The sequence below is a fragment of the Pelophylax lessonae genome (genome assembly GCF_965119305.1).
Source record: "Pelophylax lessonae genome assembly, chromosome: 6".
Lineage (NCBI taxonomy): Eukaryota > Metazoa > Chordata > Amphibia > Anura > Ranidae > Pelophylax > Pelophylax lessonae.
The window spans coordinates 74,744,888-74,816,976 of NC_138773.1; the positions used below are offsets into that span (position 1 = coordinate 74,744,888).

At 43.5% G+C, this 72,089-nt stretch overlaps 1 protein-coding gene across 1 annotated transcript; it reads left to right on the forward strand.

The window, feature by feature from the left end:
* Window positions 1-32,297: 32,297 nt before the first annotated feature.
* On the forward strand, window positions 32,298-34,987 carry LOC309558320 (noggin-2-like). Its single transcript, XM_082261376.1, has one exon. It carries the CDS (start codon window positions 33,823-33,825, stop codon window positions 34,477-34,479), a length of 657 nt encoding a protein of 218 aa, XP_082117502.1. The 5' UTR covers window positions 32,298-33,822; the 3' UTR covers window positions 34,480-34,987.
* The last annotated feature ends 37,102 nt before the right edge of the window (window positions 34,988-72,089 follow it).

Sequence of the window (72,089 nt, forward strand, 5' to 3'; positions counted from 1 at the left end):
CTCCTGTATTAGAGCCGCAGTCTCTGGTTATCTCCTGTATTAGATCTGCAGTCTCTGGTTATCTCCTGTACTAGATCTGCAGTCTCTGGTTATCTCCTGTAATAGATCCGCAGTCTCTTGTTATCTCCTGTACTAGATCCGCAGTCTCTGGATATCTTCTGTATTAGATATGCAGTCTCTGGATATCTTCTGTATTAGATATGCAGTCTCTGGTTATCTCCTGTACTAGATCCACAGCCTTTGGTTATCTCCTGTACTAGATCTACTACATTCTCAACATCTCATTGAGCCCTCAGTCCCCACAGTGTCTGTCAAGCTCCTGTAAGGGATGTCAGGTACCCCATAATAAAAAAACACATTTCCGTTTTATGGCATTTCTATTAATTTACCAGTAGATGGCAGCACAAAGCACAAAGTTCAACTGCAAGCAAGGCATGGGAGGAACTAAAAAGTTAGACCTTTTGTTCCTGGGGAACAGAATAGCTGTGCTGTGTCCCTCAGAATAAAAAGGTCATCATACCTCACTCATGTCCTTGTAATTGCAGGTAAGAAGGAGTATATTTAAGACTATAAACAGGGCAAAATTGATTTAATTTACATCCCTGTGATCAGTAAAGGCTCCTGTCACCACTGTGTGATAGAATAACATACTGCACAAATGTTAGTGGGTCACACTGTCGCCTCACATGACTACAGTGTACCAGGAATGTCGTTATTATAGTGTTATGTTTTTATATCTTATATTAGATTGTATTATGAGACCACTGTGATGCAGAAGTAGTAACAACATTTCAGCACATGTTTAATTGGTTATTATTTTCTATGAGGATGTTATTCCTGTATATCAGAATGTTGATATTAATATATATATATAGTTATGTGATAGTATGTATGGACAGAATAGCAGTTGCTGTCCACCATATTAAAAGGTCATCAGACCTCACTCATGTCCTTGTAATTGCAGAAACGTTTTCAATAAAAATAATTCTGGTTTCACCCGGTCTGATCCCTTCGCACATTGGAATTATTGACCATAGTTTCAGCATATGTGCAACACTCCCACAGTGGCCCCAGACCTTTGCAGTGCTCCTAGCTTGCTGAAGAGCCTCCAGGCCCCCACTGTGTCTCTACAAGTGTCCCACAATTTCCCTCAGTCCCGAAGTGCCCTACAGTCTCCCACATTGCTCCTGCAAAACTTCCAGGCTCCTGGAGAGATCCCCAGCCACCTCCAGAAAGCCCTTTCTCCACAGTTGACCTCAGCTCCTTCCAGAAACCTCATCCCTACAGGCTCCTCAAGTCTGCTGCAGAGCCATCTAACTGCCTCTAGACCCACCCCCAGTGACACCCAGCCCCATTCAGAGCCTTCCAGTGTTTCAATACTTTTATAGTATAAACTATTTTTTTATTTTATTTTAGGGTACAGAGGATTTTGTAAGAATTTACTGGGCCCTGGTCTCAATAAGATTGAGAGCCATTGTCTCAGTGCTCTCTTTGCAATGACTCACATACTATGATGGACCTTACAGTTAGACATAAGGTCAAACCTGCTTGTTTCCTCAAATGAGAATCAACACAGACATCACAACTAGCTTGTACACATCCGCGTAATCCCAGGCAGAAACTCAAAAGAGGGTTTTAAAAAACGAAAGTCACCACTGTGTAGGTTTGTTGGCAAAAGTCATCTGAATTTGGGTGACAAAACTATTGTAGAACCTGGCATCTGTCCAACCTCTGCCAAAGCAATGACGCCATTCCGTCATTCTGACTCTGCTCTACATGTTGCATTTATTTACTTCTTTAGCAGCTAGCCTGGATCCCTCTAGGCTTGTACATGCACAGTGCACTTCTCCTACCCTGTTGTACCAGCTCTGAGCTCAGCCATAGCAGAAATGGGGGGGGGGGGGTGCAGGTTCACAATACTCATCCTCGTAATGCTGGGAACACATCCAACATATGATGTGTGCCATATCACAGGCAGCACAGTGCGGATATCTCCTATTAGTTAGTGATTAAGCTGTGAGGGACTTACGGTTATGGCACCTCAATTAAACTCCACATTTTTAAGCTACCCAATGATTTTAAGGGTTGGGGCACCTTGACTACATTACGAAGGTGAACTTTAATGCTTATAAAGAAGGGTTTGCATTAAACAAGCCATAGAGAGAAATGCAACAGCTTACCTGCTTTATCATGGTGGCAAGTCTGAGATAAGTGTTAGAATATGACTTCAACGATAAGACAACAGGGCTGGTTGTTTTGCTCATACTTCCTCTCCGTACCCACAACCTGGAGGCAAGAGCGTTCACTGTTGTCATGTACTGGATAGGACTGTGTAGTTCGTCAAGTTGAACAACCAACAGCCAATAAAAAGCTGCTCGTAGCCCGGCCTGTTCTCGGGGGGGCATTTAAAAAGCTCAGTGAATCACTCACAGCATCATAAACTTACAAATGCTTCTATATATATTTTGAGTTTTACACGCTCCACAAACTGTAACTTGCTGTGTCAAGTCAGTCCATAGATGTGAAGTGGCCCATTAAGCTGTAAGTCTGGGTGTTCCACAATGACCTGAATCGAGCCTTGTAACAGGCCCTTTTCTCCAAGCTGAAAACAGCCTCTGTCCTGCCATTCATTCACTCTACAAGATCTTTCTGCTCCTCCAAAGCAGCGGTTGCATTTAACTCCCCCCCCCTGAACCAACACCGAAATTAGCTGGTATACTAATGACTCACTTACAGTTGCCAAATGCCAGTAAATTTAACCACAGTCCGTAAAAAGAGTGACAACAAAAATTTTCTTGTGTGTTTTCGTTTGCCTCACCATGAAAGTCACGGCAGGTTATTAAAAAGTACGGTGGCTAAAAGAGATTATGAGTTACTTAAAATAAGGCTGCTATATTATGTAATGCACTGACCTGCGAGCGCTGACCCAGAGTTAGGAAAGTCTCAGCTCTTATCATAAGGGAAAAACTGGAAAAAACATGCTTTAACCACTTAAGCCCCGGAAGATTTTACCCCCTTCCTGACCGGGGCCTATTTTGCGATTCGGCACTGCGTGACTTTAACGGACAATTGCGCGGTCGTGCGGCGCTGTACCTAAACAAATTTGACGTCCTTTTTTCCCACAAACAGAGCTTTCTTTTGGTGGTATTTGATCACCTGGGCGATTTTTTGATCATGCGCTATAAACAAAAAAAGAGCGACAATTTTGCAAAAATAACAATATTTTTCACATTTTTCTATATGAAATTCCCCAAAAAAAAATGTAAAACTCAAAATGTTTTAACATTTTTGGCCAATTTGTTTTCTGCTACATATGTTTGGTAAAAAAATCACAATAAGCGTATTTTGATTGGTTTGCGCAAAAGTTATTGCGTTTACTAACTAAGGGAAAGATTTTTGTCATTTTTGTTGTGTTTTTTTTTAACGCGTAATGGCAGCAATCTGCGATTTTTTTTGCGGTACTGCGACATTGCGGCGGACAGATCGGACCCTTGACTGACATTTTTGACACTTTTGGGGTTACCAGTGACATTACTGCAGTAACCAGTGCTATACATATGCATTGTTACTGTAAAATGACACTGGCAGTGAAGGGGTTAACTTTTTTTGAGAGGGAGGGGTTATGTGTGTCCCTAGGGGCGTGATTCTAACTGTGATTGGCTGTGGCTTGAGGTGTATGAACAGTGATCAACGGTCCTACATAGTAGAACCGTATGATCACCATTCACACACAGGGGAGAATGACAGGCGGCTTGTTTACATTAGCTGCCTGCCTTTCTCCCGCTCTAACGGACGATCGCGAGTGACTGGCGGACATCGGGTGGGCCGGTCACACGCACAGGGGGGTCCGTGACCGTGCTAGAGCGTGCCACGGGCAGCGCGCGCTCGCTCCCTAGACCCTCACAGGCTAGCGACGTAGCCCTACGTCGCTCTGCCTGTGAGGGGCTGACTGCCGACGTAAATCGTCGTGCGGCGGTCGCCAAGCGGTTAAAGACTATTCCGTTTCTAAAAAAAATGCCACCTTCTATAAGGAATTAAATTGCTTTGCCAAAACAGGCTTCAAAATCAGCTTCCATTCTTAAAATGCTATCACTATCATCAATCTTTTGGCATGGTTTTGTTGGAAAATTATGTGTTGATATCTTTTTTCGAGGCAGAACTTCAGGCAAACAGATAAATATACAGTATAATATGAGAACTGTTTTACCTGGTGTAGCACTCATCCCTGAAAGGGCCTGCTGATTTGTCCCAGGTTTCTTTCCGAAACTAGTACAATTGCAGTTAGGCACACAGCAACAGTCACTCTTCTAGCTCAATAAACAGTCTGGGGGGTTCCCTTTTAAAAATGTATTGCTTGGATAGGGCAGAGGGGGCTGTGGGATACACCATAAACGCTGAACTCTTCACTATGTTACTACTTTTCAGGACAGAAAAGAAATGTTGGCTAAAGCCACATCTGCAAAGTAAATTACCAAAAAGATGCGGGACCAGATAGGCCAAAACCCGCTTAACTAACCGGACTTTAAAGGCTCAGCACAAGAGACAGCAATATAATAAAATATGAATTTTATAGTACAAAGTTTATAAAAATAGAGGCATATAAGCCTAAAATAGATCCACCAAAAATACTGTATTTTCATCATCTCTACTTAGGTACCTGTATCTGTCACGTACCTGGTAGGTTAGAGCCTGAATGTGCGGAGGAAGGCCTCTCTTACACCTCTGACTCTGAGCCCCTGATAGGGTAAACAGGAGGTCCAAGAGTGCAGAGTCGCAAGAGTGCCGGTGGACGTGCAGGCTGCAGGACTGCTGGTAGAGTAGAGTTCCAGAAGGAGGCAGGTGTCCTGGGAGTAGGTGGACCAATGCAGCAACTTGGAAGCTTTGGGGAAGCCGGGGTCATATACAGAGAGGTCAGATCAGGTACAAGTGGAGAGACTGGAGAATGGTCAAGGAACAGGCTCGGGTCGGTGCAGGCAGAGAGCAGGAGTAGTCAGAGGCAAGCCGGGTCAATATTTCAGGAACAAATGCAGGTAACAGGAAGCAGGACTGGCACGGAACGCTGTAGACAAGACAGCACTGATCCTGGGAGCAGACACAGCTTAAATAGCCCATTTGGCACCTAAACTGTCATGAGATCCGCTGCGCACAGTAGCGTGCACATGCGCACTCACATTCGCTTCTGCGTTCGCCAATGCGCCAATTAGCGCACGCTAACGCGTTGGCGCTTGCTAAGTGCACCTCTTCTTTGGGAGATTCGAGAGGCAGGATCTTGCCTGCGGTTGCCAACTTGTCCTCTGGCAGAACCTTCCTGACAGTATCAAAACGCATAGCATTGGCTTCTTCAGGACCCAGTATGGGATACTTGCCACATCAGGTCCTGAAAAAGCTGCGTTACTGGCGAAACGTTGACCTGGCAGATTGGGCTACCGGAAGCATACAGTCTTACAAGTGATGCTATTTGTTTTGATACTTATTCATGGTCTTCCGGCACCTAAGTAGTGATTTTTAAAATATTTTTGGTGGATCTTTTTTAGGCTAGGTTTTTAATAAACTTTGTACAATAAAATTCATATTTTATTACATTGTTGTCTCCTGTGCCAAGCCTTTAAATCCCGGTTAGTTAGGGGGATTCTGGTCTATCTGGTCCCGCATCTTTTTGGTAATTTACTTTTCAGGACAGTTCGTCTAGCAAAGGCCCAAAATAAGAAGTGGACAGCATCGGGACAGCTTCAGCAATGCCACAGGCCAGGCAAGAACTAGTACTGACATGCCAGAGATAGCAGCAGCAACAGTTACTAGGATCCTTCGCTCAGGTCTGTACTCACAATGTCCCTGGATACTTGGATGCTTCCTTCCGCTATCAGTCAGACAATTCCTCAACGAATGTTCCAGAATGGATCTTCTGCGAAATCCCTAGCTGAGCTTTAAATATTTTAGGAGAACAGGCCCCCCAGCTCTGCCACACCTGAGACCTCCATGAGCATAGATAGAATTTTCAGCTTGGCTGCCCAGTGTAACGCTCCTGCGTTTTTCGTATGATGTGGATTTTCAGCTGCAGAAATATTCCACTTCAGTAGTCATGTAGAGAAACGCTGAGACACCAATCCCAACTCTCAATGACTCATCATGTGTGGATGATCTCAATTCAGCAAGTAAATACACACACTCAATAAGATGTTTCCTAGAGTGACTTATGTATATAGTAACACAGTGATGATAGGCTGAAGAGACAGGTTGGGTAGAGATGGTAGATGACAGACACTTGAAAGGAAATGTTCTTGAAAGTAAGATAGTAGCAGATGGGATGCAGATAGGTTTAGCAATCATGTATGGTAGTAGATGACAGAGTAGCAGGTGGACATACAAGAGAGATCAACCCAGTGCAAGAACAGGTGGTAGTAGGCTCAAGAGCTAGCAATCTTAGATAATGCAGATGTAGTAATAGTCCTTAGTATGCAGAGCTAGATAGTGTAAGCTTTAGTATGAAGGTTATAGAGGTTTCCCCTGTGGGGTACTTATCACTAATAGCAATGTAGCAGAGGAGAGGTTCGGCAAGAGCGGATGATCCAGTAGCGGGATACAGGGATCAGCGCAGCGTGGTTCCGACAGCGAGGTATGCTTGCAAGCATGAGAGCTTCAAGACAGGTTAGCATCAAGGCACAAAGCAGTTTGAACGAACACATGTGAGTGAGAGCCGGCGATCCAAACAGCCATCCAGTCCGGCGCTCAGCGATGACAGCATCAGTCTCAAAGGTGTATGCGCACCTTACCAAAAGAGAATGGTGGGGCGCATACACTTATGAAAGAGTAATTTAGGGTACCCAAAGGTACCAGAACATTACACCCAGAAGGGCAGCAGTGCTTCAGGCTGGGAACCTCTCTCTGCTGATTTGCCTCCTTCCAACCCACTATATTCTGGAATCCTCCAGAAGACAGGGGAAAGCAATCAAACCTGCAACCTGCAGAGCCCAGAACGGCCCAAAGAAATCACAAACTGTCCTACTGATTATAGTGTAGCTAAAAAGAACTAAATTACCTAGCTCATCTAGCAACCTATTCCGGAGGGTGCTACATCGGTAAAGGGTTTGTAATTGTCCATTGATTGCTGAGTTACACTGCTCTTCCAAACATTCCTGTTGTGTTTGGCAGCAGAGGGGACCTGATCTTTCTCTGCTGTAGTGTCACTTAACTTAGATGTCTCCTCCCCACCCTTACTCTGTGACTGGACAGTGAAAAGAGAAGTGGCACACTGATAATCCTATTTCTCTGTCACTGTGCTGTCCCCTCATATTAGCATGATCCTTACACTGCAACACACTTGTTTTACTCCGTGTGGTGCTTTGCCCTCACCTTGTCTGTGATATCAGGTCAGATTCAGGTACCCAATGACATGATATGTAATTACACATTATTGCTTACAGAGCTGCATTAAAGCAGAGTTCCACCCAAAAGTGGAACTTCAGCTTTAAGCACTCCTCACCCCCTTACATGCCACATTTAGCATGTAATTTTTTTTGGGGGGGAGTGGGTACAAGTTTTGACAGGTACCCACTCCCACTTCCGCTCGGGCAGCCTAGGTGGCTTGAGCAGAAGTTCCCCCTCCCTCCCTGCAATCTTCTGGGACACACACAGATCCCAGAAGATTGCCCGGCCACTGAGGATGTGCAGCGCAACTCGCGCATGCACAGTGCGCACCCGGCTGTGAAGCTGCAAGCTGTCACAGCCAGGTGCCCCCACCTGTGATGCCGGCACCAGGGAGAGGCGAGAGAGAGAAGCGAGGCTTTAGGCAGCCACATCGCTGGATCGTGGGAAGGGTGAGTGTGTGTTTATTAAAAGTCAGCAGATACACTTTTTGCCGCTGCTGACTTTTAATAAACCTAAAAACGTCTGCAACGCCGCTCTAACTTGTGGTTTTTATATCTTCTTAGAGTTCAGCTTCAAACTAAAATACATTTCTGGAGATGGTGGGTATTTACTTCCAGCTGCCCCACCATAAAGAGAAAGCACTGCGTTTGGGGGTTTTCAAACCTTCTACATACAGGAGTAACAGAAAGACTTGGGAAAACAAAAAGAAGGTGGAGTATGAATGAAACACACAACACTGAACACCTAACCCCTGGGCCTTATTCACTATGCTTTCCTTTACTTTAGCCCAACAGAAAGGTCTAGAGGGGTGCGGGTCATGGCAAACACAATTTACATATACTTTTCTAACACAGTAACAAGAGGGGTAAGTCAACAGTGTCTACTGCCCTTATGGGTTAAATCCTGAAGTGTATGTAACAGCAAAACTTTTTTTTTTTAGTTTTTATAGGGTAGGAAAGGGTTAAACCCTCTGTATGTTTTTTATTTTTTTGCAGCAGCAGACGTTCCCTCTGGGGAGATTTCACACTCTTTGTTCTGGTAATCATTGTCACTGAGACAAAAAGTGAAGGGAAATCCAAACATTTTCATTTGTTCCTGTAGGTACTAATTAGTCCTATCTTTACTTGTGCAGTAGCAATTACCTCTGGTAATACAGGCAGTCCGCAAGTTACAAACCTCCGACATACATACGAGTCCTATTTAAGAACGAAGGCATCATGACTCACGCTGGTCCTGGAAACCACTGGGTGGCCATCTTACTGCTTATCACATGATGCCGCCTACTGTCCGGCAGACCTGTCAGCATTAGCACATCACTGCATGGTCAGTTAACCCTTCCCTTTGCTCGGGGCTGGTGCAAGGATTTTTGACACCCTAGGCAAAACCTAATTTTGCGCCCCCCCCGGCTCCACCCCTAAGTCCGCCCCCTATGCCCAGCCCATGCTTACAGTGGAGGCGGCGGGGATGGAGATTTTTGTGGCACCTCTCCACCTATTTCTTCAACCTTGGTCCACAGGCACGCACCTACGCCTCTGGACCCGGTCTGAAGACAAATAGTGGTAGCACCGGCTCACTTGCTCATGCCAGCCCTAGTCCAGAGGAATATGGACAGGCTAGGGCAGTATATGGACAGGCTAGGGTAGTATATTGACAGGTTAGGGTAGTATATGGACAGGCTAGGGTAGTATATGGACAGGCTAGGGTAGTATATAGACAGGCTAGGGTAATATATTAACAGGCTAGGGTAGTATATTAACAGGCTAGGGTAGTATACAGACAGGCTAGGGATGATCTGAGGACAGATCAGTCTATACACTTTACAGTTATACAATGTCAGTGTTCTTCACTCACCAGAACTCTTCTCTGCACCCGACGACTCTGCCAGGCACAAACCCTGCCTCGGTGCCTCCAGGCTCCAGCTGTCATCAGGCACCAAACCCGGAGCGCCCACTACTCCGGCTGTCACCATGCACTGAACCCGTAGCGCCTACTACTCCGATACTATAGGCTATAGCACATGACGCTGCCACTGTGCAGGCCAGGCCGGGGGGAGAGCGGCGCCTAAGAATGGCGGTGACACAGGGGTGGGGTCAGGGGTCACATGACTCGGTAAAAGAATCACTGAATCATGTATGGGCAGAGGCAGAGCTGGCTGTACTGGGATGATCACCAGAGACTCAGAGAGAGATAGACAGGTCACTGATCATAGAGGCACACAGTGGCAGGGGATGTTTACTTCCGTTCCATCGGGACATGTCCTCCAGTGCTGTGCTGCGCCTCTAATGACACTACGTATGGACGGAGTGGCTGCCTGAGTTACTTACATGCTGCAGAGGCATTCCCTGCATACAGCGAAAACTCACATAGTGCGGAGACCGGTGGGACACAGCAAGTAGGCAGCTGCCTACTTTGCCTAGTGGTAGCACCGGCCCATCCTAAGCTATCCAAAACTCAAAAATTATTTTTTTGGGATGAGTTACACTTTAACAAAAATGGACCTGTTGCAACTTACATACAAATTCGGCATAAGAACAAACCTACAGAACCTTTCTTGTTCGTAACCCAGGGACTGCCTGAACCCTAGCTTATGAAAAGTGGACCACATCAATCGCTGGAATGTTGGGTGTAGGTGGAGTGCTGTTAGGTAGATATTGGATACATAGGGTTTAAAAGTGATCACAATCTTCTACCCACCTAGTATTCCTTCCAAAAAATCAGAAACCTGGACAAGCAAAAAAGGACCATGTCATTCTTTATTCCATAGCTACACAGTTAGCCAGGTTGAAAAAAACTGTTGGTCAACTTCAGCCTCTCATAATCTCCAGTAGTTTTGGTCCAGAGGAAGGCAAATCAAAACTCCCTGGGTCACTATAGTTTTTTTTTTTGGAAGCTAGAGGGAAACACAATTCTTAATGAACTACCAATTCAACCAGATCTATTATTCTCTATTTCTGTAATGGTCAACTTCTATAATGGTCATTGTATTCTAAAATCATATTTCTTCTACATGATGTTCCCTTTGTAGAGAAATAAACATACAATTGGCCAAAGATTCATAATGACCTTGGAAGATGTCTTTTGTACAAACTAGATCAAGCCCAGTATTTAAACCCATGTACTATGGGACCTCCTGTTTTTTTTTTTTTTTTTTTTATTTGAGTTGTATCTACGTGCCTTTGAATCTTCTCCAAATCTCCTATCACCTTTCCAGGGTCACATCACAGTTATAGGGCCCACGTCACAGTTATAGATGGCTTTAAAGTGTAACTCCACTTTTATTGAGAAAAAAACATTCTCCTCTGGGTGATCTGTGTGCATTACAAGGATTGTAACAAACTTTGTTGCAGATTCCTGCCTTTTGTTATTCTGAAGAAATCCCTGTTTGTTTCTCTGTGCCGAGTGAGTCTAATGGGAGTGGTTTCATAATGATCAGTCAGCTGTGCAGCTGCAGAGCACTAATGAGGAAATCTGCTGGGCCTGCATCCTTTTAGACGTGTTCCTTTTGGGAGTATCTCACCAAAAATTACATTTTTGTTGCAGGGAATGCCAGAAATCTGACTTGTATCTTAGTCAGACTTCTGGGAGATTGGTGAGCCAATTGAACAAGCAGTAAATTATGTTTCTGGGGGGTGGTCAGCAGAGGTGGGGGACTTGAGTCACATGACTTGACTTAAGTCAGACTTAAGTCACCAGTTTGAGGACTTGAGATTTGCTTGACTAAAATTAATAAAAGACTCGACTTGACTTTGACTTGGTATTTGTGACTTGAGACTTGACTTTGACTTGAGACATATGACTCGAAATGACTTTACTTTTTGAAGTTATTAAATATTTGCATTTTCTCAAGATGTGTTAAAGCAGTATTTTGACTTGATTTGTGACTTGACCAAATAAATGACTTGACTTGATTTGCTTGACTTCTAGCAGGGACTCGACTTGACTTGCTTGCTTTTCGCCACAGTAACTTGGGACTTGCTTGAGACTTGTAGGTTAAGACTTGAGACTTGCTTGTGACTTGCACATGTGTGACTTACTCCCATGTCTGGTGGTCAGTATACATTCTGAGTACAGAACAAATCCAGGTAGCCATATTGCATTGCATTTTCAGAAAATTACAGTGGCTGCAAATTGAAAGGGAAGGGTAATTTTTAATAACATTCAATTACAATATGACTTGTTGTGTCGCAATTGTATACGCTATATTATTTTTTCTTTATTTGCTATTTTTTTCCCCCGTGTAAGTGGAGTTACTGTTTAAGAGCCAATAGGCAAGTGCAGGATTGGGAGGGCGCTAGTTCTCAACACTGCTACTAGCAGTCCAATGTTTTGTCATATTAGAACACCTTTAGATTCAGGGGCACTGAAGAAGACTTTCAAGAATATGCACTGACACTGCTAGATGCCTTCATTTTAGTCCTTTTATGTTGACTGAAGCTTACGAGTAAAGCTGAACTCTGGTCAAACAGCTACACACATAGTTAAACAAACAGATACACTATATCTCCAAAAGTATTGGTACGCCTGCCTTTACACGTACCTGAACTTTAATGGCATCTCAGTCTTAGTCCGTAGGGTTCAATACTGAACTGGCCCACTCTTTGCAGCTATAAAAAGTTCAACTCTTCTGGGAAAAATGTCCATGAGGTTTAGGAGTGTGCCTATGGGAAAGTATGACCATTCTTCCAGAAGCACATTTGTGAGGTCAGGCACTGATGTGGACAAGAAGGCCCGGCTCGCAGTCTGTGCGCTAATTCATCCCAAAGGTGGTCTATAGGGTTGAGGTCAGGACTCTATGCAGGCCAGTCAAGTTTCTCCACCCCAAACTCGCTCATCAATGTCTTAATGGACCTTGCTTTGTGCATTGGTACAAATCATTTGGTTGAGGGGGGATTATAATGTGGGGTTGTTTTTCAGGTGTTGGGCCTGGCCCTTTAGTTCCAGTGAAGAGACACACTTCTAAATCTTGTGAACAGCTACCCAGAAGAGTGGAAGTTGTTATAGCTGCAAAGGGTGGGCCAACTCAATACTGAACCCTATAGACTAAGAATGGGATACCATTAAAGTTCATGTGCCTGTAAAGGCAGGCGTCCCAATACTTTTAGTAATCCCGTGTCTATCGGGTGAACAGGAACAGATAATCAGAAGAGGTCACATAGGCACCGCATCCCATTGAAATAGGACAAGATACCAGACAAATGCTCCCAGCGGGGCAGGGATTTTTAAGGTACCAATACTTTCAAAATTCAATAAATGATAACATTTAAATATTTTATTACATCAATTAAAAATATGTCACAAAAAAAAAAAAAACAAATAAATGGAAAAACCATCTAATTCATTTTAGATGGTTTTTCAATGAATTTGCTATTTTTTGTGACATATTTTTAATTGATATAATAAAATATTTAAATTTTATCTTGCATTAAATTTTTCAATTTTTCGGCACCAATCCCTGCCCTGCAAACAGATATATCTGATTTGTGTACATTTAAAAAATATTTGTGATTCTGTATAGCTACGTTTGTTATTCATTCAACCCTGCCAGACTATATAGCCTGGAAATTGCTACTGCTGTTTTTTTGGGGTTTTTTTTACAGTTAACACCCCCTTCTCCAGCATGGACAACAAAGGAGCGTATACCAATTTGATAAAAAAAAAATATATATAAGCATTTAATTTATGTTATAAAAAACGGTTCTTCACATACTTCATATCAGGCGGGGCTTGAGGGTTTGGCTTCTCCCGACATCTCAATGCTTGCGTCCCTCTTTTTTTTTTTTCTTTCCTTCCTCTTTTTTATTTTTCTTCCCCTGCCCCTTACCCTTCATGTTTATCCATTCTTCTTCTCCCACATCATTAAACATGACTGCTGCCCTATTATGCACACACTACTACTATAGGCCTACTGAATATTAAAACTCTGTGGTTTCCTACATGTATGACCTTGAATATCCTTCTTCTCATAATCCTAATGGAATATTTGGAAAGTTTTGATATGTGCTATACTATTGTGCTTCTACATGTTATTGTCTGTTCTGTTGCATCGTATACTTGATCATATTATATACATTGTATACGAATACTGTTTTCGAAACCTCTCTCAATAAACAGTTTAAACATAAAGACAGTTCTACCCAAGAGAACCAAAGAACAAAAAGTCTACATGGCACCTGCTATGGTAGAACTACCACTTGTCCCCATGGGTTTGTATAACTAATAGGGTGATGAATCGTAATGTTAGGGTGTATGTGTATTTGTAGACTCCAGACCAGGTGTACACCTAGAGCCAATATCAGGAGGTTTTTCAATACAAGTGAAAGTAAAAGAAAATCCCAAAATTTGGGTTGTCCCTAGAAAAGTAACAGATAGGAAATCTTCCACTGGGGACACTAGTTCTGGTGACCTGGGGGTCCCCAAGGAATTCCTTAATTTGCAGGGATGTCCTCCCGCTTCCCATTTGGATATGAGACCGGAAGTAAAGGAAAATCTCCCCAATGGGACACAGATGAAGAACATTTTTTTACAGGGGTTATAACCCTCCTTTACTGTATCCAAAATGAAAAAAAAAAAAGTTTTGCCTATAGTTTAACTTCAAGGATGCACAAACCTTGTTTTGACAACAGAATTATTACAAGCCAACTGTGGGGCTGATATATCTTCCTTGAGTATAGACCTCAGAAAGAACGATATTTGGTGATTCTGAAGGCTGAGTAGGACCAAGAATCCTTTTGATAAGTCGCGTGATGAATCACAAAGCCTCCAGTGGTGTGTTTGTCTACTTAGGGATGCACAAACCTTGTTCTGCCAAAAGTAATATCACAAGCAACAGTGAGGCTAATATATTGACTTTGGGTATGGACCTCAGAAAGATCAATAATGTACAGCACAGACGAAAACAAGATTCATAGGTAAATAACTTCTCATCCACTAGAAATGAGTATGTAACTGTGAACAAGACTTGCGTGGAACAGCTTGCCCTACAAATGAGTAGTTCTAATAGTTCATTTTAGCACCCTCTAGTGTGCTAGGTGTAAAAAGGTTGAGCTGTTAGAGTAGGTATATTGGCTTGGCTAGGAGCAAGACCTGGGTTGTGAATCTGGGTAAGGGTTTAGTGACTCGGGGGCTAGATGACTCATCTGTCAGCTCTCTCTGAGACTTCCACCTGGTTTGGAAGTTGCTAGAAACTTCCAGAGCTGGAGGGTGGGAGTGGGGAAGGGCTGCAATGCATATTTATGAGGTCCTCAATCAATCCCCAGCAAAAAGGGGCTGGAAGGGGGCAGGCCACCTCATAAATAGACATGGGCCATGCCAGTCGGGTGGAAGATGGAGATGGAGTGCTGAAGAGGCTGTTGGTGAACCTTGAGGGCACCCCCAAGTCTGGGAAGAGGGGGTGACTTCGGCCGGGCCTGGGGCTCAGGTGCTGGAAGATTCCCCCTAAAACACACAGTGAAAACCCTTCCTGGAGGCACAGGAGCAAGGAGAGGACAGCAGGAGCAGGTCAGCACGTTCTCTGGAGAGTCAGCTAGGTGGGCTAGTGGTGGTCTGGAGGACTGTGGGGAGAAGTTAGCCTGGAGGGCTAGTGAAAGGGGCAGCTGCAGCCAGATGGGTTGACACTTGACAGTGCCTAAAGAGGTGGTGCTGGGAGCAGTGACCACAGGGAGAAAGTACTGGGAAAGTGTGAGCTGTGTCACCCCATCTGTTCTTCAAGTATAGGGGCTGTGAGTCCCTGCCTGTAATGGGCCATTGCTACAAAAATTCTAAAGGGTGACATAGCTGGGTTCTGCAAGCAAGTGTGTGCTGGAGGAAGAAGAGGAGCTGTATATAGAATGTATATAGGAAGAGTTGTCAGTGAAGTTTTGTTCTGCAGTTGAATGGGCATCCCATAATCTTGCACCCCTATCTAAGTTTATTACCCTCAATAAAACAAAACAAAAACAACATAGTCATGGACTGTTCTCTGCGCAGGGTGGAGGATCCCATTCTACTTGCGGCTCCTTAGGGGATGCGCTACACCATGTTCTGCAGGTTTATACTCAAAAGCCCAGTATCATCTCTCTGAGACATCAACAGGTATCCTGATTTAGGCTAGAAGAAAAATCTCATTAAATTATTCCCCCCCAGACAAAAAAAAAAAAAAACAAGTGTGCGCATTCACCAAAACACATTTAAGAAAGCAGAGCTAAGTCATTAAATGTATGAAAATACTTCTACATGCTGCAGCAGCCGTGCAGTACAGGTGTTCAGCCGCACAAGGTGTACACAGTAAAAAGTAATTGCCACAATTTTTACACTGGAACCCTGTTATTCCTGCCAATTTTCTGAAACTGTGTAACTGATATAAATGCAGTAAAAATGTGCCTGCTAGAACAATAAATACATTTCTTTGTGCTGTCGTGCAGATGAAAAATAAAAAAAGAGCTTTTTTTAAAACAAAATTATTTATAGATGCTGAAATTAGCCAACAAATAAGAAATATTTGGGCCACCAACGCTGACTATTTTTATTAGTCTCTATGAGAAGAGAGGTCTTATTTGATCTGCATCTTTCTTTTTTTTTTTTTTTTAACATTTAATGGTCCCTAGTGTCTGTACCAAGAATATTTTAATGATTTTAGTAGATTTTCCTGTAGTATCTCAGTGTGTTAGAACTAACTTTCAGTTGGACAACTGTGAGTAAATGTTTTTTCTTTTTTTTGGGTGGATAGTTCACTATAGGAAATCCAGCCTAAATATAATGCATCAATTGCTTCAAGAGTGCTACAATTATGTTTTAAAAAATTAAGAGTTAAGAGTTCACATTAGCACAACAGCCTGACAAGTCGCGCTTCCTCGCGGTCCATTGACCGCTACAGGACCCGTTCTAATAGGAGCGACACAAGTCGCTCCGACTTAGAAAAAGGGTCGTGTACTATTTCGGGGCGACCTCGGAGCGACTTGCATAGACTTCCATTATGTGAAGTCCCTGCAAGTCGCTCCGAAGTCGTGGTGCAATGTAATGCGCAAGTCGCCCCTGAAGTAGTAAGGAGTCGTGTCGCGCTAATGTGAACCGGCTCTTACAGCTGGGCCCATTCATTGAAGGGGATGAATGCTAAATTCTCCAAAACATTGCCCACTAGTATGAACGTATACTGTAGTATAGTGTCTAGAGTTCAGCAGTCTGCAGGATGTAAAGATAGGTTCGGACCAGGAAAATATGGTTGCAGGGCCTGCATGACTGGGTTGAAAGGGGACTAGGTAGTTAAACAGGTAAGGCATTGGTAAGGTCAGGCAGAGTGCACTTACCAGTGTAGTTGGTGATAGATCCCTCGAGAGGAGCTTGAAGGGTGATCTAGTAGAATAAGTGTAACAACCTCAGTTGCAGCTTTTAGGGTGTGAACTTCTCCCCAAAAATATTTTAAATGGCCATGCAGCAAGTACCACCGATTTCATCTGAATTTCCTAGTCATGTATATCACATGCAAAGATTGTGCAGCAGTTTTTGGTGCGTGGTGTGCCATGATATTGACAATGGTTAATGCAAAAATGGCATGCCAATGTAGTGGTGGTCAGTGGAGATGCACACAATGCAATGGTGGCCAGTGCAGCAAGTGCAAGTTGGTACAATGTTAGCATCCCGGGCTCCAGAAGATGAAATAAAGTAAAGATATAAATTAGAGGTCATCAAAATGCAATCCGCAGGCCAGATGTGGCCCATTGCTTACCTTTAATTTGCCCTTGGAGCACAATTCCATCCATTGACACCAGTGATGGGATACGATTTCTACCACAGACACTAATGATGGGGCACCATTGCGAACACAGATACCAATGATGGGGCAGCATTCCTCCTGCAGACACCAATTATGAGGCACTATGGCTCCCACAGACACCAATGATGGCACACCATACCTCCCACAGACACCAATGATGGGGAGCCATTTCTCCCACTGACACCAATGATGGGGCACCTATGCTCCCGCAGATACAAATGATGGGGCACCCTTTCTCCCACAGACACCAATTATGGGGCACCATTGCTCCCACAGACACCAATGATGGGGCATAATTCCTCCCACAATTCAAACGCACAATTCCCAATGCACACATTCCTGTAGAAATGGCTGTGTATGTAAGCAACCACCGGCTGGAACCGTGATTAGTCAGAGGGATTTGTCACCAGCACACCAAGATCTCCAAAATGGGTCCAAACCTTTATTCAGCAATCATATCATTACAGCAAATCACAATGTTTAGGAGCCATGCAGGATCCCTGCATCAGGCATGTGACCTCACCCAGGACCCCTTCATCAGGCATGTGATATGCCTGATGAAGGGGTCCTGCATTACTCTGAAACATTGAGATTTGCTGTAATAATGTGATCTCTGAATTAAGCTTTAGACCAATTTTGGAGACCTCGGTGTGCTGGCGACATCTCCCACAGACACCAGTGATGGGGAGCCATTCCTCCCACAGTCACCAATGATGGGACGCCATTCCTATTACAGGCACCAACAATGGACTACCATTTCTCCCACAGACATCAATAATCACGTACTATTCCTCTCAGAGACACCAATGCTGGGCCACCATTCTTCCCACAGACACCAATTATGAGGCACCATAGCTCCCACGGACACAAATGATGATGGGGCACCATTCCTCTCATTGACACCAATGATGGGGCATCATGGCTCTCATAGACACCAATGATGGGGCACCATGGCTCCCACAGTCACCAATGATGGAGCACCATTCCTCTCACACACACCAATAAAGGGGTACTATCCCTTTCACAGACACCAATGATGGGGCACCATTCCTCCCACTGACACCAATGATGGGGCACCATGGCTCTCATAGACACCAATGATGGGGCTCCATTCCTCCCACTGACACCAATGATGGGGCACCATTCCTCTCCCAATAATGAGGTAATATTCCTCCAAAAGACAACAATAATGGTGTACTATTCCTCCCTTGAATAACAACAAAGGGACATTATTCCTTTCACTAGAACCAAGTATGGCATTCTTTATTCCCACTAACACCGGGGCATTTTCTATGCCCACTGACCACATTCTGGCCCCCCTAAAGCCTGAAGGACAGAAGGAGCTGGTCCTTTGTTTAAAAAGTTTGTAGACCCCTGTTGTAAATCATGATAGACTTTTTGTTCTTGAATATGAGTACACATGTTGTTTTACACAGATCAGCCACCCTGCTGTTACCTCTCATCAGCTGCCAAAAACTTACATTGGTAGCTGATCTTGGGAGATGGGCGAATGAAGAGATGCTTTCCTCTTGCCTGCAGCAGAATGATGACTTCATTCATCCAGAGTACTTCTCTCAGGCCCTGACACAATCACTTGATTGTAGCTCAAGAACTCCTTTTTATTAATAAGAGATACAGTTTTAAAAAATGTGTTATGAGCGTGGGACGAGGAGGCGGCAGAGCAGAGAGTCAGTGACTGAAATCCACCTGACCAATGCTGCATTCACATAGGTAAGTATTATTTCTAAAAAAAAAAAAAATAATTCACAAACTTCTCTTTTAACAGTAAAAGCAATACTAAGAGATCCCGGACACACCAAAACTGAAGGGAGGGAAATATTTTTTATAAGTAACTGCTTATTTCTCCCATTTATTATAGCCACCAGCACAAGGAACACTTCTCATGCAATGTAAGTACTGTCCCTTATGCTGATTTTCTCTTATTTATATTAAACTGAGGCTTTAAAGCTGTAGTGAACCTGTCAATTCAATTTAGTCCCGGTTCACACTATAGTGATGACAGACATTGCATGTGTTTCGCAGCACACTGCACTGAAAATCACATGTGATGCGAATTCAGCCATACAGATTGTATAGCTGAATTTGCATCGGATTCGGACACAACACGCACAGGACGCTTTTTTGGGTCCGCAGCAGAATCGGATCGCATGGTGATTCACACCAATGTGATCTGATTCATGTCCAAACTGACAGTTTGCACTGCGATATGCGAACTGATCTGGGGGTGTCATTAACTTTGTATTGACACCCCCAGCAATTCGCATATGGCAGTGTGAACTACCTGTGATTTGAATGCGATGTGGGAGCCTTCCTGAATCGCATATATGTGAAACGGCACCTACTGGTGAGCTGACAATCTGCATTCAAAGCCAAGTTTGACTCTTTATCAGCTTTCCCTTTAGGGGCCGGTTCACACTAGACGCGGTGGGTGCAAAGTCACGGTGAATTCGCTGCAAATTTGCACCGCATCAAAATCGCAATCTGTTCATGCAAACTGATTGCGGAGTCTATGTTAAGTTAACAGCCGTAGGCGGGGGGTGTGACAATTTGCCATTGTGTTGATTGGTGGTATTTTCACATATATTCTCTGCTCACTGTTAACACTTTATCACATGCCTGACGAACGGGTCAGAAAACTTTTCACTTATCCTGATGTGATGTGATCCCTTTGCAATAAAAAGTTACTTCGGACTGCTATGCAAGTGTAGCCCCCTCCTAGATATGTGCTAGGTAGGCAGAGTAGTTTTGGCTCTGTCTGCTTAACAGCAGAGCATCAGGCTAAATGTATATGCTCCCTGCTTCTCAGGGAGCAGGATTTATTAGTTAGGCCTGTTCCATGTGTCCTGTGTGTGATTTATCTGGGCTGAGGGAGTGTCCCCACTGTGTCCAATGGGGAGGCATATTGGACAGTGGAGGAAACCCAGCCAATGACACACAGGCTTTGTTACTGCCCCAGGGATTGGCACAGACTGGCTGTCTCAGTGCATTATGGGGCAGGGTATATAAAGCCAAGGACACGTGAGACAAGGGTCCTTGGGCGGGAAGCCAGGTCCCAGAAGGAGGGTGACGGCTGTCTCCTCTTCTGCAGCAGTGGATGGTGGTCACAGGAGGTTGGCCTGGTGAACCAGAGTGTGTGGCTGAATCCGGAGGTCCAAGAGAAGCTCACTGGTGGAGTTGGGGGCATCGGTGACTCTGGAAAAACAGTGTCCGTGAGTACAGAGGAACTTGCCCAGCGGACCACCCTAGAGCAGGGCTTCCCAAACTTTTTTGGGCCGAGACCCACTTATGAATACAGATGTTTTTCGGGACCCACTTGCAATTGAATATTGTAAAGCGCTACAGAATTTATTGGCGCTATATAAATGCAAATAATAATAATAATTTTGCATATTTTAAAGGGAGGGGGATTGAGATTTTAAAAATATCAATTTACTACTTTTCAATTTATTATTGAATACACTTAATTAATGGCACAGGTCATGGTAAGGGCATGGCACAGGCCATGGCACAGGTGATGGTACAGGCATGGCACAGATGATGGTATAGCATTGGCACAGGTCATGGTACAGGCATGGCACGGGTCATGGTACAGGCATGTCACAGGTCATGGTACAGGAGATGGTATAAGCATGGCACAGGTCATGGTAAGGGCATGGCACAGGTCATGGCACAGGTGATGGTACAGGCATGGCACAGGTCATGGTACAGGCATGTCACATGCATGTCAAGGTACAGGAGATGGTATAGGCATAGCACAGGTCATGGTAAGGGCATGGTACAGGCCATGGCACAGATAATGGTATAGGCATGGCACGGGTGATGGTATAGGCATGGCACAGGTCATGGTACAGGCATGTCACAGGTCATGGTACAGGAGATGGTATAAGCATGGCACAGGTCATGGTAAGGGCATGGCACAGGTCATGGCACAGATGATGGTACAGGCCATGACACAGATAATGGTACAGCCATGGCACAGATAATGGTACAGGCATGGCACTGGTGATTGTACAGGCATGGCACAGGTGATGTTACAGGCATGGCACAGGTGATGGTACAGGCATGGCACAGATGATGGTATAGGCATGGCACAGGTCATGGTACAGGCATGTCACAGGTCATGGTACAGGAGATGGTAAAGGCATGGCACAGGTCATGGTAAGGGCATGGTACAGGCATGGCACAGGTCATGGTACAGGAGATGGTATAGGCATGGCACAGGTCATGGTAAGGGCATGGCACAGATGATGGTATAGGCATGGCACAGGTCAGGGTAAAGGCATGTCACAGGTCATGGTACAGGCATGTCACAGGTCATGGTACAGGAGATGGTATAGGCATGGTAAGGGCATGGCACAGGCATGGCACAGATGATGGTATAGGCATGGCACAGGTCATGATAAGGTCATGGCACAGGTCATGGCACAGGTGATGGTACAGGCATGTCACAGGTCATGGTACAGGAGATGGTACAGGCATGGCACAGATGATGGTATAGGCATGGCACAGGTCATGATACAGGCATGTCACAGGTCATGGTACAGGAGATGGTATAGGCATGGCACAGGTCATGGTAAGGGCATGGCACAGGCATGGCACAGATGATGGTATAGGCATGGCACAGGTCATGGTAAGGGCATGGCACAGGTGATGGTACAGGCATGTCACACGTCATGGTACAGGAGATGGTATAGGCATGGCACAGTAGGTACAGGCATGGCACAGTAGGTACAGGCATTGCACAGTATGTGCAGGCATGGCATAGTAGGTACAGGCATGGCACAGTATGTACAGGCATGGCACAGTAGGTATAGGCATGGCACAGTATGTACAGGCATGGCACAGTAGGTATAGGCATGGCACAGTATGTACAGGCATGGCACAGTAGATATAGGCATGGCACAGTATGTACAGGCATGGCATAGTAGGTACAGGAATGGCACAGTAGGTATATGCATGGCACAGTATGTACAGGCATGGCACAGTAGGTACAGGCATGTCACAGTATGTACAGTCATGGCACAGCACTGCTACTTACTGTGCCCGGATTGTTACCTACTGCAGCGGCTTCGACTCGCTGGCTCGACTCCTGTGGCTCGCTGGCTCGACTCCTGTCACTCCACGCTCTGACAGACGTTCACGGCGGCTGTTCCTCTCTTCGCTGACGGAGGCAGTAACGGGCGGGAAGGTGACTGAGTCGGACGGTGCGTGCATCAGTCACCGCCCCCAATGATGTCAGCCGGGAACCCCACCCCCGAAACGACGTCAGCCGGGAACCCCCCCCATAGCCAGCAATACGTCCGGCGCCCCTAGTGGGCTTTTAAATGGTAATTTTTTTTTCTCACTGCTGATCTGACTGCTCTAGCGTTGTCGGCGACCCACTCAGATGCGACTCAGAGAGAGAAAGGGAGTGCCAAGTTAGAACCCTGAAGATATATACATGCTTCAATGCTCACGTCAAATGAAAGAGCAAAACAAACACCTCATTTGGTGTAAACCCCGCATGGTCCCTGGTGGCCCGACTTGCAGTGGAAACACTCACCTGAATAGACCGGACCATTCTAACCCTTCCAAACTGTACCGACCCGAACCGTTCCGCTCAGTGGAAACTAGGCATTATATTACCTTCATTCCATTGGCAGAGTGGAGCAGTGGCCTTGCCGCATCCCCAAGTCAGATGTCCTCAATACCGTGAATAGTTCATAGTTGGAGTATCCCACTCATCCCTTCTCCTATTCCAGTTGTAAATAAAACTACAAAACAACATCCCCTGGACTGATCATTGACTGAGCCAAAACCTTAAAGTACTACTTTTCTGCAACCAGTTGCTATGGGTAACCCAGGGGAGTCCTTAAGGTGTACTACTCAGCAGTCCTCTAGGGGGCAGTGCTACACAAGATCCATGATGTGCTGGCGAATATGTATGTTCATCTGTGATAGATCCAGTGTCCAGCTGGTGATCACTGCAGCACTCACAACAGATATGCCTATATCCAGGAAGGTGTGCAATGGGAATATGAACTATTATGTTAAGTTAACGACACCCCGCAATCAGTTTGCAAAACGCAGCACGATTTGCAGAATCAAATCGCATGAGAAAGACCCATGCAAACCGATTCCGGTGCGGTCAAAAAAAGGGTCCTGCACTAGTTTTGTCCAAATGCGATGAGAATTTAGCCATACAGCAATGCAGCGCGAATCACATGTGATATCTGGCATCACACTAGTGCGAACCAGCCCTAATAGTGCAGATCTAACTCTGCACATACTTTTAATTCAAACAGAGTGCACTAGACCACGGAGCTAAGAAGAATGCTGCTTGCACATTCTTATGCACAGTGGCTGTGTTGGTGCAAGGTACGGAAATGACAATCACTATTAACTAATGACAGGTTTACCACCTATTGGTCCAAGAACAACTATAGGGGTGCACAAGCTGGTGGATAATCTGACACACAGCAGGAGCTGATCAGCAGGTACCGTGCACTCGATGTTGACCGGCAACTGCAGATTATCAGGCAGAGAGGCAGAATGGCGACCTGCCTGTGTAAACAAGGAAGATTGCTGGTCTGACAGGAGGGAAGGGATGAAATTTGTGTGCCTGCAAAGCAGAAAACACATTCCATCTCTTCCCCTAGTAAAAGCACCTAACACAGTACACATAAACACCAGCTAGGCGCACATTTAACCCTTTGATCACCCCAGATGTTAACCCCTTCCCAGACAGGTTCATTAGTACAGTGACAGTCTATATTTTTAGCACTGATCACTGTATTAGTGTCACTGGTTTCCCAAAAAGTGTCAAAATTGTCAGTTAGTGTCACAATATCCGCCGCAATATCGCAGTCCTGCTATAAATTGCTGATTGCCGCCATTATTAGCAAAAAAAGGTACAAATAAATAAAAATATTCCATAGTTTGCGCAAACCAGTCAATATTTGCTCATTCTGATTTTTTTTCCCAAAAAATATGTAGCAGAATACATATTGGCCTAAATTTATAAAGAAATTAGATTTTTTCAATTTTTTTATTACATTTTTTTTATAGCAGAAAGTAAAAATTATTATTATTTTTTTTTTTAAATTGTCTTTTTTTTGTTTATAGCGCAAAAAAATAAAAACTGCAGAGGTGATCAAATACCACCAAAAGAAAGCTCTATTTATGGGGAAAAAAGGACATCAATTTTATTTGGGTACAGCGTTGAACGACAATTGTCAGTCGAAATACCGTATTGTAAACAGTGGCGGCTGGTGCTTGGTAATTCGGGGGGGAGGCAAACCAATTCGGGGTAATTTGGTAATTTGGGGGGGGTAATTCGGGGGGGGGCAAAACAATTCGGGGTAATTTGGTAGTTTGGGGGGGTAATTCGGGGGGCCCCTCGTACGGCCAGCTGGCCGGCCTGTCTCCTTACATCCTCATGTCTGAGCCGGGGAGTGCTGAATGGCTGAGGGCTGAGCCGCCTGTCATGTGTCTCCTCCCTCTTCCTGGCCAGTAAGATCGCTTCTCCTTTTGGCCAATTGGGAAAGGGGTCTTACAACCCTCTTCCTGATTAGCTGTGAGGGAAATCAGTGTGACAATAATGAATATTTATTTGCTATTGCCATACAACTGGGTGGGCTCGGGGAGCAGTGCTCTGCGCCCCGAGCCCACCCTTTTCTGAAGTCTATTAGAGCCTCTGGCTCAAATCACATGCTTGAGATGCTTGAGATAATGTTATCTCAAACACCTAAGGCATAGTTGCCAACATTAAAAAAAAATCTCCAGGGACACTTTGCAGCGCAGCTATCAATTACTTACCACACCCACTTCCCTGAAGCTCCGCCCACTCCACATAATTAATCCCGCCTACTTATCAGATTATAGAGTCTACTCAATATAGAGAATTACAGGAACTTAAAAAGGGAATTTCAAACTTAAAGCAAAGTTCCAGCCATTTACTCACCTGTCCAACGGTCCAGCGATGCGGCCGCCGGAAGCCTCGATCCTCTCCCTCGGCGCCGGCATCACTACTGTGGGCACCCGGCTGTTACAGTTTGCGGCTTCACAGCCGGGTACCCACTGCGCATGCGCGAGTCGCGCTGCGCGCCGTGATTGGCCGGCAATCTTCTGGGACCTCTGAGGTGTCCCAGAAGATTGCAGGGAGGGAGGGGGAGAGGAGAACTTCCACTCAGGGCGCCGCGGCGCTCCGAGCGGAAGTGGGAGCGGGTACCTGTCAAAACTAGGTACCCGCTCCCCCCCCCCAAAAAATGACATGCCAAATGTGGCATGTCGGGGGGTCAGGACTCCCTAAAGCGGAAGTTCCACTTTTGGGTGGAACTCCGCTTTAAGGCCACCGTAGCAGAGTTGAAATAAGTCTCCCATTCAGCTGAACTACTTCTGCGTAACATTTACGGGCAGCCCAATTAACAGGCGCTTCCAGGGACAATATAAATTACCTGGGACAGGCTCCTATTTGCAGGGACTGTCCCTGGAGAAAAGGGACAGTTGACAAGTATGCTAAGGTCCCAGCCATCACTTTTAATTTTAGTGGTGGCTTTATATGTGAGTTCTTTTTTTACCGCTGTTTGATTTTATATTCTATATACACTGTTTATGCATCAGTGATACCGAATATCTTGTTGTGTATTTTTATTAAATTGATTTTTACTTCATACTACACCATGAGCCTCTCCCATTTTTTTGCAATTTAACCTTTTCATGACGTGCTGAGTCAATCAACGCATTGGAGGTTATCCACAAGGCTGGAGGTTGCTGACTACATTGATGTCCCAAAGATCTTGGTTGCACAATACTCGATTGATGTCCTATAATCTAGACAGCATTTGGCTCTGGTGAGTTTGCATTTCATTAATCTTTGGTGGTGGAAAAATCATTTTCCTTTTCATCGTGTTATCCACATGTTCACTGGATTACACCCATGGAATATCGTCACAATATTTTATGAACGTTATCACAAGAGACATTTCTTCAATTTGTTCATTTTAGTCTATTTGAGATCATTTTTTATTGTTTATCATTGTCAGCGCTGCAATATTCTTTTTATTTTTGCTACAATTGTATATCAACATTGATGTTTTGTCATATTTATCCATTTTTGTAAATAAAAGATATATATATATTTTGAGATCTATCTTCCACTATCTCTTTACTCTTTAGCAACCTTATGCCCTTCAAAATCCCAATAAGAAGGAACTTCTTTTGTACTGCAGCCAAAAACAGACATCGATTTGACCCCACTAACAATTAGAAAATCAAACAAATATTCATAAAACGAAAATTTCCAAACAAAAATCTATACGTGTATGGCCAGCATAGGGGTGGGCATTCCTAGGCAGGTTGTATTAGGTAACATCGGCATGTGATAATGAGCCTCTATGAGTGAAAAAACTGAAATCCAATGAATGAAAGAGGGTGGGTAAAGAGAGAGCTAGATGATGATGATGGATGTTCTCCTGCCAGGAAATGAAGCAGGCTCTATATGATTTGCTGCAGCTTTTAATGCACATTGTAAGAAGCTCACAGTGTGCAGTGAAACCAGCCTAAGTGTACAAGCGTACAAGACTGAACTTCCATACATTTGCCTACAGCAAGCCAGTTACTGTGGTTTGCGGAGATTTTCATACATTTTTTCAGCCTCATTGCAAGACAACTGGAAGAAAATATGGAGGCTGCCATTGCAGAGCTCTCCTTTTGAAAATGCATATTTTCTGGCTGGTATTCTTATCCAAAGAGTCACTAACCCAGATACACAGCGATCAAGGGTTCCACCTTCCCCCTGACTTCACTTGCTGCATGCTTGTGAAGATATTAAAGGCAGAGACAGCCAAGCAGCTAGCTTATTCAGCTCTGACAGCCTCGCGTTTCATTTGCACTTAGGTTTTCCTGCACTGTGCGGGGCCACATCAGCATTTAATGACCACACAATAATGTAAATGCATTGCATTTTATTTAGGAAATCTGCTACAATGATCCTTATGTGTGTGATACATGAGCTGGATTGTTTCTGGTCCTCAACGATTTCAGGACTGATCCTGGACATGGTCAGCAGTTACAAGAGCGCCACCTACTGCACATTATAAAATAGTACAAGACTTTCTGCGACAGATTGGTCATAATCAATGACACATTTCTTAGATGAACTGGAACGTGTAATATTACTTTAAATTAAGGGAAGGGTTATGATCATTACATTAAAGAAGAACTCCAGGAAAACATCTGGAGAGCTGCAGGGCATAAATGACTTGTCTGGGCTGCCAAAAGAGTGGTCATATCATTCATCTTTTTATTCCAGGCAACCCTGCCACACTATAAGCCAAATCCTGAGATCCAGGGTAGCTGAACAAAATAGTCTGGTGAAGGACTCGCTCGTTAGCCTGCTTACTGGACAACTGAATTGCTTACTGGGGAGCTCAACACCTTCTTCTTTTACTGACAGCATGTTCACAGTGTTAGACTTATGCTGGCCATACACTAGCTGAAATACCATTCAAAAATCTGTAATTTGATTCCTTCGTTCGTTTTTCGTCCAGTTAATGGGCACAAATAGAAAATCGGTTTTAACTTTTCAGAGCCAAAAAGTTGAAAAAACAGTTTGGAAAATTCTGCCGAACAAAAGATGGTTGAAAGGTTAAAGCAGAGTTCCGCTCCCCCCTCCAAAAATTAAAAGTCAGCAGCTACACATATTGTACACATACTGTACACATATTGTACACATACTGTACACACACTGTACACATACTGTACACATATTGTACACATACTGTACACACACTGTACACATACTGTACCTGCTGACTTTTAATCTTAGGAAACTTACCTGTCCTGGAGTCCAGCGATGTCAGCACCGCAGCCTATGTATCCATCGGCTGTCAGGTGCTGCCGCTGCCTTTGCCGGTAAGGGAACCCGGCAGTGAAGCTTTGCAGCTTCACGAGCGGGCTCCTACTGCGCATGCGCGAAGTGCGCTGCGCGATCCTATTGGCTCAGCGGCAGAGGAGGGGGCCGAACTTCCGAGGGACGGCGCCGCGGCGCCGTATCCCGGAAGTGGGGAAGGTTACCTGTCAAAAACAGGTACCCGTTCCCCCCCTCCCCCCTGAAAGGTGCCAAATGTGGGGAGGAAACAAAAGAGCGGAAGTTCCACTTTTGGAACTCCGCTTTAATGTGTTTCTCACCCGAACTGTTTGCACTAGGTATATGTGACAAAATGAACGAAAAACTGATTCATTTATGTCCATTGAACGATTTATTGTTCGAAATTTGGCCATTACATGATGGCACGATCGTCTGCTCTCACGGTCGATTTTTTGTTTTTCAAAAATTAGTTTGAACGATTTTTCGGCTAGTGTATGGCCAGCATAAGAGTGCTATGAAATGCACTAAAGCTCTGATTGGTTCAGAGTGCTGACCTTTCCTCTGCTAGTGTGTATGCTGCTGTACAGAGGATTACAGGAAGCTGATATAAAGACAGATTTAGGTACGTATACTAGCTGTAGTTAAAGTTATTGGAAGCTGATATAAAGACAGATTTAGGTACGTATACTAGCTGTAGTTAAACTTATTGGAAGCTGATATAAAGACAGATTTAGGTACGTATACTAGCTGTAGTTAAAGTTACAGGAAGCTGATATAAAGACAGATTTAGGTACGTATACTAGCTGTAGTTAAAGTTACAGGAAGCTGATATAAAGACAGATTTAGGTACGTATACTAGCTGTAGTTAAAGTTACAGGAAGCTGATATAAAGACAGATTTAGGTACGTATACTAGCTGTAGTTAAAGTTATTGGAAGCTGATATAAAGACAGATTTAGGTACGTATACTAGCTGTAGTTAAAGTTACAGGAAGCTGATATAAAGACAGATTTAGGTACGTATACTAGCTGTAGTTAAAGTTATAGGAAGCTGATATAAAGACAGATTTAGGTACGTATACTAGCTGTAGTTAAAGTTATTGGAAGCTGATATAAGGACAGATTTAGGTACGTATACTAGCTGTAGTTAAAGTTACAGGAAGCTGATATAAAGACAGATTTAGGTACGTATACTAGCTGTAGTTAAAGTTATAGGAAGCTGATATAAAGACAGATTTAGGTACGTATACTAGCTGTAGTTAAAGTTATTGGAAGCTGATATAAAGACAGATTTAGGTACGTATACTAGCTGTAGTTAAAGTTATAGGAAGCTGATATAAAGACAAATTTAGGTACGTATACTAGCTGTAGTTAAAGTTATAGGAAGCTGATATAAAGACAGATTTAGGTACGTATACTAGCTGTAGTTAAAGTTATAGGAAGCTGATATAAAGACAGATTTAGGTACGTATACTAGCTGTAGTTAAAGTTACAGGAAGCTGATATAAAGACAGATTTAGGTACGTATACTAGCTGTAGTTAAGGTTATAGGAAGCTGATATAAAGACAGATTTAGGTACGTATACTAACTGTAGTTAAAGTTACAGGAAGCTGATATAAAGTCAGGTTTAGGTACTTATGCTAGCTGTATTTAAATATGCATTTAACAATTTTCAATTGCATTTATATTAGGATTAAATTGTGTTTTTTTTTTGTTTGTTTTTTTCATTTTCCTGGAGTTTAGATTTTTTTTCCGCTGTTGTGTTCCTGCTGTCACCTATGTAGGGAGGAGGAAGTCACAGCCTGATATAATAGTACACAAGTTACCAATATAGTATATTTCATACTGATATAGTATATAGTACATATGGCAGCCTTTGCTTTATTCTTTAATTTAATTTCAACATTTACAGCTAAAGGCATCTGATGCTCCATATTACAGAACATCTTCAACCTCTACAATACCAAGGCAGCTATTGTCCCATAGTACCTATGTCACCTCTATATTGGAAAAGCCTAAATGATAATGAACCTGCCACCTCTGGGGTGTGGGGGTACCCATTGTGCCAATTTATCATCTAGGGGCAAACAGCAAGAAAATGGTTTATAAACATTACCTTTATAAGAAATCTGCCTACTTTAACAATAAAGCAATACAGTATATATATTATACCAATTTTTAGATTGTAAGCTCTCACAAGCAGGGCCTTCCTAGCCCTCTAACCTTGAAATGTATTGCAACTTTACCATCTCCCTTTATTTTGTTAAGTGCTGCAAGACATTTTGGTCCTATATAAAACCTTGCATAATAATATTATTAAATTACATTTAGGGGAAATCCATGAATAATAACATACATATTGCAATCTTTGTGTTTTTTTTTTTTACCCTACTAAATTTTTTTGGACACTATTCCACAAGTCCTGGTATATATACATATATATATATAGATCCATATATATATATATATATATATATATATATATATATATATATATACATATATCTATATATATATATATATATATATATATAGATATATAGATATATATCTATATATCTGTATATATATATATATATATATATATATATCCTTACATTATAAGCTCAATGAGAGCAGGGACTGATGTGAATGTACAATATATATTATGTAATATGCTACTTAAATTGACGGCGCTATATAAGTACCTTTAATGTATATATTTTTTTTTAGGCAAGGCTAATAATGTCCCTATTGTAAGATAAATCAAATTCAGTAAAAATATTAATTTTTATATTTATTAAATATGTATTTATTAAAGCATGGGGACAAGAGTTTCGTTGATCAATTTCTTATTTCTATGCGGCTTATATATTTAGGAATAATCGAATTATAGAATATTGTAAAAAAAAAAAATTGCAAATTGCAGAATCTGCCAACACAATAGAGAGATACAGTTCATATCATTATCTAATATATAATATCTATTAAGAAGCAATATTATGCCTTAAAAAAATTAAGGTAGGTGCATGCAGAATCCAAGCATATAAAACAGACAGGTATAAGAGATCTATAAATCAACAAATTTTACCAGTATTTAATCATTACATGGCGGTTGCAAAATACAGGACAACAGCAAGTTGCAAAGGTTATGAAACTCTTGTTATAATGTGTAAAAATTCTACAGCAAGCCGCATATTATTTTTCTTATTATTTATTTATTTCATGTACTTATATAGCGCTGTCAATTTACGCAGCGCTTTACATATACATTGCACATTCACACAGCATAGAAATAAGAAATTGATCAACAAAACTCTTGTCCCTGTGCTTTAATAAATACATATTTAATAAATATAAAAATTAAAAAAAAAATTTGAAATTTTACTGAATTTGCTTTATCTTACAATAAGGACATTATTAGCCTTCCCTAAAAAAAAAAAAAAAAAAAAAAAAAAAAAAAAAAAAAAATACATTATTTTGGATAAAACTTTATGTATATATATATATATATATATTTTTTTTTTTTTTTTGTTACATATAAATGTTCTTCCTAATCAACAGGCATATAAATCTGAAAACAACCTATATAAATTCTATTTTGCGGAATATTTAATAATGAAAAATATTTTGGATAAAACTCTATGTATATATATATATATTTTTTTGTTACACATAAATGTTCTTCCTAATCAGCAGGCATATAAAACTGAAAACAATCTATATCAATTCTATTTTGAGGAATATTTAATAATGAAAAATATTTTGGATAAAACTATATGTATATATATATATATTTTTTGTTACATATAAATGTTCTTCCTAATCAGCAGGCATATAAAACTGAAACAATCTATATCAATTTTATTTTGAGGAATATTTAATAATGAAAAATATTTTGGATAAAACTATATGTATATATATATATATATGTATATATATATATATATATATATATATATATATATATATATTTTTTTTTTTTTTTTGTTACATATAAATGTTCTTCCTAATCAACAGGCATATAAAGCTGAAAACAATCTATATAAATTCTATTTTGAGGAATATTTAATAATGAAAAATATTTTTTTTCCTAGTGACTATATGGGTTAAGGAGAGATATCCTGGGGTCGGGGAGGTTTAGGACCCAGCAGGCACACTCTCAATTGGTTAGGATTTAGGAAAGGAGGGGGAAGGTTGGTGAAGGGTTGTTGTGGAGAGGCTGTCAGGGAGTGTGTGAGAGTGTGTGTTTGGGGGGGGGAGTGACTGCAGTGGGTAGTGTCAGCTAACTATTCACACCATCAGGGGGAGATATTTAACTTGCATTGGAGTGGAGAGCAGAGCACATTAAGGAGTGAGTAGCACAAGGAGAGGGTCATTCTACTGCAAGCTCTGCCTAGAGAAGGGTGACAAGCAGGTTTCAGAAGAGAGGAACCCTGAAAAGCACCTGCCCTGGAGATCCAACCCCAAAGCAGAGGCATCACACTTGTTGACCATTCTCCTGGTACCTTCTGCATTGCAACCTGCTGCTCCCCAGCTCCCATCTGGCCATTGCAGAGAGGGACAGACATCAGACCCCTGGGGCCATCCAGAATGGTGTAGAAGACCATGCCTGAACTGTGAAGGACATCTGGATATATCATTCATTTAAGCAATGTGATACGACAAAGTGTCTTTTTTATCTCTGCACCCACATATATTGTAATACAGAAAAAGGAGGAGGCTTACCAGTGTGCCTCCCAAGAAGCAACATCTCATTTGCACCCAAAAAACATTCTTTCCCTGCCAGAGGAGAAAGAAAAGAGCTTTGCCCTGCACACACACAGCTCCATGTGTTTGCTGTCTCGCTGCTCTCTGTGTCTTTTCATTTGGCTTTAAAAAAAAAAAAAAAAAAAAGGACTTGCTACCCCTTCCATACAAAAGGCTGGAGCCAGAGGAATTGTGACAAAAACTAATTCTCCCTGGATGAGCAAATCTCCATGCAACAGCAAAAAAGGATTCCTTTAAAATTAGGAGGGAGAAAGTGAGAACATCCTTGAGGATGAAGTCTATCGCCTGTGCAGGTCTTCAGGGACTTTGGAACTGTCTAAATTTCAAGGGCAATTCAATTTTTTTACTTTGAGGATCTCTTTTTTTTTTTCAGGATTTTAATATATATATATTTTTTTTAGTTGCTGCACGCTAAGATTTGAGACGCTTGGAAACTCAATGTTTTGGATAAGCTACCAGCCTACATCTCTGCCTATAATTTTCCCCAATTGAAAGGATTAATTTTAATTATTTTTAAACCATTGGCTCCTGTCTCGGAGCAGACTGTATTGCAGAGTCTAGACAAGTTGTCCTGGATGTCACCATGGGGATGGAGCCTATTCCTCTGTGAATTTTTATATCCTGCGAGCCAGCTCCTGCACGGGAATAAGAAAGAGGGGGGCAACCGAAAACTTGGAGGAAGGGGCAAATTAAAAATCTTTGCCTTCCTTGTGTGGTTCACCCTGCTGACAGACACAGCGACTTCTCTGTGAGAAACTTCCTGGCTCCACCAGGCTGCAGATCCCATACAGTATATCCATCTGTGTGTGTGTGTCACACACCGCTGATCTATTTAAAGCCATCTTCTCCGGACTTTGTGTCTATTTCTGAGCTCCGCTACACAGGCCAAGGAGAGAATATAAAGCAATTAGTTGGGTTGAAAAAAGCGTTTGCTAAAACTCATGTGCTCGCCGGTGTTCTGATACCTTTCCCTCTGGATTACTATCATTTTTTATTTCTTTTTGACATCTAAAAGTCGTTTGATTAAACCACGTGGGACAGGGGGGGGGGTGGGAGAACCTTGTTCGTCTTTGAAGGGGGGGTTTAACATCATGAAGAGGATCAATCTCCCTCAGGCGGTTTTGCTTTGCTCCTGTTTGGTTTTAGTTCACCATCAGGGGTCCTGCCAACCGTTTCTCAGGTTTAGACCCTCTCCCAGCGGAGAGTTGCCCGTCTTGCCCGTCATTGAGCAGCCTGACCCAGAGCAGGACCCAAAGGAGCAGGACCTGGATGAGAGGACACTGAGAAAGAAACTTGGCAGCAACTTTGACCCCAATTTCATGGCGGTGGTTTTGCCCAACCTCGTTAATACGTCCACCCACGACTCGCTGACAAAAACTAAAAACCCTGGCGCTATGCCGGTGGACTTGAAGAAGATGGACCTGGGTGAGGCACCTTATGGAGGAAGGATCAAGATGGGGAAGAAAGCCAGGAGAAAGTTCTTACAGTGGTTGTGGGCTTATACTTACTGCCCGGTACTATACACATGGAAGGACTTGGGGGTCAGGTTTTGGCCAAGGTTCATCAAAGAAGGACAATGCTTTTCAGAAAAGTCTTGCTCCTTGCCAGAGGGCATGTACTGCAGACCCCACAAGTCTGTCACCAAAATCTTCCTGAGGTGGCACTGCCAGGGATGGTCAAGGCAGAGGTTCTGCACCTGGATCCCTTTCCAGTATCCAATATTATCGGAGTGTAAGTGCTCGTGTTAACTGCTGCTCATCAATGAAAAAGACTAAGGGGCTGAATGGGTCACTGGTTAAACCTTGCACTTCTGAAGGACAAGTAACCTGGTGCTTTTTTTTTTTTTTTTTTTTATTATTTTTTTTTTTTTTTTCGCCATTGACACTGGGGAACTGGATAGTGAATACAACCACAGTTCGGGCTGGTTGACAGCAGAAAAACTTTGGAGGTGGGGGGGGGGGAGTGGACTCCCTTAACCATTTATGTACTTGCAATGAAGTCACAGAATAAGGTATTCTTGAAAAGGCCAGACAGGGACAGACTTAAAAAAAAAAAAAAAAAGGAATTATTGCCATAAATTAATATTTTTTTTTTTTTTCTGTTGGGATATTAATCAGTTTATGAAGTATTACGATGATAGAAAGTGTTATCTTCCCCGACCTTGCACTGTTGATAACTATAATTATTCATATTATTATTATTGTATTATTGCTATGTATATTATTTTTAAAGCTTGATAAAAGCATCCGGAACTAAGCACCTCCAATCAGATGTTTTATTTTTATATGTAATATAGCTTTTTAACATAAATAAAAAAAAAAAAACCATAAGAACAAAACAGAAAAAAAAAAAAAAGGGAATCTAAATCCAAGTCACCAGCTTTTGTAAATAAATAGATTTTTTTTATGTAATTCTGATGTAATTTTCTCTTTACTGTTGCTAGCTGTATTTTATTTTAAAAAGGGTATTTGTAGTATATAAGATATGGACCAGACTTCAAATCTGTCTCGCGCTGCTCCTTTAACTTAACCCCTGCAATGCCACGATCATGTTCTTCAGTGCTGTACTTACACCCCGCACGTTTTCCTGTAGCGGCCAATGGTAAATCTGATCCACCACACAAATTAATCTGAAACTTATATAGGTATTTTAATATAATAAAATAATTGAGAAATATAAATAACAGCAAAAAAATATAGATGTTTTATAACAGAGTGGTATCTTTTTTTTTTTTTTTTTTAATGTACTATGGGTAGAATTTTTAGCAAGCAGATTTGATTATCTTTGTATATTTATTTATTTGTAAGGATTGCAGGTAAGGAATGCAAAAACAAAAAAAAAAAGACAAAAGCAAATGTGGTTATAATTGCAAAAAGCTATTGGTCAGCTATACTTGAAAGCTCCTTTTTCACGTGACAAGGTATAAATAAGAAAGGAAGTCACGCAAGACGATTTAGGAGAAAATAAATATACAGTGGTTCAAATAAGAATTCTTGGTGTCCTTTATTTAATACGACTGTTTGGCATAACTCTAATTCATAACGAGCGAAATGGCATCGTTAACATCAGACTTTGTTTACTTGGCTGAAGAGTAAAAGGAGTTTTTTTTTACTGAGAGAGGGATTATATCATTCTAGGGGCTGTCTTTTCTTTTTTAGCCATTATTATTTAACAGCGTACTAAGTGTAACAATATGCTTCCAGGATGAGTTCCCATCTAATTACAAAAAAAAGGATATTGTTTTAATAGAATTAATTGAAATCGCTAATCGTAACCAATTAAAATGCCTGCCTTGCAATGAGAACGCGGAGCATGGAGTTCCTGACGCCGTATAAAATTGTATGTGCACCGTCCCCTTTCATACACATTTATGCACATATAGAACAGAAGAGAAAAGCTAACTTTTTTTTTTTCCTTGTTCAGACATGCTTAGCTAGGTATGCTAAATAAAGATTATTTTGCTTCAGAAATCATGCCATGGTTATGTGATGTGGATAGCCAGGATGAAACCATTCCTTAAAGCATATTTAAACCCAAGAAAAAAATGTAATATATTGCAGCTTATCGGCCTTTAGGAATAAGCTGCAATATATTACATATATGACAATGGACTTTTGTTCAAGCTCTTTTTTTTCTTTATTTGCACCTGGTGGATCTGCACGTAACGCCCTTCCTGTTCTAGGGTGACAACACTCACTTGCAGTACTGAATCTGTGAAGCAGTGTTGTCACCCATAACAGGACTACTGAAACCTCCCCCTGTTCTAGGGTGACAATGCTCACTCGCAGTACTGTATCTGTAAAGCAGTGTTGTCACCCATAACAGGACTACTGAAACCTCCCCCTGTTCTAGGGTGACAACGCTCACTTGCAGTACTGAATCTGTGAAGCAGTGTTGTCACTTATAACTGGACTACTGGAGCCTCCCTCTGTTCTAGGATGACAATGCTTATCGAAGTACTGTATCTGTGAAGCAGTGTTGTCACCCATAACAGGACTACTGAAACCTCCCCCTGTTCTAGGGTGACAATGCTCACTCGCAGTACTGTATCTGTAAAGCAGTGTTGTCACCCATAACAGGACTACTGAAACCTCCCCCTGTTCTAGGGTGACAGTGCTCACTCGCAGTACTGTATCTGTGAAGCAGTGTTGTCACCCATAACAGGACTACTGAAACCTTCCCGTGTTCTAGGGTGACAATGCTCACTCGCTGTAGTGAATCTGTGAAGCAGTGTTGTCACTTATAACTGGACTACTGAAACCTCCCCCTGTTCTAGGGTGACAACACTCACTTGCAGTACTGTATCTGTGAAGCAGTGTTGTCACTTATAACTGGACTACTGGAACCTCCCTCTGTTCTAGGGTGACAATGCTCACTCACAGTACTGTATCTGTGAAGCAGTGTTGTCACTTATAACAGGACTACTGAAACCTCCCCGTGTTCTAGGGTGACAATGCTCACTTGCTGTAGTGTATCTGTGAAGCAGTGTTGTTACCCATAACAGGGCAACTGCAACCTCCCCCTGCTCTGGAGTGACAACGCTCACTCCCTGCACTATATCTATGAAGCAGCGTTGTCACTCTAGGACAGGACTACCAAATCGTCTCCCTGTTCCAGGGCAACAATGCTCACTCTCTGTACTGTATCTATGAAGCAGTGTTGTCACACTAGGAAAGGTCTACTGAAACCCCCCCCCCCCCCTGTACTAGGGTGACAACGTTCACTCTCTGTACTGTATCTATGAAGCAGTGTTGTCATCCTAGGACAGAACTACTGTAATTCCCCCCTGTTCTAGGGTTACAATGCTCACTCTCCATACTGTGTCTATGAAGCAAAGTTGTCACCCTAGGACAGGACTACTGAAACTCCCCCCTGTTCTGGGGTGACAACGCTCACTCGCTGCACTGTATCTATGAAGCAAAGTTGTCACCCTAGGACAGGACTACTGAAACTCCCCCCTGTTCTGGGGTGACAACGCTCACTCGTCGTACTGTATCTGTGAAGCAGTGTTGTCACCCATAACAGGACTACTGAAACCTCCCCCTGTTCTAGGGTGATAACGCTCACTTGCTGTTGTCACCCAAGGACAAGACTACTGAAACTTCCCCCTGTTCTGGGGTGACAACCCTCACTCGCCATACTGTATCTATGAAGCAGAGTTGTAACCCTTAGACAGGACTACCAAAAATTCCCCCTGTTCTAGGGACAACACTCACTCGCCATACTGTGTCTATGAAGCAGTCTTGTCACCCTAGGACAGTGATGGTGAACCTTGGCACCCCAGATGTTTTGGAACTACATTTCCCATGATGCTCAACTACACTGCAGAGTGCATGAGCATCATGGGAAATATAGTTCCAAAACATCTGGGGTGCCAAGGTGCCATCACTGTCCTAGGATGAGACTACTGAAACCTCCTCCTTTTCTAAGGGTGACAACACTCACTTGCCGTACTGTGTCTATGAAGCAGCATTGTCACCCTAGGTCTTAGGACAAGACTACTTAAACCTCCCCCTGTTCTAAGGGTGACAACACTCACTTGCCGTACTGTGTCTATGAAGCAGTCTTGTCACCCTAGGTCCTAGGAAAAGACTACTGAAACCTCCGCCTATTCTAAGGGTGACAACACTCACTTGCCGTACTGTATCTATGAAGCCGCATTGTCACCCTAGGTCCTAGGACAAGACTACTGAAACTTCCCTCTATTCTAAGGGTGACAACACTCACTTGCCTTACTGTGTCTATGAAGCCGCATTGTCACCCTATGTCCTAGGAAAAGACTACTGAAACTTCCGCCTATTCTAAGGGTGACAACACTCACTTGCCGTACTGTATCTATGAAGCCGCATTGTCACCCTAGGTCCTAGGACAAGACTACTGAAACTTCCCTCTATTCTAAGGGTGACAACACTCACTTGCCTTACTGTGTCTATGAAGCCGCATTGTCACCCTATGTCCTAGGAAAAGACTACTGAAACTTCCGCCTATTCTAAGGGTGACAACACTCACTTGCCGTACTGTATCTATGAAGCCGCATTGTCACCCTAGCGCAAGACTACAGAAACATCCCCCTTCTCTCTTCTCTTTAATAGAGGGTGGGGTTTTGTAGTCCTTAGAGATGACTGGGAACAATGTAACTGATAAGACTGCAGCACAAGTAGAGAGTACAGAAAGTTTCCGCTGATGAGATTTCTGGCAGGACCAACATGTATATTTTTACACTCGTGGAACAGCTATAATAAAAATTCAGTGGTATGTTATATTATTAGGCTTTCCATGCACTTTCATCAGGCTGGCCACATTACTGTGATGTGTGATTGGTAAGTACAACTTGCAATAAAGAAATAACCTTTGCAGCTTCTTATTAAAGAAGACTCAACCTTTTTTTTTTTTAATTTGCAAGTGAGAGACTGGAAAACGCAGAGCTGCTCCCCACAGACAATAGTCGGCCAGTGTAATAAGCCATTTAGATAGCACCAGGTCTGCTCACTATAAAACTATGGGGGTCTTACATCAAAGACTCTCACAAAGAAAACAGTTAAAAACTGCAGCAGATTTAATAGGTTAAAGGCAAAGGCTTGAGAGAGGGTAAAGGATTTATTTTATTGAGAAATTGATTATATCCCAGTCTAGCCACCATAATTCGTTTTAACACGCTACAATAAAACAAATAGCCCTTTGACACGTAGGGTACGTCTGTAAAGCAACGCAAAGCCCCTCTGGTGGGCAAGGAGAGGGAATTCCAAGGGATCAAAGGGGAAGGACGTCTACGTACGCCAGTTATAATAGGTGTGTGAAGCACATTGTAACATCAATGCTAAAGAGCTACAAAAATACTGCTTTTGTGTATATGACAGTATGAAGCAACTGACAACCTCAGGACCAATAAGCACAGTGGTTATGTTCCCCGCCATAAATGTGGTCATTCAGGGATGTGAGGCGGGAGATTTGATGCTAAAAGGATGGTAATATAATACAGGTATGTTGGTTGTACTACAAATGTTAAAACGCTGCTAGACATCAACAGAGTTGTATAAAGTACTCGAAACCCATACTTGAGTAAAAGTACAAGTGCTCGATCAAAAAGTGACTTGAGTAGAAGTGGAAGTGCTCGATCAAAAAGTGACTTGAGTAGAAGTACTAAAGTATTCAACATTTTTTGTACTTAAGTATTGCAAGTAGTTTTTTTTTAAATGTTGCTACTCAAGTACTGAAAGTAAAAGTACCAGTAGTTTTGAAAAAAAAAATTGCTACTCAAGTACTGAAAGTAAAAGTACAAGTACTGTGTTATGTAGTTATTAAAGAAAGAAGTCAAAAGTTTGAACATCATATTGTTTTTTATTATTTCAAATGCAGCTTTTATACATACAGTAGCATTTATTTTCGTATGTGCTGATAACACACATGTTTTGAGCTTCATGAAACCTGCCATCTACTGTTCTGGCAGTGGTAATTTTTATAATAGTAACGAGTAACTATGCAGCACAAAAAAAAAATATTGGAGTAGAAGCATTGAAATCATTGAAAAAATGTAGTGAAGTAAAAGTGGAAGTAGGAGAAAAAAATTCTACTCTAGGAAAGTACAGATACCGCCTTTCGGTACTTAAGTACAGTAGTGAAGTAGTTCTACTTAGTTACTATACAACCCTGGACATCAATTCTTACCTCTTGTGGACCAAGGTGATAAATCTAAGCCCTAAATTGCAATGCATTTCCAAAGTTCAGATCTATATCTCTACTTTTAGTACTTTGAAGAACATGTGCATGGTCATGGACCTGCCTATGCATCGAGTGGAGGATGCATCAGTGGAGACACATTCCTGTGATCTATCAACTCGCTGTGATCAGACCGTTACTAAAAACCGTGGTTAAGTAAGTATGCTGGGAGTTGACCATGTCAACTGGTGATCAATGTCATCCTTGGCTCCAGGTTTTCTTCCGTGCAAAACACATGGTCAAATAATCTCTGCTGGAAGGGAAACGTCAGCCAATCTGAATTCTGATCCATCCCTCCATATCTGAGGTCATGGGAATAACAGACTAGGCCTTGACAGTTGCTTCTAGTTGCACTCAACTGGAGCCCAGGCAAAAATGAAAACCAACCAATTAAAAGTGCTATGCCTATTTAGTAGTATAAGATGTGCCTCACATGATAGACTTCTTTATGTCTTCAACAGGTCCAAAAACCCAGTGCTGGAAATACAATAAAACCTTGGATTGCGAGCATAATTCGTTCCGGAAACATGTTTGTAATCCAAAGCACTCTTATATCAAAGCAAATTTCCCCATAAGAAATAATGGAAACTCAGATGATTCGTTCCACAAGTCCTTCAGTTTATAGTCTATATACAAAGATTATAGCAATGTGATAGGTTGTGTAACCATAAAATGTCCATCCACAATATGCAGCCTTCCCAAGGGGATTAGAAGCAAAATCTAGCAGAGCTACAGAATATAAGAGAGATGAGAGGCGCCTCTAAGTGTAGCAATATGGTTACATTTAATGAAGGTTCAACATTTAGCAACTCACATGGTTGATGATTAAAATAGGCACACCTAAGTATGCAGGCATCCGGGTAAAGCTGTCCACATAGACCATCATCTGAACCACCGACTCTTACCTTTGTCAGTCTGCAATCGTGACCGGGAAGAATAGCCTGCAGTAGAGTGATCTGAAAGCGAGACTTTGAATCACTCGTGGAGCGAAGTGGGGAAGGGATGATGAAGATGGCTGTGCAGAAGATGGTCTATGTGGACAGCTTTACCCCCAGATGCCTGCATTCTTAGATGTGCCTGTTTTAATCATCAACCATGTGAGTTGCTAAATATTGAACCTTCATTAAATGTAACCATATTGCTACACTTTAGAGGCTCCTCTCTTCTTTTTTTATACATGACGCTACTTATATATCAAGACATCGCTTGTATATCAAGTCAAAATTTATTTAAAAAATGTGCTTGTCTTGCAAAGCGCTCTCAAACCAAGGTTTTACTGTACACTGTTTTACCCTTGCAGCTGGTGGACTGGAATGTGCCTTGCTAGCTAATCTGGCCAACAATCCTCCACCTTGGCTATTGTGTAAACCAACTCAGCATGGTCACACATCCCATATTGCTGAGAAGCTGTCTAGTCTGTCTGTCATATCCATTGAATTCTCTGCTCATTGACTGACACAAGCCTGGACTTGCACAATTGATTGAGTTTTTCATCAGTAGTTCACAATTCCCTATGTATCATATTGTGGGCCGCTGTACTCTGTAGACTCTGTCTTTACATTTCAGTCTCTAGATCACTGCACTTTATAAGCTATGCTATACATTACATAATGAAGACCACTGCCCTCTATTGCTGTGCTGTGCATTACGTACCCCAGATGGCTGCACCCAGTATGCTGTTACATACTTCAGACTTCTCTGTAAACTGTGCTACACATTACATATTTCACACAACTGTATTTTGGACACTTTGTTGAACGTTTTATACCCTGGACTGCTCCTCTCTGTACCCCCTACTGTGTATGACTTACACACTCTAGACCAGCCTTTTTCAACCAGGGTGCCTAGGCACACCGGGGTGCCTTCAGATGTCTTCAGGGGTGCCTTGGCAAAATGCCTAGAAACTACCCAGAAAATTGTATACAAGTCAGCAGGTGGATCAAGCCTACCTATTCATTATGCAAAGCCACAGGTTTTCATTGTGCACCATTACAACCTTCTAGTCGCCAGTGTCCTATCATCATCAGTTGATAAGAAGGATGTTGGGCATCTGCACAATACTCTTATTTGCCCTTCTCCTGCCCCTCTCCATCAGCGCTGAGGTTAGATTAACTGAGTGAGAGAGAGAAACTGAGGGAGAAGAGAAACACTGGAATACTAGTCAGTACCAGTATGCAAAAGTGTTCGCTTTGGGAGAATAAATCACTACTACTGTTGGGTGTCCTACACATATAGTTGTCCTGCATTATGTAAAATTATGTACAATTATTCATTTTTTTTTTTTAGAATGGGGTGCCTCAAGATTGTGCGGAATTGTAAAGGGTGCCTTGACTGAAAAAAAGTTGAGAAACACTGCTCTAGACCAGTGATGGTGAACCTTGGCACCCCAGATGTTTTGGAACTACATTTCCGATTATGCTTATGCACTCTGCAGTGTAGTTAAGCTTTATGGGAAATGTAGTTCCAAAACATGTGGGGTGCCAAGGTTCACCATCACTGCTCTAGACCATTGCTTGTTGTACATTGTGCTGTACATAATGTGCTCCAAACTGCCCACCTTGTATGCTATACTGTAGCCATTCTCAACAAGGGTTCCGTCGAACCCTTAGATTCCTCCAGAGGTTGATAGGAGTTCCTTAGGCTGTGTTTGATTCACCTCTGATCTGATGGTGCCTGCATAGTTCTGGGTCTAGTGCAAGGACATTTTTCCTACTGATCCCCAATTAATTGACGTTCGTAAGGGTTCCCTGAGACCTGAAAATTATTTTAGGGGTTCCTCTGACTTACAAAGGTTGAAAAAGGCTACTATACTCTATAATACATTCTCAACACTGCTGCACTATATATATTGTGCTGTACATTGATTTCCCCCAGGATGCTGTACTTTGCATGCTCTTCTATTGGCGCTTTTCCACTGCATGGAACCGAACGGTTCGGCTCACTTTTGTGCTTTTCCACTGCTGGTACCGCATGGTATAGTGTAGGAACGGTTCGGTACGGTACGGCGGCGCTTTTCCACTGCATGGAACCGAACGGTACGGCTCTGAAAAACAGTACCTACTTGACTGTGGTACCATACCCGGTACCATATCCCACAATCCTTTGCATGCAATCACTACTAGCCACTGATTGGTCAGAGAATCCCACCCACCCCGTTGTTATCCCACCCACTTAACTTTAGTACTACTTTAGTGGAAAAGCAAACCATACCGTACCGAACCGTTCCAACACCGTACCATGCGGAAAAGCAAACCGGGCCAAGCAGGGCCGAGTAGAGCCGAGCCGGTACTTGCAGTGGAAAAGTGCCATATGTGTTACATACCCTGGACCACTACATACCACTTTGTACATTGGCTATTCCAGACTGCCACATTCTGTACAAAGTAATGTACTTTACATACTCTAAATAGTTGCAATCTGTATGTCATGCTGTATGTTACATATTCAGGACTGTTGCACTGTACTGATGGTTTTTTGTTTTTTTTTATAATTGACAATTTTTATTGAAAGTTTATATTTTACAATACAAAAACAGAAAAGAGTAACAATCACTGGAGATCATGCAGAATTCCATTAGCGAACCAACATAGAATGCACATATAGAAGTAACGTGGGTTTTCAATGAAAACCAATAAAGTTGTTACACGGTTCTATAACTGGATATTGCTTATAATACTGAGATGTCAAGTGAATCAATAGCATGGAATCAATGCAATGGGTTCACGAAGTATCTTAGCCAGTGATTCCAAACCCAAGGAGCCTTGGCAAGTGCCCATTGGGTTCATACGAAGTAAAAAAGAAAATAAAAAAGTAACAAGAAGGGGAGAAGTAGAAGAAGTAGGCAGACAAGGCTTGTCATTCCTGGGTCTAGAGGGCATCGACATACAGGATGGAAGATGGGCCTTAAAGCCTCATGGAGGATCTTCCCTGAGATGCCTGGGTTCCCAGATCCCACGATGGCAGTTGACCCTATCATCCAATCGGGCTTGCACTGTACTGATGTTACATACTCTGAACCACTGCATTCGTTCAACTGTGATGTGTATTACATCCAGTGCTGTATTTTGGCCTAGGCAAACAAGGCCCAGGGCCAGGCCTAGGGCGGCACTTTGCAAGGGGGCAGCAAAAAAGCTGCCCCCCACCTCCACCTGAGACTCTATTGGCCACTGGTTGCTAGAGCCGGCTCTCTCAACCCCTCTCTCTCATCCCCCTCTCATCCCCCTCTCTCTCACCCCCCCTCTCTCTCTCATCCCCCCTCTCTCTCTCTCTCATCCCCCCTCCCTCTCTCTCTCATCCCCCCTCTCTCTCTCTCATCCCCCCTCTCTCTCTCATCCCCCCTCTCTCTCTCTCATCCCCCCTCTCTCTCTCTCATCCCCCCTCTCTTTCTCTCACCCCCCTCTCTCTCTCATCCCCCCTCTCTCTCATCCCTCCTCTCTTTCATCCCTCCTCTCTCATCCCCCCTCTCTCTCTCTCTCCCTCACCCTCACCCCCCCCTCTCCCTCACCCTTCTCTCTCTCCCACCCCCTCTCACCCCCCCCCACGTGAGATCTCAGCGGTTCATGCTGGGACTTGTAGTCCTTCAATTTTGGAGGGAGTCACATCCGTTAAAAAAGGAGTGGGGCAAATTTACAAAGGAGGGGGGGGGGGGCGCCCAATTTTAGTCTTGCCTAGGGCAGCACAAAACCAAAATACACCACTGATTACATCCTGAGGAATACCTCAATCTGTTTTCTGTGCTGGAGATTACAACATTCAGACTACAATACTCTTTACACTCTGCTATACACATAAGTTATTTGTACAACTAAGGACCCTCTAGTATGATGACAAAGCCCAACTCCAGCTCAAAAGCTAACTACAAATTGAAAACAGAATACCTTCCAGGGAAGCAAGGGGCTATGACTCTTTGTAGCTTATTTGTCTGTGGTGCCAATAATCTGGAGGGTATTCTGTTTTCAACAGCTAAGTACACAGCTAAATAAATACATGTGATTTGTCTTACTTGGTCAAGAATATTTATTTTGTTCAGCAAGCCTTGTGATCCAGGCATCCCTGCCTGACAGCACTGTTAGGTCAGTGGCCTTACATTTATCCACTGCAGGTAGACGATACAGTTGGCCACCAACCTACCCCCAGACTTCTGGTTGGACAGTACTGGAGGATCACTTTCCTCACTCGGTTCTCTTCTCCCATCAGCAGGCTCTCTCTGTTAACCCGATAATGACTATGACAATTAACCTGGCAATGCTAGCTTGCACAATGACGTAGAGTCTTATTGACTCGCAGGGCTGCCACATCCTCCTGTTCTGTTGTCCCTTGGATTACAGGAAGATGATATAAAGAAGCTTTAAACCCAATCTATTCTCAATCTACTCCCACTATTCATGTTGGATTTTAACTTCACAAACATTTTTTTAAATGTCCAGAAATAGGAGATATAATACATTGTACAGTTATATACATATTGTAGAGTATAGTGCAGTATAGGAGATCAACCTTTTAGGGTATTAGGGTTTTTCAGTAGGGGAAGAAGGTGAAGGTGTGTGTCTGAAGCATTGGGGTTGTTGGGTTGAATTTGAAAGGCAAACGAATGGTACAGTGGACTGTGGGAAATGCTACTGAAGGGTAGTAAAGTGTGGACCCCGTAGAGTCGGTAGTGTGGTAGAAGAGAAAAGTTGGGTGGCTAGGGAATTGGGGTTAGGTAAGAGTGGGAATTGGGAAAGGGGAGGCAGGGCCGATCCTAGGGTCACAGGCGCCTGGGTGCAGAAATTCTTCTGGCGCCCCCACATGGGCGTGGTTATCTTACTAACTCCTCCCCTTTACAAATGTTTCTATGGCAATGGCACAAACACAGAGATGCTCCCCTAAGGACCCTCCCACGATCTCTTGACAATAAACAAATTACAGTAAGAGAAGCAGAGTACTCTAATGGGACCTGGAGGGGGTCTCTCTAATGGACACAGAGAGGGCATCTGTTAGAGAGTCTGTTAGACAGAGACAAGAGATGGTCAGAGACTGCGGATATGATACAAGAGATCTATGCATTGATGCAGCCTCATTAGTGCCCACCAAATGCAGCCTCATCAGTGCCCATCAATGTAGCCTCATCAGTGCCCACCAAATGCAGTCTACCAGAGCCCACCAAATGCAGCCTACCAGTGCCCACCAAATGCAGCCTACCAGTGCCCACCAAATGCCAGTGCCCACCGAATGCAGCCTACCAAATGCAGCCTACCAGTGCCCACCAAATGCAGCCTACCAGTGCCCACCAAATGCCAGTGCCCACTGAATGCAGCCTACCAAATGCAGCTTACCAGTGCCCACCAAATGCAGCCTACCAGTGCCCACCAAATGCAGCCTACCAGTGCCCACCAAATGCAGCCTACCAGAGCCCACCAAATGCAGTCTACCAGAGCCCACCAAATGCAGCCTACCAGTGCCCACCAAATGCAGCTTACCGGAGCCCACCAAATGCAGATTACTAAATAAAATCAATTCTTATTTGAAAACATTGTACACTAATCTACACTATTTTAATGTTGTACTACTCTGCCTCTGGTTGGTTGGCAAACGATGGAAATGATGTGTATTGTCCCACCCCATCCACCACCGAAGCAACAGTGCAAAATGAGAGTGGTTTCCAGATGTGACGCTTCATGTGTGTAGTTATGACAAGTCTATGGCGCTGGCACACTGATCCATGTCCTCCCTAGGATGGAAGAAAGATACTCACGTTTCCAACAGTCCCTCTGGTGCTGGCATAAGCTCCTCTGTGGCAGTTTTCAGGCCTCTTTAGCGGTCAGTTTGGAGTCACATCACTACTGCGCATGCGTAGGAGCTAGTCATCCCGGCACACAAGATCAGGCCAGTTGCTGTAGGCTTGGGCAGCTCAGCTTACATTTCAGGGATTGCTGTGATCAGGTAGGTAGGTGTCATTTATTGCAGAAGACACTTTGCATGTCTTTTCTGTAATAACTGCCTCCCTACTCACACTGACTTACAATGGAACTTCATTTCTGCTTTAAGTGCCGGTTCACATTATTGCGGTTTGCGAGATCACATGTAATTTGGAGTGCACTGCTCCTAAATTACATGCGATCTGATGTGCGGATGCGAGTTCAGCCATACACTTTGTATGGCTGAATTTGCAGCGCATCCGCAGCAAACTCGCACATGAGGCATTTTTTGAGCCGCATCAGAATCGGATCGCACAGTGGTTCACACTTGTGCGATCCGATTCTGTGCGAACTTGCAGATCGCACTGTGATATGCGATCAAACTGGGGGTGTCATTAACTTTTAATTGACACCCCCTGCAGTATCACATATGGCAGTGAACTGCCAGATGTGTGGATGCGATGCGGGAACATGCTGCATATTCGCAGCGTTCCCGCATCGCGGAAGTGTGAACCGGCACTAAGAATTAGTAAACTGATATATTATTTTTTGTTTTGGGGTTTATTACCACATTAGGGAAACCACTGCACATCTTATACACAAACCAAATAAAACAAGAAAGAAACAGACACAGGGATACTTATTTAATACTAATCAGAATAATATAGGCAGCTCTAAAATAAAGAAATGCTCTGATGAATAATCCCAGTAAAAACTTCTGGTGGGACCCCACCACTTCAATAAGCATAAGGCCCCTTTCACACGAACGATCCGATCAGATCCGACCTGTCAGTTTTTTAGGTGGACCTAATCGGATCCTCCATGCATCCCTATGGGGCAGCAGATGTCAGCGGTGACATGTCTGCTGACACCCGCTGCCATCCACATCCGATCCTGTCCGTGAAGTCCGGACGGATGGAAACCCTATTTTCCATCCGTCCAGCGGATCGGATGAGAATGGACAAGCGGTCCGTTCTCTTCCGATTCCCCCATAGAGGACAGCGGGGAATCTGACACCTCCCTCTCTGCACACAGAGCAGAGATGGAGCTGTCATCCGCCTGCTCAGCAGGGATCGGCGGATCGATCCCCCGCTGAGCAGAGAACGGTCCGCACCGGGCAGCAGACCGTGTGAAAGGAGCCTAAAGAAAAAAAGAAAAGAAGATCCCACAGTGCTTATACCTGAGTGATAGAGGGGGATGCACTACCTACTGGAAACACACATGGCTGACCCTGGTAGTGGTGCACTATACACATATCATCAGTGATGCCCAGGGATGGAAAGTCAGGCTCAGGTCACCATACTATCTGACTCACCTGTCTAGAGGAAAGAATATTCAGACCCCCCCCCTGAAATTACACAGCATTTGGGCACTCTTACTTCCATCTGCCAGGTAACAAGTGCCAGCAACACCAGCATTTCCTGCATGTCATGTGGATTGGTGCACTCTCCAAAACGGTCCCCAGTGTACTTTGTCACTGAACATAAAGTTCCTGCTTTTCCCTTCACATCATGTGTTAGTAAGGTGCTGACATTTTCTAGAAGACATTGCTGGCTGGGGAGGAAGATGGCAGGGAATGGGACCAATTGTAACTATTGTATATGCACCCACAGCAGTGTATAATTCAGGTTTATTATACACCACTATGTGTGCAGATAGAGAAGTTACAATTGTCCCGCCCCCTGCCATCTATTCTCCCCAGCAGCTGCTGTTAGTCTGTGTATGGAACAAGGGGGCGGAGCCCCGTATACCGGCCCCGCCCACCCCGACATCAATGCTTGATTTTGACAGTTCCACTCACTGTCATTGTGGCCGCCCCCTGCTTGCCCACCAACCATCACTGGATACAGATAGATGTTACACTGCTGGCCACTATAGTAACGCCAGCATTTTATGGTCAGTAACAACGGGGGAAACAGTAATTAGTTAGATTACTAGTGCTGGAGGAGGGGAGGACTCTGCCACTGCTGGAGCTTCGGCGCCCCTCCTCCGTCTCAGCTTGCAGCGCCTGGGTGCATTGAACCCTGTGCACCCGCCTCGGATCGGCCCTGAGGGGAGGTATGGGAGAAAGGAAGGGTTTAACCTCCCTAGCGGTATTCCCGAGTGTGGCTCGGGGTTAAATTTCAGTGCCAAAAGCGGTAACCCCGAGCCACACTCGGGGTACCGCTAGGAAGATCGCTGGATCCTGGAAGAGAGGGTACTCACCTTGTCCCCGGGATCCAGCGATGTATCCCGGCGTTGTGTGCGACGTCCAGATCTTCCTCCCGATGCTCTGTGCCCTGGCTTCCGTCTCCTGCTACGTGACGCTCGCAGGGGGATGGAACCGGCGGCAAATTTAAATAGTAAAACACACCAAACACACTGATATATTACAAAATAAAATAAATCCACATTAGTTTGCCCCCCAGTGCCCTTTCCTGCAGTTTTACTGTACTTAAAAAATCATATGTAAATAGTTGGTTTGGGCTGCTCATTCTTAAGAATTACGTGCAAAATAATGGTACCGCTTTCAGCACCTAAAATCGGAAAGAATCATACCGCCAGGGAGGTTAAGAAGATGGACAGAAGTGGTGGGAAAGAAAAGAGGGAAGAGAGGAGAACAGGATGGAAGAGGAGGATTGGAATAGAGGATAAGGGAAGGGAAGGGAAGAGAAGGGAACAGAAGGGAAGAGAAGAAAAGGGAAGAGAAGAGAAGGAAAGAGAAGGAGAAGGGAAGAGAGAAGAGAAGAGAATGGAAGGAAAGAGAAGAGAAGAGAAGAGAAGAGAAGAGAAGAGAAGAGAAGAGAAGAGAAGAAAAGAGAAGGGAGGAGAAGGGAAGGGAAGGGAAGGGAAGAGAAGAGAAGGGAAGAGCAGAGAAGGGAAGAGAAGAAAAGGGAAGAAAAGGGAAGAGAAGGGAAGAGAAGGGAAGAGAAGGGAAGAGAGAAGAAAAGAGAATGGAATGGAAGGAAAGAGAAGAGAAAAGAAGGGAGGAGAAGAAAAGGGAAGGGAAGAGAAGAGAAGGGAAGAGAAGAAAAGGGAAGGGAAGAAAAGGGAAGAGAGAATAGAAGAGAAGAGAAGGAGAAGAGTTGAGGAGAGGAGAGGGAGTAGTAGAAATGACCAGGGGTCATCTACCATTTAAATAGCAAAAGTTACTGGTAATGGTTGGTCACATGTACGATACCCACATTGGAGTTTTAAAGCCCTGCTCCTAAAAAAAAATGTTTTTTTTTTTTTTCTTTTGGTTAGACCGAGTGAAGGGTTAAAACCTTTGTCACGCATTTATTGATCAGGAATATTTTTAATGTAAGTCAAAACATTAACTAAAAGGTTTTCGGGGTGAGAAAGAGTTATGACCGTGCTCTAGTGGCACCCTATTATCTTATTTCTTGTCCAGGAGTCACCATGACAGCAAGAAAATGTAGATCTTCCCAGTGTGATCACAGGCCAAAATAGAAAGAATTTCTAAGCTTTCTATGCTATGTTACTGTTATTTGCACAGAACAATTGGGTTGCATTTAGTTACATTGGGAGGCGTGAAGACACCCATGTTATAGGAGGAAGAAGATGCCGAGAAGTGGACAGGGAAGATGTCTGGAACTATGGTGCAGAAAACACAGGTAAAAGTCATAAAGAAGGACTGAATCAGCCTACTGGACTTCCAACTATAAATTGTCTAAAATATAGTTTGCCTTTAAAGAAAAAAAAGTGAGAAGCATGCAGGGAACAAGAAACAGTGTGAAAACTCATATCTGGTAATATTGTGGATGACCACATAGGAGGTGTTTGCACAACCTGAGGTATTTGCTTTGGGAGAAAACTCCACACAGGTCTTTTGGTGAATTCACTCTTGATGCACTTAAAGTGGAACTTCACTCTCCCAATCAACATTGACTATTTTTAATCATCATGCTGCTAGCATTAGTAATCTTAGTTACTTTCTGGTTTCTTGCCTAGGCAAATGTAATCATTCATTCCAGGAGTCTTCAGAATGGAAGGAGAGGAGGAGGGGTTTTCTAAGCTAAGCACACTCTCCTGCATGAATGCTTGAGTTAAGGGCAGATGGATCCCAGGAAGTAAATAATTTGCCCTTACTCAAGATGACCACAGCCAGAAATGCTAGGGCGGGGGGGGGTTTCGAAATGATTTCTCAACAAAATAAAGCATAGAGACGTGGATGGATGGGGGGGAGTTTGCTTTGAATATTTAAAATTAATTAAATAGTGTTTTTGGTTTGTGGTGCTCAGATGGATGGGAAACATAATACCAGAAAAAAAAAGCCTTTCAGGTAGTAGAGGCAGACAGAGGGGACATCAACATAATTTTTTTGTGAAAAGTTGATTCCCCTCTAACTTGATCAATAGCATTGATTCGGGTGCTTCTGTTACCTAACAATCTATTTCTTGTTATTCCAATCCCAACTATTATTGTAATTGCTACAACACTTTAAAGTGTTACTAAACCCACAACAGTAAAATCAGTCTGTATATGTAGTAAAGCCTGCTTGTTATACTCACTGTGTAATCCTCACTCACTGAGCTAATATTCCGCATTGTGTAAAAAGGCTGTTTGATCCTGTTTTCTCTGATCCTCCCCTTCTTCCACAGTCCCCTAAGCATCTCCTGATAGTACAGAGCCCTAGGAGGCACTCTGCACATGCTCAGTTTGTTGTGTATTGCTAGAGAGTTTTATTTTTTTTCATGGGAGGGTGCATGTGATCAGCACAGGGCCAATCAGCACTGTCCAAACAGAGGGTCAAGGGTCATGCAGCCTCATAGGACAGTCAGAGGAGAAGGAAAACTCCTGCTACAAGCTTTAACCAGTGCTCGGCCGGACACTGATAGAAGTCACAAGACTACTACATACTGCTGATGAGAAAAGGTATTTAGTAGTTTATATTTACTAAAATAATTGAATTTCCATGTTCTGTGTACTGTGGGGAGACCAGATATAGTGAATGCAGGCTCCTGGGTTTAGTAACACTTTAACTGATTTTCTCAGAATACTTATATAACATTACATCATGAACTCAGGAGCCAATCAGTCTCAGAACCTGAAGGAGCCATATCGATGGAAAAATTTTAATCTCTGCAGCATCTCTTTTTAGTTTTAGATTAGAGTTATAAATTCTTAAAAACTGGTCAATGTTATTTTTCATTGTGTGTCCCTTTGGGGAGATTCCCCTTCACGTCCTGTCTTATAGACACAACAGGATCCTTTGCTCCCCCTTCCTTAATCTGACCCTGCACCAGTGGCGGCTGGTCATACGCGGCGCAGGGGCGCCGCCCCCCCTATCCATGCATCCGGCCCCCTAATTTACATGTGGGGTGCGGGACGCATGGAGTTCAATGGGGCTTTTTTTTTAGCCATGTGATTAGAGCCAGAGGCTCTCACAGGCTAAAAAAAAAGGGTGGGCTCGGGGCGCAGAGCAGTGCGCCCCGAGCCCACCCAGTTGTCACACGGATCATCCTCCTGGCCAATCAGGAAGCGGGTTTTGAGACCCGTTTCCCAATTGGCCGGAAGGAGAAGCCATGCCATTGGGCATGGAGGAGGAGGGAGGAGACGCAGAAGACGGGGAAGAAGCCGAAGCTGCCGCCGCTGCCTGCTGCTGCATCCAGGAAGGGTGGGTGAGTGGGGGGGGGCCTCTCTGTCCTCTCCTCTCCTCTCCTGTCTCCCCTGTCTTCCTGTGGTCCGGGGAGGGGGTATGGTGTGTGGGCTGGTGTGGTCCAGGGGGGGGGAGGTATGGTGCGGTCAGTCTGCCGACCCCCTCGGCCCATGGAGCACCAGCCACCACTGTCTTGTACTAGTGGATTTTTTAACGACCATTTATACAAAAATTCTCAGTACATTTGATGACTTGCCAAATGTAATTTGAAAGGGCTTCAAGATCTAATTTTCTTTTAGCATTCGATTTTGTAACAAATGTAATTTTTCAAACAAATACTGCGTACGCTGCTAGAAATTCATCAATTCGAGAAAAGTTTATGTAATTACCCAAAAGAAAACTGCATATGCTGCTAGAAATACATTAATTCAAGAAAAATTACCCATTCTGCTCCTCCAAATTTGTAAACTATGGTAAAAAATTAACAACGAGTTAACCCTACTAACGATTGGAAAATCAAAAGATCCTTATTATGTTGGCTTGTGATTTCTCCCTGTCGCCAGTAGATGTCACTGGTATCACTGGTCATAATAAGAGATTTAACAAACAAAACTAAGTTATGAATATATATATATTTATTTTAGCCAATCCCGTAGGAGTGTTATTGCAATTGGTGCATGCTGGGGGGGATATAAATATCTGGGGCAGGATATGTGCTCTCTCTTTCTCTCTTTCCTTGGGCTAAGGCCCAGGGAGGTGCTGCTGGATGGAGCTCTGCTGTTAAACCCAGTAGCATGGTTTGGGGCCTTTTATGTGCTGGCAGTGGTCCTGAAGCTGTCCTGCCTGGTCTGGAAGAAGCTGTGCCAAGGAGGAGACCCAAAGGAGTTCCCTCGCTGGAGAAAGCCAGGAAGAAGACTGGTCTCTTTAAAAGGGCCTGGTGACTCACTTGGAGGACGCACTGAAATTTGGGATCTTGTTGCTGGGTTGGCTTAAAGGTTCTAACACTGTAATGCTGGACATGGATCTGGAGAGTCTGTAAGTGATCTGCTGCAGTATCTTAGAAAAACCATACACAGTTCGAATCATGTATGGGCAGGCTGAATGTACTAAGTTGATGAATCAATCAACTTGGGTACAACCAGCATGCCGGGCTTTACCTTTGAATATCGCTAGGGGCTGCTATAGCCGCTAGCAATAATCACTGTTTTCCCCCAGCAGGGATGGCTTCCCCTGCCCCCCCACCCTCCCCATCCCACCAGGAGAAGACAATGGCCCGGCAGGAGGGATTGCTGCATTAATACTGTCTGTGTTGATGTGGGGATCAAGCGAATTTCTTTATTGCGACCCGTGGTTGCAGGAAAAAAAATTTCTCTGTGTGGGGCTCTGGGGTGAAATGGTAACCCGCTTATTCCTCTAGAGGTGCTATCCTGCCTCTAGAGGTGCTATCCTGCCTTTGGGGTGTCAGAGAGGTGCTACTTCTGTCCCCTCCACTATGTGCAGTGGTACCATCCTCTGACCCCTATGTCACTGCTTGGTCCTATAGTGAGGTAAGGGGTCAAGGAGGTAGGATGTCAGCATGAGTGTATAATGCCTGTCTTCCCCACTATGTGCAGCGGCACCATACTCCGACCCCTATAACACTGCTCAGTCCTATAGTGAGGTACTGTAGGTTGGTAACAAGGTAGGGTGTCACCATGAAAGTCAGATGTCTGTCTCCCCCACTATGCACAGTGGTTCCATCCTCTGACACCTATGTCACTGCTTAGACCTATAGTGAGTTAGGTTGTCAATAAGGTAGGGTGTCACCATGAAAGTCATATGTCTGTCTCCCATACTATGCACAGTTGTTCATCCTCTGACGCCTATGTCACTGCTTAGACCTATAGTGAGGTAGGTTGTCAATAAGGTAGGGTGTCACCATGAAAGTCATATGTCTGTCTCCCATACCATGCACATTTGTTCATCCTCTGACGCCTATGTCACTGTTTAGGCCTTTAGTGAGGTAGGTTGTCAATGAGGTAGGGTGTTGGCATGAGAGTCAGATGTCTGTCTCCATCACCAGGTGCAGAATGGAACTGCAGCATGCAGCAGGGGGAACAGATATCCAGCACTCCCAGAAATGTTGAATGCTTAAGAGTCTAAATGAAGTTGCAGTGTTGGAAAGGAGATGAGGTAGGAGATATGGACTGCCACAAAGAAGAGAATAAGAACATTGCGGGGCAACTTTCTTTTTTATTTATTTATTTTTTTCCTAATGGGTTTGCTTTAAAATATATCTAAATATACATTTTTTTAGTGTTTAAATGCTTCCGTGCTCTATCAAAATCTAAAGCTGCTGAGGAATGGCTCCATTTGTGTTTTGCCCAAGCTCTACTTGGGTTTAAGTAAAGTCCACAGTGTTTAAAGCCATCCAAGACTGAGAATATGCATCTTTCAAAAAAAAAAAATTTAGCTGTAATGAGAAAAAGTTTTTAAATCATCAGAAAATGAAGAAGCTATTAACACAATACTTGAATTTTCAGTCATAAAGCCTGCCGATCTTCTGCCTTACCTTGTAAAGCGCACAGATGGAAATTGTTTGTGATAAGTAGATATGACTTCTATCCCTATTTATCAGACAATATAATTTAATCTCCTTACTTATATTAAAGGAACGCCAAGTCCAATTTTATTCTCTAGAGCTGCATCACCATCTTGAGGAAAAACTGGGCCACTGCAGGCCTGTACTTTAACCATCTTAACCAGGGGACTTGACTCCTAACCTCATAAAAATTCTACGCCTTACCTTTTTCTTTTACCTATCTGATTCTGCCACTATCCCTCACCCTTTTGCCTCAACTAGGAAATAATTTTTCAAAAAACGGTGACAACACTATGACTCTAGGAAGTGGCGGTGTTGTCACCATTGCAGGCGCGCACACGACTACGGTCAAATAAGAATTAGGGTGCCTATGAGCATCAAGAAGGTCATAATGTATACTACTACTGCTATGTAATGTTACACCACCCATACACATGTAGATTTGTCTTATTCTAAAAAAATTACCAGATTCTTTCAGAATTGAACAGATTCTTGACAGCCGATATTCTGCCGAAAGCTCCAACTTGCCGAGAACTCCAACAACGTTATTTCCGGTGAATGTACACCAGAAATAATTAGAGATTTCAACCACTTGGTGTTTTCATAGAACACCGGCAGCCTTTACACTAAGGTAGATGCTATAATTGGTGGAGATTGTTAGTCCACCCGCTAGTAACCTAAAACATGACCGCCTCAAAGTCGGCGACAACTAGCGGGCGGACTAACAATCTGCCGGTATTCTGTGAAAACACCAAGTGGTCGAAATCTTCAATTATGCCTGGTGTACAGTCAGACAGTTCTCGGCAAGTTTCAGCAGAACACTGGCGTTTTTCTCTTTCCTTTTACACTCTGAATTATGGAACGGCATCCTAACCAATAATGCGGCATTGCATTGTACATAATGACATCAGTGTGCTGCCATTGGACAAACTGCCAAGGTGAAGCAGCTTCGGGGGACTGGTTGCACGGAGTGGATGAAGCTTGTGGGAGCAAGTGATAAGGTAAGGAAAACTAATTTTAAAAGAAGAACTTCACTCCTTCAGTTAAAATTGTAGCACCCTCCTATTGTAGAGTAGGGTGATAGGTATATTTTGTTAGCTTCACTGTAGTCAGAAGAGCAATTGGTTAATTAATTAGGGCTGCTCAGTGTTTCACTCTGCTCTGTTGTTTTTCTCTGTCTTCTAGAGGATTCGAGAACCATATTGGGAGGAAGAACAGGGCATGCAGCCTGAATATGTATGAGACTCCAACCAATCACTGTGGAGAAGTGCCCAGTAGGTGGTGGAAGAGCCTATAAATAGTCTAAGGCCTAAACAGCAAGCAGCAGTGTTCCTGGGTCCAGTCCTGCAGTAGGAAAACCCTGGCATGGGCTCTGCCCCTGGTGCAGGACCATAGAAGAGGCTTTTAGGAAAACACCAAGGTCCCAGCTAGGCTTAGGTGGGGGGCCTATGCACAAGTTGCATCTGGAGAAGCTCACTGGAGAAAGCCAGGATGAAGTTGGTGGAAAAGAGTGCAGCTGTCCTATGGTGGTGTGAGTCTACATCTCCCTCACTAGAAGGAGCCTGGTGGAAATTAGCAGAATGCAACCAATGATCCTGTGAAAAAGCTACCCCAGCGCTGAAGAGTAGTGAATGTGTGTAGCTTTTAACTAGTACAGCTCACCATCAGCATAGAGATCCTGTGGGACATTCCTTGTTTTGTACAGTGCAGCCAGAAGTGAGCAGTCCTCAGATTATTCATTTCTACAGATTACCAGGGTATCTCAAGCTCCCTATCCTTATCCAAGTTCATTGTTCCTAATAAAACCCAAAAATAAAAAGAAAGTCCTAGACTGTTCTTTGGAGCCAGTGGAAGAGTGCTGTGTGCCTGGCTGTATGTGCTCTAATGTGGAATTATTATTATATTACTACTATACAGGATTCATATACTGCTAACAGTTTGCGCAACGCTTTACAATATAAAGGGAGACAATACAGCAACAATACAATTTAATACAAGAGGGTTAGGAAGGCTCTGCTTCTTTGAGCTTACAATCTAATAGGGAGGGGCTGGTGGAACAAAAGGTAATAACTGTGAGGGAGGAACTGATAGGAGAGATAGAATATTTGGTTATTAGCTGAAGGCAGGATATGCTTCCCTGAAGAAAAAAGTCTTCAGGGATCGCCTAAAAGTGGACAGAGAAGGAGATATCTGGACAGATTGGGGTAGGGATTTCCAGAGGATGGGAGAGGCTCTGGAGAAGTCCTGGAGACGAGCATGGGAGGAGGAGACAAGGGAGCTAGAGAGCAGGAGGTCTTGGGAGGAGCGGAGAGGACAGTTTGGAGAGATGATTGGTGATGTAGCTCAAGGAAGAGTTGTGAATGGCTTTGTATGTTATTGTTAGTGTTTTGAATTTTATTTGTTGGGCAATGGGAAGCCAGGGGGGGGATTGGCAAAGGGTGTGGCGGACACAGAATGGTTGGTAAGGTGGCCAAGTCTGTCAGCAGAATTCAAGATAGACTGAGGAGGGGCTAGCCTGCGGAGAAGTAGGCCAATGAGGAGGGAGTTAAAATAGTCAAGGCGAGAAATAACAAGTGAGTGAATAAGTTGCTTAGTGGTTTCAATGGTTAAAAAGGGGCATATTTTGGAGATGTTATGGAGGTGAAATCTACAAGATTTGGAGAGTGATTGGATTTAGGGCTGAAACGACAGGTCAGAGTCCAGGATTACACCTAACACCCTGACATGAGGGGAGGGACTGATGGTTGTATTACTGATCGTGATGGAGAAGTCAGGGGGAGGGGGCATAGACAAAAGGGAATTTTATGAGCTCAGTTTTAAAAAGGTGATGCGGCACATGCATGGTGCAAAAGGAATGCCTGGATGCCTCCTAGAATGTGTGACATCAGCATATCAGGAGGCTTTGGGTGGGTGGAGGAGCTTTCGCCGAGATGAGAAAGCTGGAAATGCAGGTCCGGGTTCCACAGAAAAGGTACCTTACCCTATAAAAAAAAAAACCTAATATCTGATTGTGTAATGAGGTAGGAGGCAAATGATGGTAAGTCACGGCAAATGTTTCCTTTAACGGTAGCCAAGGCATAAAAGAACATCTAACCCTTGTAGTGCCGGCAGGGCTGCTGTTAGAAATCGCGGGGCCCCTTACAGACTACCTGGCAGGGCCCCCTCAAGAAAATATTAAAGCTAAAATGACAACAAAATCACTATTATCAGACACAAATATAACATAACTAGCATAATTCCTGCTAAATCTAAAAAAAAAAAACGATGTTAAATGAAAAAGAAGATGAGATGAGAAAAATATACAGGCTGGGCAGTTGGAGCTCAGTGATCAGAGAGACAGAGAGAGAGAAACAAAGTTACAATTTACAAATAAACTCCTGAGCAGAGATGAGTGCTGGGAGGGGGGGGGGGGGGGGGACAACTGTCTCTTTCTCAACAGATAAAAGCTGATAGCAGGGAGAGGGGCAGATCAGATTCAGGTGCTGGAGGAAGATTTCTGTATTTGTTGTCCATCACTAATCCCCCTCTCTGTGTGGGCCCCCTGTGTGCTAGGGCCCCCTACAAGAGGGCTGATGGCCCCCCCCCTATCAGTGGCCCTGAGTACCAGCATAGGGAGCACCACTTCAAGAGAGCCTTTTAAAATTTCCATAAGTTCAGCTTTAACAATCCACACAATCTTTATCCAATCAGACAGGCCCTTGTACTGCATGGTCATTTGCAGATCTAAAGAAGATTGTACAATCGGATTGTAACTTGTAGGGCTTTCACATTTTTTACTGGTTATATTTAGTTTGTATTTACACTCAGCGCTTACTTTGTGGCTTTAGGCCTGACAATGATTGGCCCATGTTAACATACACTTCTGCAATGTTACCCCGCCATGAGTATCTTTGAAATCTGATGAGCGTCCGTTGCTCCATGTCCAACAAGCAGCTCTTTCACACAATGAACAAAGGAGGCACGGCAGGTTACAAAGGCAGAAAAGGAACTTTGGTATTTACAAACATACTTACATTTGTTTGGACATATAATAGAGAAGCTGGGATTTACAAAAAACAAAGAGGATGGATAATGTGTTTTGCCTTCTTAGGGTCCATGTACACGGGACGCTGGAAATGGCAGTTTAGAAGCAGTTGGGCGTTTTTTTCAGAAGCCCCTGAACCCATCTACATTTTATCTTATCTGTCCATGTACACCAGGTCGTTTACAGTCATTTGCAGGCAGTTGTGTTCAGGGACTTTTTTTAGAACGCAATTATTTGCGTTCAAACGTGTGTTTCCCGGCGTTTCAAACGCACAAACGCATCCAAACGCGTCTGAACGCGTCTGAACGCGATGACCCGCGTTTAGCGTTCGCGTTTTTCCATTTTAAAGGGGAATAATTTTTTTGACCTCTAGGAACGGTTCTAAACGCAAACGCCGCTAAACGCCCGCTAAACGCGGGTACAAACGCGACCGGACGGACGTTTCAAACGTCCTAAAAATTCCAGCATTCAAAGGGACTTTTAACAACGTCCCGTGTACATGGAGCCTTAAGGTTGTCCATATACTACAATCTGATCCAATTTCCTTTGGGACTATTTTCTTGCCAATTTTTTATATTTTTTTGAAAGTATAGAACATGAGAAGTCAACACAATCATGTTCAGATACAGCATTTGAGTCAAGTCTGATGAGGAAAGCATAACAAATAATTAAAAGTAAGCACATTACGGGACCCCGACGGGAGAAGGGGTTTAATGACAACAGTAACGAAGAAGCAAAAAAAATAAAATAAAATAGACAACACAGTTATAATGCAACAGTATATGGGGCCGTTAGGGCAAGAGAAAAGGCTTAGCAAAGTATTCTAAGAACACCGCATAGGAAGTATCTAGATATCACTAGATTATAAAGCAATAGGTGAGGCAAACATTATGCAATGTCTGGCTAAAGGGGAGCCAAATGCAGTCGAACAGGCTCAAAACCTAAAAAGAGGGTACGGATGGGGAAGAAAAAGCGAGGAAGGAGATAGAGGAAAGAAGGAGAGAAGTGTAGGAATAGGAAAGGGAAAGAAGGAATAGGAAAAGAAAAGGAGAGTCCCCGGGGAGCATCATGGCTCTCAAAGCGCACTGGTACTGATGACAGGGCAAAATAAGCAATCACCAAGGCAACAAGAGTCATTGAAATCCATAAGCAGGTAGTGTGCTACCCAGGGGTGCCATAAGCATTCAACTTGAGCAATTTTATCTGAGCAGATTGCTTCCACTCTGGTGTGGATCATTGCCTGATTTATTCTGTGTTTGGTTTCAGCCAAGATTCGAGCTGTGGACTTCCAAGCCTTTGCAATGGTTTGTTTCGCGGCTGAGGTGATCTGCAATAAACTGTCGGTGAGATATATTAGCAGGTTTCACATTTTGTAGAGCTTCAGAGGGATTAGGAATTATTGCAAAATCAAAAATTCTGGAAAGTATGTGAAATATGGATTTCCAGAATTCCTGAGCCAGTGGGCAATCCCATGAAATGAGTTCCAAGAGCACCACAGCCCCAAAAGCATGTTGGTGAGTACCCAAGGACATATTTTGCAACCAAGTACCGGTGGGTAAGGACTTTATAGTTAGTTTCCAGGTCCACAGTATTCTAAGAAGAAGATTTTGTTCCATATTACAGCCTCTGATGAAAGACTGAGGTCTGACTCACATTTGGCAAAATAATAGGGAGGGAAGGAATCAGGTGTAGCACCCTCTAGTAGTGTGCTAGAAGTAAGAGTTGGCAAACATTATCCTAACTCATGATGTAAACTTGTGAGTCTATAATTGGGCTAGGGTTATTAGAGTTCAGGGCTAAATTTATTCATCATGGCAGTTCCCTGTTGCCTCCCCCTGATGTCTTGAAGGTTGAAGAACCTTTTAGAATTAGAGGGCGGGGGTTAGGAGGAGCTACCCTGCATATTTATGAGGCCCCAGCTAATAAATCGCCTAAAATCACCTCATGAATAGACAAGGGCCATGCCAGCAGAGACAATTGGGTGGAACATGGAATGCAGTGTTGAGGAGGCTGTCAGTGGCTCTTGAGGCAAACCCTATTGTCTGAGGGGGGTGTCCTGCCTTGGGCCAGCACTCAGGTGCTGGAAGGATCCTGACAAAGACACAAGGAAGGAAGTTATCCTGGAGGTAAAGGAGCAAGGAGAGGACAGTGTCAGTAGTGCAACACTAGTGGGAATTAACAAAGAGGGGGGGACTGGCTAGAGGAATAAAACTGTATTGTACAAAGTTAAATGTCTTAAAGTGTATTTTTACTTTTGCTGTCAAATTTGAGAAGACCTCACTATATGCTTGTTATGTTTTCCCATTCACACAACATGCCTAAAAAAAAAAAAAATATTTCTTACTAAACCTTTTAACACCTTTGACAGCGTTCACATCTAGTTAACAACTGATGATGAGATCTATCAGCACATTTTAGGTTAAAGCTGAAGTTTTAGTTAAAATATTTTTTCTTTCCTCTACAGTTGTACTTACATTACACACCTGTAATAAAGGATGTCCCTCGATGTGCAGTCTTTATTACAGGGCTGCTCTGTCCTCTTCCTGTCTCTAAACTTCTGGTGCTGTGGGGGTTAAAAAAACTTCAGGTCTCCGGTCTCAGCTGCACTGTACGAAAAATCTTTGGAATGAGTATGAAAATTGTTAGCGCATTCGATTTTCATACAAAAGTAGTTCAAGCTTTTGTTTGCTTTCAACAGTTTTGGAATGAATGGACTTTACCGAACAAAAACCACATACACTGTCATAAATTTGTACATTTGAGAAAAATATTCCATCCATGGACCTTGTTTTGTGCAATGGTCCAAATCATTTGGTGAAGGGGGGGATTATGGTGTGGGCTTGTCCTTCATAGGTTGGGCTTGGCCCCTTAGTTTCAGTGAAGGGAACTCTTAACCACTTAAGCCCGGGAAGATTTTACCCCCTTCCTGACCAGGGCCTATTTTGCGATTCGGCACCGCGTGACTTTAACGGACAATTGCACGGTCGTGCGATGCTGTACCTAAACGAATTTGACGTCCTTTTTTTCCCACAAACAGATCTTTCTTTTGGTGGTATTTGAGCACCTGTGTGATTTTTTGATCATACGCTATAAACAAAAAAAGAGCGTCAATTTTGCAAAAATAACAATATTTTTCAAATTTTTTTATATGAAATTCCCCCCCCCAAAAAAATGTAAAAATCAAAATTGTTTAACATTTTCGGCCAATTTGTTTTATGCTACCTATGTTTGGTAAAAAAAAATTGCAAAAACCTATTTTGATTGGTTTGCGCAAAAGTTATCGCGTTTACTAACAAAGGGAAAGATTTTTGTCATTTTTGTTGGTTTTTTTTTAACGCGTAATGGCGGCGATCTGCGATTTTTTTTGCGGTACTGCGACATTGCGGCGGACAGATCGGACCCTTGACTGACATTTTTGACACTTTTGGGGTTACCAGTGACATTTCTACAGTAATCAGTGCTATAAATATGCACTGTTACTGTAAAATTACACTGGCAGTGAAGGGGTTAACTTTTTTTGAGAGGGAGGGATTATGTGTGTCCCTAGGGGCGTGATTCTAACTGTGATTGGCTGTGGCTTGAGGTGTAGGAACAGTGATCAACGGTCCTACATAGTAGAACCGTATGATCACTATTCCTACACAGGGGAGAATGACAGGCGGCTTGTTTACATTAGCCGCCTGCCTTTCTCCCTCTCCACCGACGATCGCGAGTGACCGGCGGACGATCGGGTCCACCGGTCACACGCGCGGGGGGGTCCGTGACCTCGTGGGAGCTCGCCTCCGGTGGCGCGCGCTCGCTCCCGAGACCTTCACAGGCTAGCTACGTAGACCTACGTCGCTTTGCCTGTGAGGGACTGACCGCCGCAGTAAATAGTCATGCGGCGGTCGGCAAGCGGTTAAGGAGTCAGCATACCAAAACATTTTGGACAATTTCATGCTCCCAAATTTGTGGGAAGAGTTTGGGGATGGCCCCTTCCTGTTCCAACATGACTGCACACCAGTGCACAAAGCAAGGTCCATAAAGACATGGATAAGTGAGTTTGGGGTGGAGGAACTTGACTGGCCTGTGCAGAGTCCTGGACTTCTTTGGGATGAATTTGAGCACATACAGCGAGCCAGGCCTTCTCGCCCACATCACATGATTCTGCATTCCATGGGACCTGAGAAGGTTTTTCATATACTACCATTTTATCCCTATTGATTGGGACGGACAGCTTATGGCTATTATTGGAATATCCTTGTTCCTTATACTTTCACGCTGGTGTTGACTTCTCTATAACCTGAGAGTCAACACTATATGATAACATGGACTTTTTATATGGACTATTAGTGTGTCATATATAATTTATATTGGGGCTGCCCTATTTTGTACATCGTCATCAGTGACTGACCTCACAAATGCGCTTCTGGTAGAATGGTCCTAAACCTTGTGGACAGCCTTCCCAAAAGAGTTGAAGCTGTTATAGCTGCAAAGGGTGGGCCAACTCAATATTGAACTCTACGGACTAAGACTGGGATGCCATTAAAGTTCATGTGCGTGTAAAGGCAGCCGTCCCAATACTTTTGGTAATATAGTGTATGTGCGTGCACAGGAGTCAGAGAAGCCCGTGTGTGTGCAGCAGGGCTAACGCGGGACCCGAAGCCCTGAGGCACATCTACTCACGTGCAGCGGGGAAAACTAGATTCCAGCTGGACTGACAGCTTCTGCTGAGAGGGGACAAAATGCAGCCTGGCCTTTTCATGCACATTTGGGAAGGTGTCCACAAGAGATGCGACCCTATGCTTTCCTCCCTCGTCAGGAACTTTTCCCTAGCACTAGCACTGTCCCTACTCAACCAACTCACCAAAACCACGCCAAAACTGGGAGCCAGGGCCTTAAAAAGGCTTTGTCTGACCCAAAATGGTCACCAGAGTCACATGGGGCGGCAGCATCCAACCGGATCGCTTCCTCAGTGACCCAGGAAACAATAGAGGAACCATGTTCTTCCTGACTTCCTCTCCAGCTGCAGTACCCCCGCGGACAGCGTCACCTGCAGTGGAAAAAGTAGACTGCACCTGCCTACAAATTGTAAGAGAGGGAGGAGGTAGGAGGCAGCAGCACTTCAGCAATTTTTTGCTTATGCATGCAGTTGAGACCTGTGATCCTGTGGCACATCTACACTTGTGCGGGCTTTCCACACAACTTCCGAACACCCACATGTGCAAAGACGCCTGTTATGCAGGTCTCAAAACTTCATTGTGTTTGCACTTTGGTGTGAAATCTCCTGTGCGTTTGCACATGTGCGGAAGAGGCTCTGTAAGGGTCTGAAGGCCATGTAGACCCCTTTTAGCACATTTGCGTATGTGCCATATTAAAACAAAGATGGAGGTGCAGGAAGGCACATCTCCCCCTCCTGCACCTCCATCTTTGTTATAATATGGCACATACCAAGATGTGCTAAAGGGGTCTACATGGCCTTCAGGCCCTGACAGAGCCAAATTCAAGGAGACTGAAATTCAGAGGCGTAACTAGAACCTTCAGGGCCCCGGTGCAAGAAATCATGAAGGGCCCCCCAGACCCCCTAGCCGGGGGCCCTTCCCTTCAAGCCTGGGGCCCTTTACTCTAGTTGGGGGGGGGCCCTTTTTTACGGTCCTGCAGCGGGACCCTTTCACAAGTTCTGCAGTGGGCCCCCTTAATGCCATCTTTTTTTGCAATGTCACTGACTATGACTCTGTCCATTTGGAAAATGACGGAGCTGGTAAATTACATATTTATCGACCCCCTTCCTGGTTCTCTATTGTGACACATCCCCTGCAGCAACCGGCAGGAGAGGGGAGGGAACACAGTGGGGGGGGGGGAGCACACAGGGGCCCAGAGACAGCAGAACACAAGTGAACTGGATAGAAAGAGTGGTGGGGGCAGCATACAGAAGAACCAATCTCCTCCATTTTCCTCCTACAGCTACAGAAGGGAAAAGGAGGACAGTGATTTCTCTACATGCTGCCCCTGCCGCCCCTCCTATCCAGGTGTACAGGGGAGCCCCACAGGCCCCCTGGAGCATGGGACCCGGTTGCCATTGCAACCTCTGCAACCCCTGTAGTTACGCCCCTGCTGAAATTCCTCTTTAAGTTAGCATTGTCTGCAGTCCTGTCCCTCCGTCATCACTGAGTGACCAATGGTAGCTGAGCAGAGACCCGCGTATTTTCTGTCCCCCTGACATCAGAGAGGAGTAATGGAGAGGCACATTCCGTTTCCAAGAACATCTCGGAATACAAGTACAGCACAAAGAGCCCATGTTTTAAGAGTCAAACCCATAACATTTTATTTCCAGGCTTCTCTGTTAATAATAATATTTTCTATTCTTGATTGTCTATTGCAGTTGAATATGTTCCTGATTTTCGCATAAAGTCTAGCATTGTGTATGAGGCCCGCTGTGACTGATCCCAGCTCCGTACCACTGAGGAGCTTCTGTATTATTGTGAGTGATACCTGACAGCTGGAAGCCTGCATCCCTTCACCTGTTCTCATGGTTTGTTTACCTCTGCACTCACCAATCACACACATGTACCAATGTCAAGACATCATGCTCATTTTCTGGAAGGTTTCAATGCACGGACATTTTTTTTTTCCGGGAATCCAATTAAATTTCACACATTGTAACATTTCTCCTTTTACTGCTTTACTTGTCCATGTGTTTTTCTAATCACCTCTAGATTTTACTCTCATTTTTCACTTTTGACTTTTCCTGGGCACTTCTCGTCACTTCTCTGGATAGGTATTTGTCTCACGTATGCTACTTCTTTAAAGGCCATCTCCACCCCTTCTTTAAAGACCATCTCCACCCAACATCAGCTTTACTTGGTTGCTGACAAGTTGAATGGCATGTTGGTCTCTTTTTACCTCTAAAGGCCCGTACACACGTACCGATCGTCGTCATACAAACGTCGGCGGACGAAAGATCTGCCGATTGTACGCTTGTTAGTATGGTGCCTCCGACAGCTGTCTGCGCACATTCTGCGGACAAGAGTCTTTCTTGCAAACATAAAAATTTTTGTATGCCGACACCAGAACGGACGATTGTTCGCCAGTCAGTACAGAAATCAGCCGACAGACCGCAGATTTGCAAGACTGGGCATGCTCAGAAAAGAAAAAACACAGGGAAAGTTAACCATTACATGACATCACTTCTGCAGTCAGCTGAAGTCGGCGGACAAAATTCTTGTGCTGTCTTTGCACTTTTCAACAGACATCGACATCCCGGGGAGAAAAGACGAACGTTTGTATGACAACGATCGGTACGTGTGTACGGGGCTTAATGGTGTGGAAGTCCCAGTTTTATCCAAAGGCTACAGCCATGACCCCAAAATTGCATTTTTATCGTATGTGATTTTTAAAAAATTCTATAGCACATCTTCCCTGGGGGCTCAGACTGCTTTATGTGTCATTAACCACTTCTTCCCCCTTAATGACAAGGTCATGCGATACGGCACTGGGTTACTTTAACGGACAATTGCGTGGTTGTACCCAAATAAAATTGATGTGATTTTTTCTCACAAATACAGCTTTTGTTTGGTGGTATTTGATCACCTCTGCGTTTTTTTTTTGCGCTATAAATAAAAAAAAACAAGAGCGACAATTCTGAAAAAAAAAAAACAATATTTTTTATTTTCTGCTATAAATCTCCCCCCCCCCCCCCCCAAAAAAAAAAAATGTTTTCATCATTTTAGGCTAACATGTATTCTGCTACATATTTTTGGTTAAAAAAAATCCCAATAAGTGTAAATTGATTGGTTTGCGCAAAAGTTATCGCGTCTACAAACTAGGGGAAAGATTTATGTAATTTTTATAAATTATTTTTTTTTATTAGTAATGGCAGCAATCCGCGGTTTTTAACGGGACTGCAACATTGTGGCGGACAGATTGAACACCTAACTGACATTTTTGACACTTTTGGGGGGACCAGTGACATTACTACCGTAATCAGTGCTAAAAATATGTTCTGTTACTGTAATAATGACACTGGCAGGGAAGGGGTTAACACCAGGGGCGATCAAATGGTTAAATAGGGGGTGCTTTCTAACTGTGTGGGGGATGGGCTTGCTGAATGAACACAGAGACCTGTGTTCCTAAATAAGAGAAACACAGGATCCCTGTGTTCATTACTGACAGAACAACGGTCTGCCGTTATGTCTCCAAGGGGTGTGATCGCGGGTGCCCGGCAGCCCCACTAGCGGTCCCGCTAAGCGACGTACAGTTACGTCGTTTCCCGGGATAGAGACAACCTGCCGCAGCATATGTACTTCTGGCGGTCGGAAAGTGGTTAAAGAGGTTCCTACAACCAGCTCCTCAAAAAGGTTGATTCAGGTTCTCAGCTCTGCCACTGCTGAGACTTCAGAGAACAGCCAAACAGTCCATAGACTGCCTCTGGAGGCAACAGCACCAAGGAATTTGGAAATCAGAACTCTTCCTGATGAGGAAAGAACACTCTCTACAGGGCTTCAGACCATTTATCACCTCCCCAGCCACCTTCTGGACACTCCTCTCCAGGGATTGGTTAGGGCATGATAAATATTCAGGCTGGTCATTTGCCTCTCCCAGCCCCATATTCTTGGAAACTTCTTTCAGAAGCAAGGGGAGGCAGTCAAATTCTCAGCCTGTGAAGCCCTATAAATCGTTGCTCCCTTGAGCTCCAGAAGGAGTAAAATAACTAAATGTGCCTAGCATCCTACTCTAGAAGGGCGCTACATCCATATGGTCAATCCAATGGGTCTGTTTCAAATGTGCTTTATTTGGGGCCAAAATATAGCATAGAGTCCAAATTATCCTCATCTGTGGAAAAAAAAAGATTTTTCAAACTCTTCATGCCAGCTAAAAGCAAGGTCCATAAAGACACGGATGAGCGAGTTTGGGGTGGAGCAACTTGACTGGCCTGCACCTCAACCCAATAAAACACCTTTGGGATGAATGAGAGTGGAGACTGCTAGCCAGGCCTTCTTTCCAACATCAGTGCCTGACCTCACAAATGCGCTTCTGGAAGAATGATCAACCAACATTGGCACACTCCTAAACCTTGTGGATAACCTTCCCAGAAGAGTTGAAGCTGTGAAAGCTGCAAAGGGTGGGCCAACTCAATATAGAACCCTACAGACTAAGACTGGGATGCCATTAAAGTTCATGTCAGGCGTCCCAATACATTTGGTAATATAGTGTGTATATATATATATACTGTATATACACTTCTCAAAAAAATTAACGGAACACTTTGAAAACACATAATTTCTTAATGGGTGTCGTGGGGCATTTCCTCCCAGATATGGACCAGGGCATCACTGAGCTCCTGAACAGCCTGAGGTGCAACCTGGTGGCGTCAGATGGACCAAAACATAATGTCCCAGAGATGTTCTATTGGATTTAGTTTAGGTGACCGTGGGGGGCCATTCAGTGGTATAAATTCCTTCATCCTCCAGGAACTGGCTGCACACTCTCGCCACATGAGGCCAGGCATTGTTGTGCACCAGGAGGAACCCAGGACCAACTGCACCAGCGTATGATCTGACAATGGGTCCAAGGATTTCATCCTTCAGTCAGGGCGCCATTGTCTTGCCTGTAGAGGTCTGTGCATCCCTCTATGGATATGCCTCCCCAGACCATCACTGACCGACCACCAAACCTGTCATGCTGAACGATGTTACAGGCAGCATTATGTTCTCTACGGCTTCTCCTGACCCCTTCACATCTGTCACATGTGATCAGGGTGAACCTGCTCTCATCTGTGTAAAGCACAGGGTGCCAAATCTGGTGTGCAATGGCAAATGCCATTCAAGGTCCATGGTACCAGGCAGTGAACACAGAGGCCACTAGAGGACATCAGGCCCTCAGGTCACCCTCGTGAAGTCTGTTTCTGATTGTTTGGTCAGAGACCTTCACATCAGTGGCCTGCTGGAGGTCATTTTGTAGGGCTCTGTCAGTGCTCATCCTGCTCCTCCTTGCACAAAGGAACAGATACCGGTCCTGCTGATGGGTTAAGGACCTTCTACGGCCCTGTCCAGCTCTAACTGTCTGTCTCCTGGAATCTCCTCCATGCTCTGGAGACAGTGCTGGGAGACACTGCAAACCTTCTGGCAATGGCACGTATTGATGTGCCATCCTGGAAGAGTTGGACTGGCTGTGCAACCTCTATAGGGTCCAGATATCACCTCATCCTACCAGTAGTGACAGTGACCCTAGCCAAATGCAAAACTAGTGTAAAACAGTCAGAAAAGATGAGTAGGGAAAAAAATGTCAGTGGCCTCCACCTGTAAAACCATTCCTGTTTTGAAGGCCGTCTCATTGTTGCCCATCTAGTGCCCCTGTTGTTAACTTCATTAACACCAAAGCAGCTGAAACTGATTCACAACCCCTTCTGCTACTTAACTGACCAGATCAATATCCCAGGAGTTTAATTGAGTTGATACTATACTCTGATTAAAAAGTGTTCCTTTCTATCTTTTATATATATACTGTATATACACTGTTCAGACTGTTCATACTGTTTTGAACAATATATATATATATATAGATAGATAGATAGATAGAGAGATAGATAGATAGATAGATAGATAGATAGATAGATAGATAGATAGATAGATAGATAGATAGATAGATAGATAGATAGATAGATATACTGTATATTATATATATATATATATATATATATATATATATACACACACATATGTGTTTTAGCTTTGGGGTGAACACCCTAATGCAATAGGCTGTGCACACCTATGCCTTTGTTATAAATGAACACATAACCTCTTTTTTCAGCTGCATAAGAATCTTAGAGAGCTGGGGGAGGAGAAGCAGCAGCACACTGGTCTTTCCCGTGAATGGCTGTGCAGTGAAATACACACTCATCTACAAAGATAGACTACTTTGCACATTCGTAAATGGCCTCTGTGACTGTACAGTTGGGGATCTTTATGAATGATTCACCTGTTGGAACTCATTTTCTATGGGTCTTAGGCTGCAATACATTTTTTGTTCTGCTCGCTTACTAGTCTTCCAATGCAAATTCCGGCTGTAGCTTACCTTTCCGAGAAAGGGTAAAGCCCTAATTCCTCCCCCAGGATATAAAAACTACATTTAGATAGACCGATATCCTGTACAAACCTCGCGTTCATATCACGATACCCTCATTGAGGACGCCGCACATTTAAAGTAGTATTCAAAAAAAAAATCGAAGGTCTTGAATGGGTGAATGCCTTTCAATAGTCAAAATGCTGCAGGCGGCAGGGGAAGGGAAATGCCAGCAGAGGGGTTTTTTTTTTTTTGGGGGGGGGGGGGGGAGATATATGGTTCATTGTATTGTGTCTCTGTACTCCTCCTGTATGTGTGCACATTGAAAGAGAGGTTTCTTCTTTAAAGAGAGAAAAAAAAAAAAAAGTTCAGGGCAGAGTGCCAGGCTAGAGAGAGGACCTGGCTTTCCACACTTCAAATATCAGGGGACTGAGAAGCTCCCTTCTAAATCTTAGGCGCCACTTAGCCGACTGATGAAGCTGTTAGATGGAAGAGGGATTAGTCTCTTAAAGGGACAGTCTCCGGTCTGTTTCATTTTCGTGTTATGACATTCTTTCGGTGTATGCTATAGAAAGCCGAGCCGTGGTTTACATTGCAGGTCTGTGATTCATTTGATTTGTCAGTTTCCAAAATAAATGCTTATATGGCCTTAAAGTGACACTAAAAAAATGTGCAAAAATATATTCTGTTCAAATATGTCGTCTAAATTTGGCCATACATTAGTCGGTTTTTGAATGAACGTTCGTGCGAATATTTGTACGAACCTTCTCATAAAAATTCTCAGTACATGCGATGACATGGCCAAGGTCGTTGAAAGGAACATTAAAATTCCACTTGCTTTTACCAATCGATTTTGGAATAAAAGGACTTTCCCCAATTAAAAATACACTGTTAGAAATGAATTCATTCATTCCAGAAAAACATTTTCATTCTGCTCCTTTGAATGTTGTCATCGCTGTGGCCAAAAACAAATGTCGTTTTGCCTGCCACTAACAGGAAGAAAATTGAACGAATGTTCTTAAGGGTCAGTTCACACCACATCCAGTCCAGTGCGTTTTTTTTCTGCATCACAAATGCATGGATAGTAGGTAATATGGTTTCCAATGGCATAGTTCACACTGGTGGGGTCAGTTCCAGGGCGTTCCAGTTCCAGAAAAAAAAAAAAAGTAGAACATGCTGCATTTTCCTGCACTGAACTATACTGGAACACGGTGAAATGCCTCAAAAATGCACCGGAATACACTAGAATGCATCCAAAATGCACCAGACCCCGAAACAGGAAAAAGACAAAAAAAGCATCTGAAATGCATCCGGAAACACATCAAAAACGCATCGGAAGGCCTCAAAAATTTATTAAAATGAGCATGGAGTGTGTTTTTGTGGTGTGAACCGGCCCTAAGGGCCAGTTCACACCATATAAACACAGTCCGGATGCGTTCTGAATGCATTTCTGCATGCGTGTTTTTGACGCATTTCCAGTGCGTTTTTTGATGCCTTTCATTGCCTTTTCTCCCCCTTTT

Excerpts from the sequence above, each read along its gene's own strand:
- LOC309558320 (XM_082261376.1), top strand. The coding sequence starts at position 33,823 with ATGAAGAGGATCAATCTCCCTCAGGCGGTTTTGCTTTGCTCCTGTTTG.